Raw genomic sequence first — 72,089 nt, forward strand, 5'->3', positions numbered from 1 at the left:
TGGTATCCGTTCTTTCGCACATGTCCGAAAGAACAGATACCATCTCCATACAGTTCAGTTTAACCGGCCATTGACCCTCGTCTTCTGTGCTGGATGCACACGCATTACCTGAACTCTTACGGGACTCGTCTGCCGCGAGTAATGAGTGTAGTGGGCAGGGGCACTACGAATGTAGTGTGTGGACATTAAGTTGGGGATGTGGGTCGCACGGGGAGCGTGCACTGGATAAATCCCTCTATCCTCTGTGTCCTTGGTGGCTCAGATGGAGAGAGCGTGGCCGAGCGGTTCTAGGCGCTACAGTCTGGAACCGCGCGACCGCTACGGTCGCAGGTTCGAACCCTGCCTCGGGAATGGATGTGTGTGCCGTCCTTAGGTTAGATAGATTTAAGTAGTTCCAAGTTCTAGGGGACTGGTGAGCTCAGACATTAAGTCCCATAGTGTCCATTTGAACCAATCAATGGATAGAGCGTCTGCCATGTGAGCAGGAGATCCCGGGTTCGAGTCCTGGTCGGGGCACACGTTTTCAACTGTCCCCGTTTCGTATATCAACGCCTGTCGACAGCTTGTCATGATTTAATTATCAGATCTGTCTCCATTCGAGCTCAAAACACAAATAGGTCATCGTTAGTCGGAAACTCCACGGTCATCTACCACTTGCTGTATTGACCGACCAAGTGCAACAGGTATGGAACTCTACCCCACAAACTGACATCTGGCGCCTGTATAAGACAATGCATGCTGTTATCCATCCTTGCATTCAACTTTATGACTGTTACACCAGTTATTAATGTACCAGCATTTCAAATACGTAATGGTTTGTTATTAATGTACCAGCATTTCAAATACGTAATGGTTTATTTCGCGCTCACATTAAAATAAGGTCTTTCGTGTTAATCGCTTAAATACGTTGCCTACACAAATATATTCCGAAAATTTCACTATTGTACAGTAATTGTTTTTTGGCATTTCGATTTTTATTTTATGTTATCTTCATTTGCAAACTGCATTACAAGAGTGTTTGAATAAACGGTACTTAAGTTTTTTTAAATAAATTTTTAACATTGTGACCCCAAAAATATTCTTCAAACGTAAAGCATGCTGTTCCGCACCGCACTCCCCTGTCTTGAACAACGAAATGTGCTTGTTACTAGCATGATAAGGGTGTTATCGATAGCTACGATGCCACGTCGTAGGTGTAAGTTCTTGGGTTGGCACTACGACAGACAACGACGACAGCGGTGCTGTGGAGCTCTACGAGCTCCGCTCCAGATTCAGCCCATTTGCCCAAGAGTAGATGGCCGGGACCCTTCACTTCACCTTCGCTTCATATAGAGAGAGGGTGTTGGGAAACAATTTCACGAGCACACGGTATAACACAACACCCGCGTTGGCAATGAAAAAAGCAAGCCACTCTGTACCTGGTATGTTGTAAGCTGCGAAGTGTGCCTCGAGTTTGGCGATGTATTCTGGCCAGCGTTCAACGTCAAGACTGAAGGCACGAAATGGCGGTGCCGTCGGCGACGACGTCGGTACAGGCGGTGGCGTCGGAGGCGCCGAAGTAGCTGTAGTTTGTAGTGTGACCAGTCCATTTATGGCAGCAAGCAGCTGCGTCATTTGCTGAGCCTGAAAACGTACAAGATCGGACAGCGAAGCCTCTTCCTGTGGCGAAGCCATGGTTTACACAAATGAAAGTCTGTATAGCGAAAAGTGGGAGCACTTAGGTCCAGTCATTCAGCCACATGGGGATATCGCAAAAAAAGCAGTACCGAGCAAGAAAAGGAAATGAAATGAGAGGAAAATAAGTTAACGTCGTCGCCACTTTTTGTATCCCGGCGCTTGGGTCTGCTACTGAAAATTAAAACGTTGACTGAATGTAGGAAATGAGTAGGAGCAGGAAAAGGTAAAACACGTCGGCACTGCAAGTAAGTAAAAGTGGTTTACTGGTGAGTGAATATATACAGAGGCATACATATCTTTGTTCACAGCTTGCAAAAGCTGTGAAGAAGATGAATGGGAGGAAAGCCCCAGGACCTGATGAAGTATCAGTGGACATGATAAGAGCAGCAGGTCCAGTGGGAATGCAGTGGCTGTATAGAGTACTATCAAGCGTTTGGAGAAATAGTAAAATACCTGACGACTGGAGAATAGGAGACATTGTTCCCATCTTCAAGAAAGGCAATAAAAGACCTTGTAAAAACTACAGAGAAATAACCCTCATGAGTCATACAGCCAATATTTTTGAAAGAATTTTACTAAATCGAATAAGTGAAAAGATAGAAAAGGAGCTGAGTGAAGAACAGCATGGGTTTAGGAAAGGAAGGAGCACGATCGACCTGATATTTTCTATCCGTCAACTGATGGAAAAAAGTTGGAAGTATAACAAAAGGGTGATAATGGTTTTTATAGACATAGAAAAGGCATATGACTCAGTGGACAGGGAAAGACTCTGAGAAGAACTGAAGAAGATAGGTATAGAAGATGGATACATTAATGTTATAAAGACAATGTACAGAGGCAACAATTGTAGATTTAGAACACCATTGGGGAACTCTGAATACTTCGAAATAATACAAGGGCTTAAGCAAGGAAGTATTCTATCTCCTGCGCGTTTTAATGTTGTGATGGAGGGAATGAATATGGCAGTTAAAGATATAGTAAAAAAAAAGACAAAAAGATGATTTTTGCAGATGATATGGTAATATGGGGTGATAAAGATGTAGATGTACAGTTACAGCTTGATGCGTGGAAGGAAATAATGAAAAGGTATAGATTAAAAATAAATAGAGATAAGTGTGAAGTAATGGTATTTGGAAGAGAGAAAGGAATCAATGGAAATATTACCTTGAATGGAGAACCCCTCAAAGTGGTAGAAAGTTTCACTTATTTAGGTAGTGAAATATCTAGGGATGGAAGAATATCTAACGAAATTAATAGGAGGTTACAGAAGGGAGGCAATTTCTTCCAAACAATAAAACATCTGATTTGGAATAATGAGGTTTCAGAAAGAGCAAAACTCTTTATGTATAAGAATTATTACATCCCTATTGTCACCTATGGTGGAGAAACATAGACAATGACAGAAAGGGACTGGAGCAGACTGCAAGCTGGGGAAATGAAATTTCTCAGAGCAGTTAAGGGAAAAACAAGAATGGACAGAGTAAGGAATGCAGGGATTAGAAAGGACCTCAAACAAGAAAGTATGAGAGAAGAAATTGAAAGAAAGAGATTAAGATGGTATGGGCATGTTAAGAGGATGCATGGGCAGAGACTCCCCAAAATTATGGAAGAACTAAAGATGGATGGGAAAAGACCTAGAGGGCGCCCAAGAACACGGTGGAAAATGGGAGTGAGAATACCTGTTGAAAGGAGAGGTATCCTGGCAGCAAGTGGAGGAAGAAAAGTGGTGGGAGGACCGAGCCAAATGGAGAGGACTCGTCAGCACCCGGACCCGGCAGTAGCTGGAGCGGGATTCGGATATAGATAGATGGATAGACATATCTTTGTTCATAGTTGCGAAGCTTTAGACCCCCTCATAAGTACAGCAAAGTCTCTATAAAAAGCGAATCTGAAGTGAAGTGTCCCGGCCGTCTGCTCTTGATCAAATGGGGGTGAATCTGGAGCGGAGCTCGTAGAACTCCACAGCTCCGGCTAGAGGGCGCTGTCGTCGGTGTCAGTCGTAGTGCCAACCCAAGAACTTGCACGTAGGCCGTGGCATCGTAGCTATCGACACCAAACCAAGTGTTCACAAGGGACACCAAACCAAGTGTTCACAAGGACAGGGCAACGACGTCTGGAGCACCACGGTGTCTATCAACACGGCTTCGCTTGGTGCAGCGGCAGAGAAATGCGTGCCGACATTGGTCTACCTGACGACGATATTAAAGTGGCACTAGGTATTCCGTTCATATGAGTGCCAGTTCTATGATGGGTGATCATCCCTGTGCGGGGGCTCCAGAGACAACGGACGCTGCAAGATTGCTTTTTAGACGGTCTAGCACCAGATTTTAAGACATGGTGTGCCACTGGTTACACAACCCAATCACATTTGGCTTATGTAGCCGGTAATTTTGACAGCCGCCCTTATATTATTGTACTATTAGGACCACAGCTACATCCTATTGTCATCGTGCCCATGAAGCTAGCTTTCAACACAATAGCATAAGAGTGCATGTTGCCCATTTTGTCTTGAACTACGAGAGTTGCCCAGAAATAACTTACTTCTTGGACATCCCTCCATCCTTCGATACACAGATTTACGAACGTTGCTTTCGCTAACACACTATCCAGATCTCTAACCCACTGAAAACGTTTGGTCGTGGGTGACCGAGAGACTGGTGCGACACCACTCTATAATCACTTAGATTGCTGAGGTCTGGCGAAGAACTGAAGCAGTATGGAAGCAGTATCCTAGGTTAGTTCTGTTCCATTCCCAGATGGTTAGGGACACTGTGGCTTACAGAAGACGCAGCTCTGTTTAGAAAATTTCACAATCTGTACATCCCCAAATCACATACAGATTTATTCATGTATCCTTTATAATACACTAAATTCTCTCCATAAGACAATGTCGTTATTTTCTATCTTTAAGGCGGCTGCAGTTCTAATCGTTAACAACGTATGGTAGTTCCAGGGTTTTGTAAGTTTATATCATTCGTTCTGTATTGTGTCTGTCGTTCCTAAAACGTAATGTTAAAACTGTAATTCTGTCTGCGATCTGTTAGGCTGACAGTGAGAACCGTAAACCATCCACAGATACGCATTCAACACAGTGACAGGTATTCAGACAAACACTCATTTGTATTAACGCGAATCCGGTCCGGCTTTTCCGTTGTCATGAAATAGTCACAGTGTGAGGTACCGAATAATTCTGCAATACAAATTTGCAGCACTCGCAAACAGATAATGAATAGCGTTAAAGTAAATAGAAAGAAGTAATGAAATGTTAAATTGTTTCCATGGCAGTGAATGTATTCCACCAGTGCTGATGCTATTGGGCAACGGTACATACCAGAGCTGCGGGAATTGCTGTAATTGTGGCCGCTATCACCCGCTGACTGACATATCGCATTCCCCAAAGAGAAACTGTACCGTAACAAAAATACAAAACAAACTGTAGTGCGCAACGAGCAGTATAGACAACAAACGTTGATTTAAACAGCTAGAAGTTATCACCTTCTACAGCGACATTTGTCTTCGTTTCGCTTTTATTTTGTTTCTTTGCAGTTGTCGTTACCTGATCTTCTTCAGCAACGCATTCCTTTTTTCCAGCAACATACCTCAATAACCAGCCGCTTGTGGATAGTTCTGCCGATGTGTGTGTGTGTGTGTGTGTGTGTGTGTGTGTGTGTGTGTGTGTGTGTGTGTGAGGGTTTGTGTGTGTGTGTGAGGGTTTGTGTGTGTGTGTGTGTGTGTGTGTGTGTGTGTGTGTGTGTGTGTGTGTGTAAAGGTAGGAAGACAGTGTGTGACTTACAGTATTTGTTTATCGTTCACACATGGAGGTGTGTGTGTGTGTGTGTGTGTGTGTGTGTGTGTGTGTGTGTGTAAAGGTAGGAAGACAGTGTGTGACTTACAGTATTTGTTTATCGTTCACACATGGAGGTTTGCCACTCAAGATTAAATAGTTATGGTAACTAGAACATAACAGAAAATTAATTAACTGCATTGTACGAACTTTTAGCAGTGATGCTGGAAAAACTAGTTTATCTTATTCTCATATGATGAATCAATTAATAAACGAACTAATTTCTGAAAAACTACTGGTATGAAAGGAAAATAAGTCCTCCACAAAAGCTCCTTCGTAATTCCCGACTGAGTCCTAAACTATTCAGCAAATAAGTATCCTTTCAAAATTGAAAGTTTATGGAAGTTTTATGATCAACTAAAATTACTGCACGAAAAGTTCAGTGCATATGCTAGCCTTAAGTAGTAACAATCTGTGCAATATTTAGCTCACTCAAACAGCTGCAAAGTGACTTCTGATGGACACGCCCTGTAATTTTCACTGTGAACAGCAGTTCATTTCCATCCCTCCCAAGCTTCTTGTTCCCGCATTCGTAAACATGAGTTCTGAATGTATAGTGCAAGAGGAGTCAATGCCCTCATTTCATTTCCACACAAATGATACACCACGACACACTACATTTGACATACAAAATCTTTATTATATCTAAATGGTAAGATACACACAGCTTTCGGTTCACTACAGGGTTCGCCTGGCTGAAATACACTTCTCGGAACTAACTGCCTGCCTTGAACACAGGATCGGACGCTCCACATGACCCCACTAGATTACAGAGTTCTCACCAGGGAGCACGTTACACTGGGCAGACTGAACTGTCCAGCTGCAAAATGCAGCATTAGAAGCTCGCTGACAGATCACCTAAGATAGTTCTATGCAGATTTTTATTGCTTCATTTGAAATCTTTTGCAGACATTAATAACGGATACTTACGGAAATTTTAATTAATTTACTTAACTTGCAATATTTGTTTCTATTAACATATGATTTTCTGTCGCTAAGATAATATGAGATAGCACAAAATATTTTCCATGTGAACTACGTTACACAATTTTTCATAAATCTAATGAAATAAATTTTTACTGTTATTGTTATTTTGATAAATTATTTTATAATTTGTGTATTTGTTACAATGCTCTTTGCTTGGTTTACTTATGTTGTATTTCGTGATGTCTTCCAGTCGTTTTTCTGTTGCTGATAACAAAGTCAATTCGGTGACGTGGTGTTCCCAGATTTTTAAAACGGCGTCAGCTTAGATTTAGAAATCTTTTTACTTATCTCTTGTCCGATCGGTTCCACAGCCAAATGAATGTCCTGTGACCACGGTTGCTGTACATAAAAAACTAAAACACAAGAAAGAAAGGTCACTGATGACCACGCAAAACTAAACTGCCAGCAGGAAAAGGACTTGTCAAGGAATGGAACGACGTCTTATCACTCATCAGCTTGGTGCATGTAAAACAGACGATTCAATATTAACATTCGTCAACAATTAGTGCTGCACTATGATGGAATGCATCTCCCAGCATTCATAGGTGTTTAAAAAACTGATATGCACAGCAACAGTAACTTTCAAAGCAAGGGTCAATTTCTATGAGTACCTAAAATATCAATATGTTCCAGCGAAGAGCACGGTATGGCTGTTTGCAAAATGTGAGACGCGTAGCATAAAAATGCAGCTAGTTTATTGTGATAAGGCAGTAAAAAATACAGTTCCACCGAATGCTGTTTACGAAAATGTGAAAAGCTGTTTGATCGTGAACTATGGTACTTAGACTGCCATTATCTGCTTTGTGGTTTTGAGGAGCTGTTTCGACACGTTTGTCCAGCCGTTACATGTTTGAAAAGATTTAGGAAAACCAGAATGTAACTTAACAATAATGTTTACATAACTGGTAGCAATGAATTGCCTCATGAGATCCGCTTTTCCATTCTCGGATTTGTTAAACACTAACCGTCAATGTAGACTCTACAGTGCGATGATTACAGAAAACTTTTGAAGTTAGCGGGTTGCATTACTAGAAAAAGAATATCATTTCGTGTAGTTGGTAATGTAAATGATATTAAGTGAGGGAAAAAGGAAGTTTTAACCTTAAAAAAATCTCAACATACTACCAGTTTTCACATGAGAAGAAGAACAGCGTGTATTTTTCTTGCTATGAACACAAGCAGGCTTCTTTCATCAAAAGCAATTTAAAAAATTACATCTACATCTACATCCATACTCCGCAAGCCACCTGACGGTGTGTGGCGAAGGGTTCCTTGAGTACCTCTATCGGTTCTCCCTTCTATTCCAGTCTCGTATTGTTCGTGGAAAGAAGGACCGTCGGTATGCCTCTGTGTGGGCTCTAATCTCTCTGATTTTATCCTCATGGTCTCTTCGCGAGATATACGTAGGAGGGAGCAATCTAGTGCTTGACTCCTCGTTGAAGGTATGTTCTCGAAATTTCAACAAAAGCCTGTACCGAGCTACTGATCGTCTCTCCTGCAGAGTCTTCCACTGGAGTTTATCTATCATCTCCGAACGCTTTCGCGATTACTAAATGATCCTGTAACGAAGCGCGATGCTCTCCGTTGGATCTTCTCTATCTCTTCTATCAACCCTATCTGGTACGAGTCCCACACTGCTGAGCAGTATTCAAGCAGTGGGCGAACAAGCTTACTGTAACATACTTCCTTTGTTTTCGGATTGCATTTCCTTAGGATTCTTCCAATGAATCGCAGTCTGGCATCTGCTTTGCCGACTATCAACTTTATATGATCATTCCATTTTATATCACTCCTAATGCCTACTCCCAGATAATTTATGAAATTAACTGCTTACACTTGCTGATCTGTTATATTGTAGTTAAGTGATAAGGGATATTTCATTCTATGTATTCGCAATACCTTACACTTGTCTACATTGAGATTCAATTGCCATTCCCTACACCATGCGTCAATTTGCTGCAGATCCTCCTACATTTCAGAACAATTTTCCATTATTACAACCTCTCGATATACTACAGCATCATCCGCAAAAAGCCTCAGTGAACTTCCGATGTCATCCACAAGTCACTTATGTATATTGTGAATAGCAACGGTCCTACGACACTCCCCTGCGGCACACCTGAAATCACTCTTACTTTGGAAGACTTCTCTCCATTGACAATGACATGCTGCGTTCTGTTATCTAGGAACTCTTCAATCCAATCACACAATAGGTCTGATAGTCCATATGCTCTTATTTTGTTCATTAAACGACTTGGGGAACAGTATCGAACGCCTTGCGGAAGTCAAGAAACACAGTATCTACCTGGGAACCCGTGTCTACGGCCCTCTGAGTCTCGTGGACGAATAGCGTGAGTTGGTTCAAATGGCTCTGAGCACTATGGGACTTAACTTGTGAGGTCATCAGTCCCCTAGAACTTAGAACTACTTAAACCTAACTAACTTATGAACACCACATACATCCATGCCTGAGGCAGGATTCGAACCTGCGACAGTAGCGGTCGCGCAGTTCCAGACTGTAGCGCCTAGAACCGCTCGGCTACCTCGGCCGGGAAGCAATTAAAGGAATTAAAGGACTCGATTATTATTTTCTGTTCATTGATCAACTGATAAATTATGGTAATATTCAATCAGAAATCAATAAGGCCATTTCGAAAAGATTTCTCAAGCATCTGCGGTTCGTAGTTCCTGAATGTATGACTATCCTCTTTAAAGACAATGTTCCAACTGCTGTTAAGGATTTGTTGCTGAAAATTATGCAGCAATCAGAGGAAGCTGAACAAGGGGTATAATCATCCTTCAAAAACATCGAGTTCTCGTAATTGGTAGCTCTTGTTACAAAGACGTTCGTCAGGTGATTTCCTACCATCACCGACGAAGACGCTTCAACACAGAAAGAATTCTCACAGTTACAAAACTAGAATTGGAAAAATTCAGGAGACTGTTCAATGCAAAAAGAGATTAAGTCTTATCCGAAATCATAAGAGTATTCCCGCAAAAGATGAAATCGAGAATTAATTTGTTTTACGATTTGTTGCGGGAGTGCTTAACAAATACACATTGGTTACCAAATCCGTTCTGAGAACAAAGTAATGCGCAATATTAGTTTCACTACATCGTGTTTTGGATTAATAGAATTTGTAAATAAAATCATATTTCCGTTATAGAAGACGTGTGTACTGAAAAAGAAAACGTAATTTTATTAAAATTTGAAAAGTGTTATTTCGAAAATTCTGTTCAGAATGTTCTTTAACATTTACTGCACTGGCCCTGATGTCTTTACATAAATTTTGATGATCCGGCTGGTGTGACCGAACTGTTCTAGGCGCTTGAGTCTGGAACCGCTCTGCTCCTACGGTCGCAGTTTCGAATTCTGCCTCGGGCATGGATGTGTGTGATGTCCTTAGGTTAGTTAAGTTTAAGTAGTTGTAAGCCTAGGGGACTGATGACCTCAGATGTTAAGTCTCACAGTGCTCAGAGCCATTTGAACTATAAATTTTGATGATGGAGGCAAGGACACAAAATTAATCGATGCGAATACTATTTTCAGACTTGTGCTAGCATAGCAGTTATCCGATTCAACGAAAATTTTGAACGGACTTATTTTGTTGATGGCATAGTAGGTGGGGATAGTAATAGCAAAGCTTTACGTTGCAGAAAATTGTCTGTAGCTACGGACCATCCTTGCGTACACAGTTCGCGCAAGCACGTAACTTGGCACAAAAGAAATGCGCCTGACCCCCAAGGATCTGTTTGCTTCCGTGGAAATGCTACAGCTCTTTTGTCCTATTTAATAGGCTGCAATCCAAACACAGTCGGTAGCCAGTATATTCTAGCAGTATTTTTTTCCGATAGCCAGACGTTGAGAAATATTGAAGCCTTTTTTTATCAGAAGACGTAATCTTTCATCAAAATCCTCTCTTTCTCTCGTAGTTTCCTCAGAGATGAGTAAGAAATAAGCGTCTAGGGAAGACTAACTGTAAAGACTGGTTACACAACATCACTTAGGAAATGTGAATGGAACACTTAACTCCACGGAGTAAATTCTGAAAAACTGTTGCGCATCTATTAAGGAAACGTAATACAAGACTCTAGCTCCCCACTTGTTTATTACTCCTACACTGTTTTACGTTAGCATGTCCGAAACATTTGGAGCAGTTCAGATGGCTCGCTATAGATCGCAGATGGTCAGTAGACCGCACAAGACTATAAAAGAGATACTGAAGGAACATAAGTGCAAATCGTTCGAAAAATGATAGAGTCTGCTGGATAAGTTATAAAATTGACATTCCAGGTAGGCCATCAAAAATTCTGTCCACTCTGGGTTATGAGGTGCTGTCGTAGGGTCAACATGGGAACACCATGTTTGACAATGTGCGCTGCACAGTGCACTTCGAACCACTAACACCTTCCGTCACCATTATACTCTGTAGTCAGATCTGCAACAGATCGGCGCCTAACCTATCTTACAGAGCGCCCAAACCTCCGATCGCCATGTTTTGTGATAAAGCGTGGACGTGCAACATCTCGTGGTTCACCGTACTTCATCCACTTTGCACAGGAACCCACGACAGCAGCACACATCCGCCGACCAGTTTCGCCGGCTCCGATATGCTCGCTCCGAAACCCGTATCATAACAATCTGCCCTTTGTCAGTCGAAATCACTTATGGCAGTGGATTTCCTCATTTTCTGCCTATATCGGCGGTAGAATGATTCCCCAATCGTCTCTGCACCGATGACACAGGGTGTTACCGGTATAGGTAGAGAAATTGTGTCCATTGGTAATTTAATATGTACTCACTTCAGTGAATTAGTTGATTTTTTTTCTCAGGCTTCTCACAAACACATCGCATGAGTTACTACCTGATGTTTTCTGCACGTCGTACTTGTGCGACGAAGCTGACTAAGGCTGTCAGTATAGACTACCTGTTTTGCTTCCACGCATCCAAACACCAGACCTGCTGCCCGGAAGAAAGTAAACATCAATGATTTCTAAATTGAAGAGCTGGGGATGGGAGATCGAGAAAGGAAAGGAAAGAAACTGAAGATACCAGCTGCATGTGGACTTTATGCGGAATCGCAGCCGAGTGAAACTTGTGTAGGACCGGGACTGGAATCTGCGATATCCTGCTTACTAGGCAGTTGTGTTAACCACTGCACCCGCCACAAACAAGTGGTTTGTCACAAATGTGCAAAATATTTTCTCACGCTCCGTGCTTGACCCACATTTCCACCTATCCGCTGAACCCGTCCATATCCTCTATTCGCACTAATTTTAGATTCCCGATGGACGTCGAACGTGAATGTGCATCTGTGCAGTGAATGTTGTGGATTCACTGCCCATTCGGACATGCCCAAAAGACAGACACCACGCATTCATAAAACTGATTCGCCTCGATAGGTAATGATTCCACAGCCTTCAGTAGGGATGCACAATATCGTTCGATTTCTGGCGGGAATTCAACTGGATGACCGCACTTTCGAACATGGTCGAAAGAACTGGCATCACACATTCATGCAATTAATGGCATGTTGGTGCCAACACATACGTAATGATGATAACCAACCTAAAACTTCAATTGCCTATAATTATAAATCATCAAACGAAGTACATATTGATGTAACGTTGTTCAGTACAGTGTCCTTGGTTATCTAGAGAAATATCTGCGCTTGTACCCTTAATATCCTACACACGATTCCTTTAGCACGACACGTGTCTGCGACGCACCAGGTGGCATTGAGTCTAATGGTGGGCAAAGGTCATAATGTACTGGCCTAACTTCGTTATGTGTCGACTTCGATTGTAAACCGGCGATATACAAGAACTCTATGTTGCGACACTTCTTTCAGGAAGATGTATGCACAATTGGTTATGCTCAATCAATCAATACCAGATATCCTCAGAACTGGCTGAAAGGCAGTTGTAAAAGTTGATTTAGCTGTATTAAGCACTCCAACATTTCCTGCGTCATATTGAGATGTTTCACTTCAGCAGTAAAAGGATTAGCTGAATGGTCATTGCCGGCCGGGGTGACCGAGCGGTTCTAGGCGCTTCAGTCTGGAACCGCGCGACCGCTACGGTCTCAGGTTCGAATCCTGCCTCGGGCATGGCTGTGTGTGATGTCCTTAGGTTAGTTAGGTTTAAGTAGTTCTAAGTTCTAGGGGACTGATGAACACAGCAATTAAGTCCCATAGTGCTCAGAGCCATTTGAACCATTTAAATTGTCATTAGCGTGACAAGTATCAGGTGCGCCAAATTAATTTAAATGCCGAAACTAGGGCGCACTCATTCGCTACGTTTCTGGTCCACATGCAAACATGTCGACATTGAGCGTGAAGGATTAATTCCGACGTTAAATTTACCGTTATAGGAGAGAGCCAATAGTAGCAGGAAACACAGTGAAGTCCTCTACAGGATGGAGTAACTGTCTACTGCAGTGACAGTAGAAGAAATGCAAGTCCATTTGCAAGAAGCAGGGAATAGAGTACTATAGACTCAGATTGACAGAGCTTTAAGATTCTACTGGAATTTCTAAAATCATTGTTGAGGATGTCAACCAAACGACTATTCAAGTAGGTGTGTGGAATCTGTTCCACTGTCGACATACCATTAGATTTTCGTAAAAATAATCATCATCTACATAATTCCGAAGTTAGTACGTCAGGTAACTGCGAGAATCATCACACAATCAACTTAACCGCATTATTGACAAGATTAATGTAAAGAATGTTTGGAAAGATAATTGACGTGAAGATCTCTTAGCTGCCGATCAGTCTGGCTTCATGAAAGGTAAACACATCAGAGAGACAGTTCTGAGGTTCCACTCGATAATGGAAGCAAGACTTAAGAAAAATCACCACACTTAATCGGATTTGTCGACGTAGAAAAAGCGTCAGTAGTGTATAAAGGTAAAATATACTCAGAATACCCAGAAATATAAGAGTAAACTGTATGGAACACGGCGATATATAATACATATAGACCCAGAAATAAACAGTAGAAAAGTAGACAAGGAATGAAGTGTTCGGATTAAAAACAGTGTGACACAGGGATAGTCTTTCTCGCCTGCAGTACAATCTCAGCACCGAAAAAGATCTGCTGATGACATCGCTCACGGAAAACAAGAAGAATTACAGGACATACTGAATAGAATGAATAGTGTGCTAAGCACGGAATGTGGGTATCGAAGTAACAAAAAAAGACGACAATAGTGAGAAATATCAGAAATGAGAATAATAAGAAACATAGCACCGAAACTGGGGACGAAGTTAACTAAATCTGCTACGATGAAAGCAAATACGAACGACGGGAAGGATAACATATAAAAGAAGTGCAGCACAAGGAAAGAGGGAACTCATATACAAAAGAAGTACATTGGTATCCTATCTATGGACATAATATGAAGAAGATTTCTTTAAAAGTAACAAATAAATTAGGTTATAGAAACATTTGGTGCGCCTCACTTGTTGTACATCGTTTCGAGCATAATTCAAAGGCGCCAGATGTTTTTTCTAATATATTTAATTTATTACTTTCAGACGAATCATTTCACAAAATATGTGACTATAGTTTTTGTTGTTGACAGTTAAATGACAAACCAACACAACATTTTATGCCCAAAATTACTATGCTATCAAAAGATGGAGTATTTTACATGTCATTTACGTTGCTACATATCTCATTTTTCCTATTACTAATTAGAATTTCTTAATTTCACTGAGTACTTTTAAGCAATTAAATATAGTTTTGCAAAACTATATCTTACACTGATCAATTTGATACTGTATTTGTCCACTCTCCATTCTCCGATTGGCTTTCAAGATTTTCCTTCGAACTAGTAATTAGGTTTTTCTTAGTTACCGGTACCGCTATGTTTATAAGCAATTAAACCTTTTTACCGAAACTAGAATTACACTAGTAAGTGTGATGCCCTGCTTGTCCGTCTCCCACTCTTCATTTCTCTATGAAAAGTCGAACAAAAATTTTCTCTTAGATCTTTGTTTCAGTTTTCTCAATTACTCTGATAATTTCAAGGAATTAAACCGAGTTTTGTAACTGTGCCTCACGATGGTCGACTTGAAACCCTATTTTTCCATTTCGCATTTTTTGTTCGTTATCAAAATTCGAACAAAAGTCTGTTGCCCTTTATCTAGGGAATCTTGTTTCCGCCTCACTCAAACATTTGACCAAAGATTTCTTGTAATGTTCGTCTGAACCACGGCACTGTATGGAAGTAGATCATGGACTTTGGGGACAATAGAAAATAAATAAATCGAAGGTTTGAGATGTGGTTCTGTAGTGGGGTACTGAAAGAAGACTGGAGTGATAAGACAAGACTTGAGTATGTTCTGCACAGAATCTGCGAGGAAATAAATTGAGGGAAACATTGAAGAGAAGAAGAAACAGGATGATACGACACGTATTAAGATATCAGGGATTAATTTCCATGGAAGGGACGGGTAGGTGATAAAAACTATATTTCTGCAATTCAGGGTTTTCTCTCTTCGCTGCCACCTCATTCTGGGTCTTTCTGCGTCACTTCTCCCTCTTGGCTGGTAAAGCATGGCCAGACGTATTTGTCGATACTCATTTCTCGTAGGTGATTTTCCATAATGCTTTGTTTCCTTTAATCTTTTCGTTAATTTATAGATGTCTAGTTGATTCCTAGCTCCATCATTTGTTACGTGGCTTTGCGGATATGTCTCACTCACATCTAGCAATGCAAGTATTGTCACGGTTTTATAAAATTTTAACTGTGTTTCCACCCATGTTTTGGAATGTTTTATTTGCCATTCTGCATATTGATCGGTATCTATTTTAATTTCTATATCATTGTTCGAATCATGCTGAATAATTCTAGCTGGAGATGTGCACAAGTAGAGTATTATTATTATTATTATTATTATTACTATTATTATCATTATTTCTGTTCAGGTGGAGTATTTCCTGTGATGAGCCATGTTTTAGTTTTCTTTATTGATGTAATTCTTCATGCTTTCCCGGCGATCTGTTGACATCTTGGATATTCGGGAATCCAGCCGGATGTTGGCGTCGTTCTCGCACGATATTTCAACAGCGTGCCTCGCTGTCTTCTTCAGGTGCTACCTGAGACTGGTCTTTGGGTCGATCGAGTCCAGTATTTATGCCTGGAAGGAGCTGGGCGTTCCCTAATCGGTCCGCGCCGAGTCGAGTGTTCCGTCTGTGGTCCGCGCCCGCCAGACTCGGCTTCAATGAACCCCTCTAGTCGCGAAAGTTCCGACTGCCGTCCGCGCCCTTTTTGGCCGTCCTCAACTGTTGTGGTCGTCATCTGAGGTGTGTCAGACCCGAAGTGAGATGTTGGGTACTCTGTCTCATGACTGTTACTATGATTTCCACTTCTGTTTCGTGCTGGGCGCACCATAATCGGTCGACGCCGTGTCCTGTGTTCCGTCTGCGGATCGCGCCCGCCATACGCGGCTACATTGGCTCTCTCTGGTTGCCGGTGTTCCGACCGCCGTCCGCGCCCTGCCTGGCCGTCTCCTGAAGTCGAGTTCATGATCTGGGGTGTGTCAAAACTGGTCTCTAATGTCCGATACCTTGTCTCACGGCTCTTATCTCGGTCTCCACTTCTATTTCTTGCAGAATCCCGGAGTGTTCTGCGTTGAGTTTTCAAAAGCTCAAGCGCTGGATTCCAGGCTGTGGTGATTTGGTATCCCGAGTCACGGTTGATTAGATTATCTGGGTCCTTAATATCAACGGCTTATTTAATGACACTGTCCCAAAATCTTGAGGTCTGTGTCACAATCTTGGTGTCACTGTAATCTCTTGAATGACCAAGTTCCAGACAATGCTCTGCTATGGCTGATTTAGTTGCCTGTCTCAGTCAGGTACGTCTCTGATGTTTTTTATACCTGATGTCGACAGTCCTGGTGGTCTGGCCAATATATGACATCCCACACTGGAAGGGTATATTATAAATACCTGGCTTACATAGCCCCAGGTTTTTACTTTCCCCAACATAGCCCCAATTTTGGTGGTTGGGCCAAATATGCTCTTGATGTTACATTTTTGGAGAATCCTGCTGATTTTGGCACAGATAGGTCCGGCGTATGGCAGGTATGCGATCTTCTTTGCCTCTTCTGGTTCTTCTTCTGGATCCGTTGGCTGATTGGTAGGTTGAAGTGCCTTCTAGATATCTCTAGAGGAGTACCCATTCCTGCTGAACACTGATCGTAAGTGTTCTATTTCTGTGGCCAAACTATTAGGATCTAGCAGAGTTTGTGTTCTGAGGACCAGTGTTTTGAGCACTCCATTCTTCTGTGCCGGATGGTGGCAACTGCTGGCTTGTAGGTATAAATCAGTGTGCATAGGTTTGCGGTACACACTGGCCAGATAACAAAGGTGTCATCCACATACGTAAAAAAGCACTTGGGGTGATATGTGTCTGAAGAGAGTGCCTCCTCTTCAAAACTTTGATAAATATGTTGGCCACCACTGGTGATAGAGGGCTGCCTATCGCCACCCCTTCTGTTTGTTCGTAAAATTGACCCCCATATAGGAAGTACATTGAGGTCAGTACATGAGTGAATAGGTCCAACGTCTTTCCAATATGCTCATGTGACTCGTTCAGTGGTACCCGTGTGAAGAGAGACACCACATCAAAACTAACCATGATGTCTGTGCCGGTGATGTGTTGCTGGCTCAGCCATTGCAGGAGATCCTCTCAGTTACGGATGTGATGTGCACATCTACCCACATGTGGTGTCAATATCTTCTTCAGGTAATTCGCAGTAGGTTAGGTCGCTGCGCCCATATTCCGGACAATAGGTCGCAGAGGAATCCCATCCTTGCGAACCTAGGGGAGTCCATACTGTCTAGGTAGGGCTGGCGCTTTGGGACACAGCTTCTTGACAACTTGTTCAGGCAAGCCCATCTCCTTCAATAGAACCCTGGTCTTTTTGTCCACTTTCTCTGTAGGGTCGCTTCCTATTGACCTGTATGCAGGATGATGTTATTGTTACTGTCTTTAGTCCAGAGATTGGTTTGATGCAGCTCTCCATGCTACTCTATCCTGTGCAAGGTTCTTCGTCTCCAGGTATCTACTGCAACGTACATCCCACTGAATCTGTTTAGTGTATTCATACCTTGGCCTCCCTCGACGATTTTTACAATCCGGACCTCCCTCCAATACTAAACTTATAATCCCTTGATGTCTCAGAACGTCTCCTAACAACCGATCCCTTATTCTAGTCAAGCTGTGACACAAATTCCTTTTCACCCCATTTCTATTCAATATCTCCTCGTAGTTACGTTATCTACCCACCACATTTCGAAAGCTTCTATTCTCTTCTTGTCTAAGCTATTTATCGTCCATGTTTCACTTCCATACGTGGCTACACTCCATGCAAAAACTTTCAGAAAAGAGTTCCTGACATTTATATCTATACTCGATGTTAACAAATTTCCTTTTTTCATAAAAGCTTTCCTCACCATTGCCAGTCTACATTTTATATTCTCTCTACTTCGACCATCATCAGTTATTTTGCACCCCAAATAACACAACTCATTTACTACTTTAAGTGTCTCATTTCCTAACCTCTACATCTACATCTACATCCATACTCCGCAAGCCACCTGACGGTGTGTGTCGGAGGGTACCCTGAGTACCTTCTATTCCAGTCTCGTATTGTTCGTGGAAAGAAGGATTGTCGGTATGCTTCTGTGTGGGCTCTAATCTCTCTGATTTTATCCTCATGGTCTCTTCGCGAGATATACGTAGGAGGGAGCAATATACTGCTTGACTCTTCGGTGAAGGTATGTTCTCGAAACATTAACAAAAGCCCGTACCGAGCTACTGAGCGTCACTCCTGCAGAGTCTTCCACTGTAGTTTATCTATCATCTCCGTAACGCTTTCGCGATTACTAAATGATCCTGTAACGAACCCTATCTGGTACGGATCCCACACTGTTGAGCAGTATTCAAGCAGTGGGTGAACAAGCGTACCGTAACCTACTTCCTTTATTTTCGGATTGCATTTCCTTAGGATTCTTCCAATGAATCGCAGTCTGGCATCTGCTTTACCGACGATCAACTTAATATGATCATTCCATTTTAAATCACTCCGAATGTGTACTCCCAGATAATTTATGAAATTAACTGCTTCCAGTTGCTGACCTGCTATTTTGTAGCTAAATGATAATGGATCTATCTTTCTATGTATTCGCAGCACATTACACTTGTCTACATTGAGATTCAATTGACATTCCCTACACCATGCGTCAATTCGTTGCAGATCTTCCTACATTTCAGTACAATTTTTCATTGTTGCAACCTCTCGATACACCACAGCATCATCTGCAAAAAGCCTCAGTGAACTTCCGATGTCATCCACCAGGTCATTTATGTATATTGTGAATAGCAAGGGTCCTATGACACTCCCCTGAGGGACACCTGAAATCACTCTTACTTCGGAAGACTTCTCTCCATTGAGAATGACATGCTGCGTTCTGTTATCTAGGAACTCCTCAATCCAATCACACAATTGGTCTGATAGTCCGTATTCTCTTACTTTGTTCATTAAACGATGTGGGGAACTGTGTCAAACGCCTTGCGGAAGTCAAGAAACACGGCATCTACCTGTGAACCCGTGTCTATGGCCCTCTGAGTCTCGTGGACGAATAGCGCGAGCTGGGTTTCACACGACCGTCTCTTTCGAAACCCATGCTGATTCCTATAGGGTAGATTTCTAGTCTCCAGGAAAGTCATTATACGGGAACATAATACGTGTTCCAAAATTCTACAACTGATCGACGTTAGAGGTATAGGTCTATAGTTCTGCACATCTGTTCGACGTCCCTTCTTGAAAACAGGGATGACCTGTGCCCTTTTCCAATCCTTTGGAACGCTTCGCTCGTCTAGAGAACTACGGTACACCGCTGCAAGAAGGGGGACAAGTTCCTTCGCGTACTCTGTGTAAAATCGAACTGGTATCCCATCAGGTCCAGCGGCCTTTCCTCTTTTGAGCGATTTTAATTGTTTCTCTATCCCTCTGTCGTCTATTTCGATATCTACCATCTTGTCATCTGTGCGACAATCTAGAGAAGGAACTACAGTGCAGTCTTCCTCTGTGAAACAGCTTTGGAAGAAGACATTTAGTATTTCGGCCTTTAGTCCGTCATCCTCTGTTTCAGTACCATTTTTATTCACAGAGTGTCTGGACATTTTGTTTTGATCCACCTACCGCTTTGACATAGGACCATAATTTCTTAAGATTTTCTGCCAAGTCAGTACATAGAACTTTTACTTTCGAATTCATTGAACGCCTCTCGCATAGCCCTCCTCACACTACATTTCGCTTCGCGTAATTTTTGTTTGTCTGCAAGGCTTTGGCTATGTTTATGTTTGCTGTGAAGTACCCTTTGCTTCCGCAGCAGTTTTCTAACTCGGTTATTGCACCACGGTGGCTCTTTTCCATCTCTTACGATCTTGCTTGGCACATACTCATCTAACGCATATTGTACGATGGTTTTGAACTTTGTCCACTGATCCTCAACACTATCTGTACTTGAGACAAAACTTTTGTGTTGAGCCATCAAGTACTCTGAAATCTGCTTTTTGTTACTTTTGCTAAACAGAAAAATCTTCCTACCTTTTTTAATATTTCTATTTACGGCTGAAATCATCGATGCAATAACTGCTTTCTGATCGCTGATTCCCTGTTCTGCATTAACTGATTCAAATAGTTCGGGTCTGTTTGTCACCAGAAGGTCTAATACGTTATCGCCACGAGTCGGTTCTCTGTTTAACTGCTCAAGGTAGTTTTCAGATAAAGCACTTTCAAAAATTTCACTGGATTCTTTTTCCCTGCCGCCTGTTATGAACGTTTGAGTCTCCCAGTCTATATTCGGCAAATTAAAATCTCCACCCAGAACTATAACATGGTGGGGAAATCTACTCGAAATATTTTCCAAATTATTCTTCAGGTGCTCAGTAACAACAGATTCTGAGCCCGGGGGCCTATAGAGACATCCAATTACCATGTCTGTGCCTGCTTTAACCGTGACCTTCACCCAAATCATTTCACAATTCGGATCTCCATCAATTTACTTCGATGCTATTGCACTTCTTATCGCTATGAACACGCCTCCCCTATCTCTGCGGTGTACATTCCAATCTGAGTTTAGGATTTTATTACTGTTTACGTCTGGTTTCAGCCAACTTTCTGTCCCTAGTACTATATGGGCGTTGTGACTGTTTATTAATGAGAGCAGTTCTGGGACCTTTCTATAGACACTCCTGCAGTTTACTATTAGCACATTAATATTGTCATTCCCTGTTGCATTTTGCCTACTCCTACCTTGCCGCGTCTCAGGAGGCGTCTTGTCGGGCCTAGGGAGGGAATTCTCTAACCTAAAAAACCCCCATGTGCACTCCTCACGTACTCCGCTACCCTTGTAGCCGCTTCCGCCGTGTAGTGCACGCCTGACCTATTCAGGGTAACCCTACATTTCTCCACCCGACAGCGGAGGTCGAGAAATTTTTCACCCCAGCTATCCGCAGAATCGTCTGAGCCTGTGGTTTAAGCCTTCCACTCGGCTCCAAACCAGAGGACCGCGATCGGTTCTGGGAACGATACTACAAATAGTTCCCTCTGATTCCACCCCGCGAGCGAGGCTTTCCGCCTTCACCAATTCCGCCAACCGCCTGTACGAACTGAGGATGACCTCTGAACCCAGACGGCAGGAGTCATTGGTGCCGACATGAGCAACAATTTGCAGTCGGGTGCAAACCCCCCGGCAAGCAGACAGAGTGAACACTGGCCTTCTTCCCCGACCTTTCCGCTATTTCCCTAAGGGGCTCCATCACCCGCCTAACGTTGGAGCTCCCAATAACTAATAAACCCCTCCCCCCGCGTGCCTGCTCGGACCTTGCTGAAGGAGCAGTCACATGTCCACTCATAGGCAGAGCGGGCGATGCCACACGGCCAGCCTCCACATTTACCCTCCGCCTCGTGCGCCGCGAACGCCGCTGAACCCGCCACTCCCCTTGGGGAGAGGGTGGTCCAACCGCGCCCGGTACCCGCGAAGATGTCTCGACAGCAGGGACAGTGGGTGAAGCATGTAACACCTGGGGTCTACCTTGCGACGCACCAGACCCCGCACTGCCGCTACACTCCGAAGCAGCAGCCTGAAGACGGCTGACCGCGGCCATCAACACGCTCAGCTCCTCCTGCGTCCGTACACAGCAGTCACACATCCCATCCATCCTAAGGAATCAATTTACTGAAGAGACTTAATCAACTTTTAACGAGACTGCTAATTCACTAAAGGCGGCTGATAGTTGACTAAACTATGACTGCTAACCACTTCTTGTAGAAAACAATGAAAATAGCACTACCTGTCTCTGGACTGTATTGAAAACAAACACTAGCACTACTGGCACTGTGGTTGACTAAAGGTACTCTCTCTGACTGTATTCAAAACAAACACGAAATCTATGGAACACTATTAATAGCACTCGACAATTAGAGCTTCCTAAAAGCAAAAACACACGGAAGAAGAAGTGTCAAATAAGAAAAATACAGTTAATACTTAAATTAAGGTAGCTCGCTGCACAGCAGACGTGAAGCACCTGATTTAATTCGACTACATCCCACTACCCTCGTTTTGCTTTTGTTGATATTCGCTTTATATCCTCCTTTCAAGACACTGTCCATTCCATTAACTGCTCTTCCAGGTCCTTTGCTGTCTTTGACAGAATTTCTATGTTATCGGCAGACCTCATAGTTTTTATTTCTTCTCCATGTGTTTAATTCCTAATAAAAATGTTTCTTTCGTTTCCTTACTGCCTGCTCAATACACAGATTGAATAACATTGCTTCCCTTTCTTTTCTTACCCCCTTTCCATACACACCTGATACGGTTACTTCTCTTCCTTTCCCTACTATCGAATTCCAGTCACCCATTACTATTTAATTTTCGTCAACTTTTTGTATTTAGAACCATGTAATCATCTGACCTGAAGTCTTCTTACTCCTGCCACCGAACTTCCCTAATTCCCATTATATTCAGCTTCAATCTATCCATTTCCATTTTTAAATTTTATAACCTACCTGCCCGATTATGAGATCTGACTTTCCACGCTCCGATGCGTAGAACGTCAGTTTTCTTCCTCTTGATAACTTTATTGGTATTTATTTTGTATTATTTTATTCCTGATTGATGTAGTTAATACACTACTTTTTGTAGCTGACCTTTACTTTCTTTAAAAATTGTTACATTGTCTGCCTACATAAAGATTTTAATATATTTATTTCTATTAATTTGTACACCCAGATTTACTTCCTGTGACCTGTCACGAATATCTACCCCGTTCCGACCTCTTCATCTCAGTGTAGGTCTAGCACCCTATGTCCTCAGTTATTTGTTGAATGTATTGTAGTGTATGGCTTCTCGCACTGTTTTACCCTCTACAGCTTCCTCTAATACCATGGAAGTTATTTCACGACATCAACACACACGGAAGAGCCAAAGAATCTGGTACACCTGCCTAATATCTTGTAGGGACTCCGTGAGCACGCAGAAGTGCCAGAACACGACGGAACATGGACTCGACTAATGTCTGAAGTAGTGCTGGAGGAAACTGACACCATGAATGCTGCAGGGCTGTCCATAAATCCATAAGAGTATGAGGGGGTGGAGATCTCTTCTGAACAGCACTCTGCAACGCATCTCAAATATGCTGAATAATGTTCATGGGTGGGGGGTGTGATGGCCAGAGGAAGCGTTTAAAGTCAGAAAAGTATTCCTGGAGCCTCTCTGTAGCAATTCTGGACGTGTGCGGTGTCACATTGTCCTGCTGCAATTGCCCAAGACAGTCGGAATGCAGAATGGACATGAATGGATGCTGGTGGTCAGACAGGATGCTTACACCCGCATCTCGTGGTCGTGCGGTAGCGTTCTCGCTTCCCGCGCCCGGGTTCCCCGGTTCGATTCCCGGCGGGGTCAGGGGTTTTCTCTGCCTCGTGATGGCTGGGTGTTGTGTGTTGTCCTTAGGGTAGTTAGGTTCAACTCAGAGCCATTTGCTTACGACGTGTCACCTGTCAGTTAACGTCTTCGGCTTCGTGATCATCAATTGTAATGTTAGGTTTCTCGCTTTTCTCATTTCTGCTATTTCTCATTACTTTTGTCCTTTTCCGGTTTACTCTCAATCCGTATCCTGTATCCATACACTTTGCATTCCATTCAACAGATCCTGTAATTCCTCTTCAGATTCATTGAGATTACTCATGTCCTCTGCGATTCTTTCCATTGATTCCACTCTTCAACCTATTTTTTACTTTCGTCATTGCTTCTTCGATGTATAGATTGAACATAAGGGCGAAAGGGTGCATCATTTTTTAATCCGAGAGTCTTGTTCTTGGTCTTCCAGTCTTATTGTTCCCTCTTGGTTCTAGTAAATTAATGTATCTCTCTACCAAATATTAAATTAAACGCTTTATCTCAACTAATGTTTAGCAATCGTGATGGAATTTCGTTTTACAGTTTTAGAAATAACTAAGGCTCTAAAAGTGTCCCCACAGCGCCTTTTGTCTCCATTCTGTCTCCATGTAAGAATGCATTTCATTATTACTCGTAACTGTAGTAATTATAATGGTGACATGTAAGATGAATTTCGCTTTTATTTGGTAAGAATTCGCTTAAAATATCTTTACTAATGATGTGTTTCATTACGTTGGGAAGCAACTGTTTTAGTGACGCGTTGATTTAGCGCTATCTGCGCGACATCATGTGCATCTCAGTACAAGTCAAACCTTGCAATCTACCTTTTCCATCACGACATCCGACGACTGTTTTGGTGTTATGCAAATAATTTGGTTCATTATGTTCTATATTATTACTCTCCGCAGTCTCTAAGCTTTTCTTCTCTCCGATAAGGACTCTGATCTGACACTAAAAGAAAACCCGAACACTGCTGGTAAAAGAGCAGCCGGCTGTGGCCAAACAGGAGTTATAACAGAGTTTAATACTGAAATTCTAATCATTCGCGATTGCTGATGTGCTCCTGCTCTGCTCACTGTGATGTATTTCACTTCCGAACTATTAGCTTTAGGAAAATGATAACTGCAATCATTTTGTTACACATTCAGTCCTTTTCTTCTTTTCTAACTGGGTACATTACAGCACATAACACTGAGGTGACGCAAGCCATGGGATGCCTCCCAACACCGTACTGGACCTCCGTTCTCTCGGAATAGTGCCCCAGCTCGACCTCACGTCGACTTCATGGACTCAACAAGTCACCGGAAGTCCTTTGCAGAAATATTAAGGCGTACTGCCTGTATAGCTCTCCATAATTGCGAAAGTATTGCCGGTCGAAGATTTTGGCACAAATTGATCTCTTGATTACGCCCCGTAAACGTTCGATGAGTTTCATGTCGGGCGATCTGAGTGGTCAAATCTTTCACTCGAACTCTTCAGATTTGTTTTCAATCCAATCACGGACGATTGTGAACCAGTGAGCTGGCACATTGTTATGCGTACAAATTATATTGTTCTTTGAAAACATGCAGTCCATGAAATGCAAATGTTCAAGTTGTCGAAGATAGCCATTTCCAGTCAGTAATCGGTTCAGTTAGACCAGAGGACGCAGTCCATTGTATGTAAACACAGCCCATAGCATAATCGAAGCACCACCACTTCGCACAGTGCCTTGTTGACAACTTGGATCCATGTCTTCGTAGGATCTGCTCCAGACTCAAATACTACCATCAGAAACAGGGGTTTATCTCACTGGGCCACAGTTTACCATTCATCTGGGTTTCAACCGAATTGCCACGAACGCAGGAGAGGCGCTGCCGGCGATGTAGTGCTGTTAGCAAAGCCACTCGCATCACTCATCTGCTTCCATGGCCGATTAACAGCAGATTTCACCCCATTGGACTAGCCAGTACGTTCGTCCTACGACCCACATTGATTTCTGCGATTACTTCACGCGGGGCTGCTTGTCTGTTAGCACCGACAACTCACCCAAACGCTGCTGCTCTCGGTCGTTAAGTGAAGCCGACTATGCTGTCTTCAGTGAGAGTTGACACCTAAATTTAGTATTCTCGACACACTCTTGAAACTGTGGATCTCAGAATGTTGCATTCCCTAACGATTTCCGAAATGGAATGTCCAATATGTCTAGTTTCAACTACTATTCCGCGTTCGGGTCTGTTGATTCCCGTCGTGCGGGCATAACCACCCCGGAAACCTTTTCACATGAGTCAGCTGAGTACAACTGACAGCTGTGCCAATGCCCTGCTCTTTTATTCTATGTGTACATGGTACTATCGCTGCCTACCTACGTGCATTTCGTGTAACTTTGTCACCTCAGTGTATGAACTTTCGGGAACGTTGAAGTACAATCATTTCGTTACACAAACAAACCACTCCCATTTTTAACGGGATACATTGCAGTACATATTCTGTATTACCTGTCTCCACCGGCTGCTGGGGCCGAGCGGTTTTAGGCGCTTCAGTCCGGAACCGCGCTTCTGCTACGGTCGCAGGTTCGAATCCTGCTTCAGGCATGGATGTGTGTGATACTCTGAGCAATATGGGACTTAACATCTGTGGTCATCAGTCCCCTAGAACCTAGAACTACTTAAACCTAAGTAACCTAAGGACGTCACACACACCCATGCTCGAGGCAGGATTCGAAGATGCGACCGTAGCAGTCACGCGGTTCCAGACTGAAGCGCCTAGAACCGCACGGCCACACCGGCCATCTGTGTGTGATGCCATTAAGTTACTTTGGTTTAAGTAGTTGTAAGCGTAGGGGACTGATGATTTGAAATGGCTCTGAGCACTTTGGGACTGAACTTCTGAGGTCATCAGTCCCCTACAACGTAGAACTACTTAAGCCTAACTAACCTAAGGACATCACACACACCCATGCCCGAGGCAGGATTCGAACCTGCGACCGTAGCGGTCGCGCGGTTCCAGACTGTAGCACCTAGAACCGCTCGGCCACCTCGGCCGGCTGTGGGACAGATGACCTCAGATGTTAAGTCCCATAGTGCTTAGAGCCATTTGAAACACTTCTTTTTTTTTTTTTAACCTGTCTCCACCTATATTTTACTGATACTGTTTGAGATATCTCTACCTCGTATAACGACAACCCCATCGGCAAGGCGTTAAACGCAGACATTCCCTCCCTTTGTTTCTGTTTCGGTTCAAAAGCACTGATTCCCAATGAATTTCCTGGCAACAAGCAGCTTCGGCGAACCGACGAGTCACATAAAGGCCTAATTGAATCGTAGGCGGAGCGCCCGCATTTTCCATTGGAGACGTTCCCGCTCGCCTTCTACACTGAAGCCTATCTTCCCCCTCGACGCAGCACGCACCCGCAATACGCGCCTGCCCCTTCCGGATTGGCTGACTCACGTGTTTCGGGTGAGGGCAGGATTTTGGAGGCGACGGCCGCCTCATCAGAATTTTGAGGGCGCCGCTGTGGCCGCGCTCATCGATTCGGTTTACGGCGTCGCGACGCCGTGCGTCGCGGCGGTGCCCCCGCGGCCGACCGCGCAGCCTGTTGACGTAGCGGCGGCGGCGACAGCATTCATCAGGCGCTAAGCCAGCGCCGGGTAACGACCTGATGCCGCCGACGCTGCCGCCACCGCCACCGCCGCCGCTGGGAAACTTTGGAACAGGCGCTCGCGCCTTCTGCTCACATCGTATCGCGAGCCATCAAGCTCTCGTCGTTCGGTAGCATGCAGCGCTGTGTCAGCCTACACGTACGTGGAATATAGGGACACCATTTCGTTTATAGCTCAGTATCTCTGGACTGGGATTATAACAAAGGCCGAAATAAAATCAGTGATGCGATTTGCTAATGTCATTGGTGTTCCCAGTAAAAGAGAGGAAGAAATTCTGAACATATTGAATGGAACTAACAGTTTTCTGAGCGGACACTATGGATTAAGGTGAAAAAAAGAAGAAACCGAGCCAACTGGCGCAGCGGTTAGCTCACTCCTCTCGCATTCGGGAGCACTACGGTTCAAATCTGCGTCTGGTCATTCTGCTTTGCGTTTTCTGTGACTACCCTTAATAGCTCTAGACAAAAGCCGCTATGGTTCCTATGAAAGGGTGTAAGTAGGCTGTTTAGGTTTTTATATCGGTAACGCCACGAAGCGCTCTGTATGAAAATCACTGGCTGTGCTGTGTGCAGTCTGTGGCTGGTTTGCATTGTTGTTGCCTATTGTAGTGTTGGGCAGTTTTGGATGTTAACAGCGCATAGCGTTGCACAGTTGGAGGTGAGCCGCCAGCAATGGTGGATGTGGGGAGTGAGATGGAGGAGTTTTGATAGTGGATGATCTGGATAGAGACAGTAAGACTGATGTCATGAACTACTATATATATTATGACTTTTGAACACTATTAAGGTAAATACATTGTTTGTTCTCTATCAAAATCTTTCATTTGCTAACTATGCCTATCAGTAGTTAGTGCCTTCAGTAGTTGGGATCTTTTATTTAGCTGGTAGTAATGGCAGTAATTGAGTAACGAAGATTTTTATGAGGTAAGGGATTTGTGAAAGGTATAGGTTAATGTTAGTTAGGGCCATTCTTTTGTAGGGATTATTAAAAGTCAGATTGTGTTGCACTAAAAAATATTGTGTTTCAGTTTAGTTGTTGATCAGAATAGGTAAAGAGCGAAATGTCTGAGTACGTTCAGTTTTGCTCAACTGTTTGAAAATAAAATAATGTAAGAGATTTATCAGCACACTAATTCAATAATTTTTCTAAGGGGATATTTCATATGGTGACCCTGCCAGGATTCGAACCTGGAATCCGGCTCGGTCATTTCTCCTTCCCTCTCCTTAAAACATTTCAAGTATAGTGTCGTTCCGCCTCCCCATCATATCGGAGCAAATTAGTTTATGTCACGTAATACTATTAATTAAACTTTCACATCAGACTTCATAAGATAACATACACGTTCTAATTTATGTCATGTAAAACATATACTTGAATTTAGACATTAATTGCAAGCATGGAATAAAAGTAAAGCCTGAAATCTCAATGACTGGAGTACAGTTGCCTTCAGTGACAACATCCAAAAGGAGCCCCAATAAACAGCGAAGCATGTCTAGAGACTCCTCTGAACAGCACACGACACCAGTCTGTCGCCCATCATATGGTCTGAGAGCTTGAAATGATAATCTAGGGTACAATTTCATTTCATAGCAGGACCTCTTTGGCCATCATTAACGGCACTCTCACAGCACAGCGGTACGTCGACGATATTCTGCACCCCATTTTGTAGCCCTTCATTGAAAGCCATCCTGGGCTTATATTTCAGCAAGATAAGGGCCGTCCGCACAGTGTGAAAGTTTCTACTGCTTGTCTTTCGTTCTTCGAAAACCCTCCCTTGGCCAGTAAGGTCATCGAATCTCTCCCAAACAGAACTTTGGAACACTGGGGATGGGGCTCGCCAACCATCTTGGGATTCTGACGATCTAATGCGCCAATTGGAGAGAATTTGGCAGGATAAGCTTCAGGAGGACTTCCAACAACTCTATCTATCAATGACAAGCCGAAAATGTCCGGGAGATGAGCCAAAGCATTATTGACTTAGTCAGTTTTTGTGAAGCTATTTGGCTTGAATAAATCACCCAATTTTTGTGAAATTGTAATTATTTGTTTGTCAGTACATGTACATCAGATCTAGTAGTTTCCGTCCAATGTCCCCGACATCGAGTGGACATTAAAACCTAATCATACAGTTCTTAAACGGAAAGAAGACGAAAAAATAAAGGAAGGAAATTCGGAGTTTAACATACAGCGGAACGTAACGAAGAGTAGCAGAAATATGATTAGCAATAGACTTTGCGTCATGACTGGGGGCCACAAAGCGGACAAAGTGAACTAATTCTGCTGCCTGAGAAGCAAAATAACACATGTCGAGTGAAGCAGGTAGGAAACAGAAGACAGATTAGCTCAGGTAAAAAAGACATTTCTAGCCAAGAGAAGTCTACTAGCACCATTAGCCTTAATTTAGGGAAGAAATTTATGAGAGCATACGTTTGGAACACAGGATTTCATGGAAGTACATCATGAACTTTCAGACGACCAGAAAAAAGAGCAATTACGTGTTACAGATGTGGTGCTATAGGACCTCGGTAGAGTAATAAGATAAGAAACGAGAAAGTTCCTCATAGAATCTGCGAAGAAAGGAACATATTGAAAATACTGACGAGAGGAAGGGATAGGATCATAGGACATGTGCTAAAACGTGAGGGGATAAATTCCGTGGTACTAGAGCGAACTGTAGAACGAAAAAACTGTAGCCTAATACACGTGCTAGAATACATCCAACAAACAACTAACAACGTGCTGTTCTCAAATTAAGATGTTTACAAAAGAGAGGAAACCCTTGCGGGACGCATTAAACCAGTCAGTAGACTGATGACCCAAAACACATTGCATTTAAGTCGCAGAAAGTAAATAATTCATGACTCCTCTGGATATATACAAAAACAGGAGATTTCTGGAGGTGGATACCTAGTGATCAATACAGTATACTGGCAGTTTGTTGAGTAACTCACACGTCAGTGCTTGAGAACAGTACGTAGGTTCAACACTGAGGCAATTATATACGAATAACATCCTCGGTGCACCATATGCCGTCGGTTCGTTCACTGAAAACACATGTGACGGTTGACCGGTGAGCGAACATCTGTATAACGCAGAGAGCATGTACTTAGGTAGCCATAGGTAGATGGAAGGTAACAAAAAAAACCAAATCACCGTCTAGAACAGGACCGTCCATACCGTGCCTAACAGAACGCGGGCATGATGGGTGGGCCACGTAGAGGCCAGGACTAGACCTGTATCACCCTTGTTCGTTTTCACAAAAAGAGGCACTCCAACAATCTGTCGTCATAAACCTTTAAAACTGAATGTGAATGACAGAAGGGAGGATGATAATTCTCAATGTATATTATGCAGTTGTATAATCGGCGTGTGTTGCAAATCTGCTACGAAATGGCATCAGCAGCGGTGACCGAGCGGTTCTAGGAGCTTCAGTCCGGAACCGCGGGACTGCTACGGTCGCACGTTCGAATCCTGCCTCAGGCATGGATGTGTGTGATGTCCTTAGGTTAGTTAGGTTTAAGTAGTTCTAAGTTCTAGGGGACTGATGACCTCAGATGTTAAGTCCCATAGTGCTCAGAGCCATTTGAACCATTTTTTTTATGAAATGGCATTACAATACCACGCAGAAAAAATTAAAAATGTCATTTGACAATAGTAGAGCAAAAAATTACAACGATCGAGAAATGGGCTTCATTGTTTTATACATCAAGAAGCATTTTATGCTACATTTGCAAGCATAGAGCATTCGAAGTAAATGAACTGAATTTCTGAAGTCGCACTAATTATTGCACTATCTATTGCAGAAATTTACGATGTAACTGAACGAATAGTACGGAGACTTTATTTATTACTGTGACGTAAGTTGGTTAACTTAAGGGCATGCTTGGAAAGATTTAAATCCCGCTATTGTTGACTTTATGAAGAAACAAAAGTGCAGGAACGAAAATTCGAACATCCAGAATCGACTGCAGACCTCGAATTTTAAGTGGATTTGACTGAACACTGCCTATACTAAGACATTGCTACGCGAGAAACAACTTATTTCTAATTAGCGGCGCGGTCTAGGGCGTCTAATGACGGTCCGCGCCGTTCCCCGCATCGGAAGTTCGAGTCTTCCCTCGGGCATGGCTGTGTGTGTCGCCCTTAGCGTAACTTAATTTAAGTTCGATTAACTAGTATGTAAGCTTAGGGACCAATGACCTCAGCAGTTTGGTCACATACGACCTTACCACAAATTTCTAATTTGATGCGGACGCATTTAAAAACGAAATCGTTTGTAGAAGGGACAAATTCTGACAAAAACACGCTGAAGTTCCTTAAGCTCACAGGCGTTACACAATACAGCAGTTTGAAGAGTTCATTGTAACCCTGAAAGAATTACGAGGACGGTTTCCTAACGTTTTTGAGGACATTGACAACCTTACATCTGTTTTCGAATGGTTTTCAAGGCCGTTTGCCGTTTCAGCTGAAAACACCCCTTTTGCATGTGCATATGTAACTGGTTGACCTGCAGCGTAATTCCCGATTTAAAGACAACTCCTTTTACGTTAAAACTGTCCAGGACATCTTTATTGTTTTTCTTTGGTGAGAGTTTCCACTTCTCCGTAACGAGTTGGCAAACGTGGTAAAATATTAGAGTCAGAATATGACTGTGCAAGGCTTCTTTTTTCGATTACCTGTGTATGAAAATCTAACTGTATCCGTCTGTCTGTATGCCGACAGTTGAACCATGTGTGTGTGTGTGTGTGTGTGTGTGTGTGTGTGTGTGTGAATTCCTAAGGCACCAAACTGCGGAGGTCATCGTTCTCTAGACTTTCACACTACTTAAAGTAACTTACGCTAAGAACAACACACACCCATGCCCATGCTCGAAGGGCGACTCGATCCTCCGGTGGGAGGGACTACGTAATCCATGACATGGCATCTCTAACCGCGCGTTGCGTGCGGCACTGTACCAGTGTGCCAAAAGTAATTAAGGAGTACTGAAAATTTGTTCCGTTTGTAATCTGTATTGCTGTGAAATACGAAAGCAAGTCATATACAGTCCGACTGCATTGCCGTTCAATTACGATCGCTCGCAGTTTACCGCTCTTCCTCCTGTTACCGCTCACAAGGCGTGGCGTGTCGTGGCGGTGGGACAAATGAGTAATGTCACTGAGGGCTATCGCACACGGACCAGGGCACGACTCCTAAGCCGAATTCTGGGCCACCCCTGGTCTAAGACAAACCCACGTAACACAGATTCGTCGTCAATAAGCACACCAGAGAACTCTTCAGTAAACATCGGCTGGTTGTGACAAGTGAGAGAGTACATTGCGACTAACATAATTGCAACTTCCAGGTGTTGGCAGAAGGCGTGGCCATGAGATCCTGGGTGACCGTCCGAAGGCGTTGACAGTAAATAGCCGAAAGCCACGCAAGACAACAACACTGATGCACAAACAACAAGAAAACATGGCAGAACAACAAGTCTGGAGTGGAAATCAAATCAGAAGCCGTGTACGTCACAATATCAAGAACCAAACAACGCTGCATATAATAAATAACACTAGAGTTCAGTAGCAATTTGATTTACATCGTCACCGGCATATAGCGGTCTGTACTGCCTTGGTGTAGGGGTAAAATTTTTCTGTCTTACAATGACATCATTGGAGAGCACGGTGAAGGTGTGGCGGTGGGACTTGAAGTCCCGTACCACCTTCCGACGGTGGAAGCTCTCCAGGCCTCTGCGTTGCGAGCTTTGTAGCGCGGTCACAAGCGCCGATAGGCTGGAGCGTGGGGCGTGGCCCGCACCTGGCGCTGAAGTGGCGGCAGCAGCGCTCTCAAGCAACAGGAGCGCGCCCGGCGGCTGGCGTCTCGGCCAGAGCGTTCTGGCGGGCTTTCGAATACGTCGGGCCGGGATACCAGAGCGGATTCCAAGCGCAGTGCGCTATGCCTACAAACGTAACTAGAACAGGAAAACGTTCGGCATAAGGGACTGATGAGTAGTAATTGTTAGTCATTAACATTGTCATTTCGTGCTGGGCAGCTACCACAGCAACTGTCTACGTGTGCCGTAGGTTAGACCGTTTAGACGGTACGTTGACATAGACGGTGTGTGTTCTTGAAATGCTTGTGGAAGAGCGGTTTTCCGGCCATTTCTTAAATTAGTTTAGCAGGTAACAAGTAGGCACTTTCAGTGCACATTTCTGTACTATCGCAGCATCCACAGGTTACAGTTTGCTGTGTTGTCCCATCCAACAGCAGCATATTTCAGTGTCGCCAACACCACAGAGCCCTAAGCGCCGGCCGGGATGGCCGAGCGGTTCTAGGCGCTACAGACTGGAACCGCGCGATCGCTACGGTCGCAGGTTCGAATCCTGCCTCGGGCATGGATGTGAGTGATATCCTTAGGTTAGTTAGGTTTAAGTAGTTCTAAGTTCTAGGGGGACTGGTGACCTCACAAGTTAAGTCCCATAGTTCTCAGAGCCATTTTTGAGCCCTAAGCAACAAGGTATGAGATCTACAACGTGTAAGATTCGTTCAATCTTCCGAATGCCTTTTCTCTGACCTGGAGAACATGTCGGCGTCAAGTCGGTCACGAGTCAGTGTCCAACATATACAAAATGAACTTGGCTGTAGAGGGCCGCAACCGACGGGTTCGCCACGCACCACTGCCATTGTCGTTGGGCACCATGCTCTGAGTGACTGATACTAAGGGTTATCAGGGTGTTATACGAGACCTGCCATTTCCTTCCCCGCCCCACAAGATTGCCGGTTACCTGATACAGTCTCCGTTTCATCATATCGGCATTTAACGGGAGACTAATCTCTATCACGTCCAAAAATTTTATCGGATGTTTCACGCCTTTGAAGTGCTTAGATTTGGCTATATTCGAAATACAGCAACGTCTAAGAAATATCTGAAATACTCGTGGCAGCCTGATGGCTCTCAAAATGGTGAGGGTACTACCTGTCTATCAGAGAGTAGCATCTGATGCGCCACTGGCACACAAATGCAAATGCGGTTTATACAGTGTCTTTCGGTCCAAACCTCCAGAAGGAAAAAGATACTTTTAGTTCTTGTAGAAGCTGTTTTTATGTTTGATATGAGACGTCTGAAGATTGAAGAAAGGAGGAGTCACAGCTCTCCTTTGTCACTCTCCCAGAAAAAATCTGCTTACCTAGAGTTCAACGGCGGATAAAGAAGTCCATAAGATGTTGCATGGAGAAAGACAGATTCAGTCAAAAGGCTACCCTGGTCTTAAAATTACAACAAGGAGAAACCTTGTAGGAGCAGGGAGGGACAACATTTTGTACCGATCAACTTCAATGGGTTTGTTTGCTGTACTAGCATTCGTTTGGAAATAAAATTTAAAAATCAATTTTGCTAAGTTAAGCACCAACTTTATATCTGAAATATTAACCACTCTCAATGAAATGTTTGTAGGAAGTATTCTTGAGATATCTGAGCACTTCTATGCATTAATAATACCGAAAATGTTGTTTTTCTACTTTATTATCACATTTATTTACCGATAATTAAAGAAAACTTACGTCTGAAAGTTTAAAAAATACGGAAAGCAAATTAATAACATTCCTCATAAAAAGAATGCATAGAACTCTTAACAATGTCTCGTGAATGTACCTACATAATCTAGAAAGTGAAAGCTGAGGTCTGAGTACCAAGAGTTGGTTTTCAAATGTTGGTATTGTTGTTGTTGTTGTTGTTCTGATCTTCAGTCTAGAGACTGATTTGATACACCACTCCATGTTACTCTATCCTTTGCCGGCTTCTTCATCTCCCAGTAAGTATTGCAACCTACATCCCCCTGAATCTGCTTAGCGTATTCATTTATTCAGAATCTCCTAGTTAGTTAGGTGATCTACCCATCTAATCGTCCGCCCAAATGGCTGAGTGGTCAGCATCCTGCAGGCCCGAGCTCCATTCCCGGCTGGGTCATGGATTTTCTCCCATGAGGGACAGGGTGGTGTGCTGTCTTCATTATCATTTCATCCCCATCCGGAGCGCACGTCTCCCAATGTGGCGTCGAATGCAAAAAGACCTGTACTATGGCGGTCGGACCTGCCCCGCAAGTGGCATCCCGGTCAATGACGCCAAAAGCTCATTTCCATTTCCCATCTAATCTTCAACATTCTTCTGTAGCACCACATTTCGAAAGCTTCTATTCGCTTCTTCTGTTCACTATTCGTCTTCCATGTTTCACTTCCATACACGACTATACTCCATACAAATACTTCCATGAAAGACTTCCTGACATTTAAAACTATGTTGTTGTTGTGGTCTTCAGTCCTGAGACTGGTTTGATGCAGCTCTCCATGCTACCCTATCCTGGACAAGCTTCATCTCCCAGTAATTACTGCAACCTACTTCCTTCTGAATCTGCTTAGTTTATTAATCTCTCGGTCTCCCTCTATGATTTTTACCCTCCACGCTACCCTCCAATGCTAAATTTGTGATCCCTCGATGCCTCCGAACATGTCCTACCAACCGGTCCCTTCTTCTTGTCAAGTTGTGCCACAAGCTCCTCTTCTCCCCAATTCTATTCATTACTTCCTCAAAAGTTATGTGATCTACCCATCTAATCTTCAGCATTCTTCTGTAGCACCACATTTCGAAAGCTTGTATTCTCTTCTTGTCTAAACTATTTATCGTCCATGTTTCACTTCCATACATGGCAGAAAGGACTTCCTGACACTTAAATCTATACTCGATGTTAACAAATTTCTCTTCTTCAGAAACGCTTTCCTTGCCATTGCCAGTCTACATTTTATATCTTCTCTACTTCGACCATCATCAGTTATTTTTCTCCCCAAATAGCAAAACTTCTTTACTACTCTAAGTGTCTCATTTCCTAATCTAATACCCTCAGCATCACCCAACTTAACTCGACTACATTCCATTACCCTCGTTTTGCTTTTGTTGCTGTTCATCTTATATTCTCCTTTCAAGACACTGTCCATTCCGTTTAATTGCTCTTCCAAGTCCTTTGCTGTCTGTGACAGAATTACAATGTCATCAGCGAACCTCAACGTTTTTATTTCTTCTCCATGGACTTTAATACCTACTCCGAATTTTTCGTTTGTGTCCTTTACTACGTGCTCTATATATAGATTGAACAACATCGGGGTACAGGCTACAACCCTGTCTCACTCCCTTCTCAACCACTGCTTCCCTTTCATGTCCCTTGACTCTTATAACTGCCATCTGGTTTCTGTACAAATTGTAAATAGCCTTCCGCTCCCTGTATTTTACCCCTGCACCTCGATGTTAACAAATATCTCTTCATCATAAATGCTTTCCTCGCCATAGACGTTCTACATTTATATCCTCTCTACTTAAACCATCATTAGTTATTTTGCTCCCCAAATAGCAAAACACATTTACTACTTTAAGTGTGTTATTTCCTAATCTAATTCCCTCAGCATCGCCCGATTTAATTCGCCTACATTCCATTACCCTATTTTAACTTTTGTTGATATTCATCTCATCCTTTCAAGGCACTGTACATTCCGCTCAATTGCTTTTCCAGGTCCTTTGCTCTGTCTGACAGAATTACAATGTCCTTGCCAACCTCAAAGTTAACCTATCTTCTAAGTTATCGTTGCGTCTGTATTGACTAGCGTGTTCCAACATTTCTACGGAATCAAAACTTTACCAGTTTTTCCTTTCGTTTGTAAATAATTCGTATCAGTATTTTGCAACCATGCCTTATCAAACTCATAGGTGGGTAATTTTCACACCTGTCAACACCTACTTTCTTTGGGAGTGTAATTACTATGTTCTTGTTGAAGTCTGAAGGTATTTCGCCTGTCTCATACATCTTTCTCACCAGATGGAAGCGTTTTGTCATGGATAGCTCTCCCAATGCTATCAGTAGGTCCAATGGAATGTTGTCAACTCCCGGGGTCTTCTTTCGACTTACGTCTTTCAGTGCTCTGTCAAATTCTTCCCGCAGTATCATATTTCCCATTTCATCTTCAGCTACGTCCTCTTCCATTTCTGTAATATTGCCTTTAAGTACATAGGCCTTGTATAGACCCTCTATGTGCTCGTTCTACCTTTCTGCTTTCCCTCCTTTGCTTAGCCTGGGTTATCCATCCGAGCACTTGATATTCATACAAGAGTGTTCTCTCTTATCCAAAGGTATCTTTAATTTTTCTATAGGCAGTATCTATCTTACCCCTAGTGAGATAAGCTTCTACATCCTTAAATTTATCCTCTAGCCATCCCTTCTTAGCCAATTTGCACTAGACGTTTGTATTCCTTTTTGCCTGCTTCATTTACTGCATTTTTATATTTTCTTCTTTCATCAATTAAATTCGGTATCTCTTCTGTCAGACAAATGTTTCCACTAGCCATCGTCTTTTTAACTACTTGAGCCTCTGCTGCCTTCACTACTTCATCCCTCAAAGCTACCCATTCTTCTTCTACTGCATTTCTTTCCCCCATTCCTGTTAATTGTTCCCTTATGCTCTCCCTGAAACTCTCTACAACCTCTGGTTTAGTCAGTTTATCCAGGTCCCATATCCTTAAATTCCCACCTTTTTGCAGTTTCTTCAGTTTTAATCTACAGTTCATAGCCAATAGATTGTGGTCAGAGTCCACATCTGCCCCTGGAAATGTCTTACAATTTAAAACCTGGTTCCTAAATCTCTGTCTTACCATTATATAATCTATCTGATAGCTTCTAGTATCTCCAGGATTCTTCCACGTATACAACCTTCTTTTATGATTCTTGAACCAAGTGTTACCTATAATTAAGTTATGCTCTGTGCAAAATTCTACCAGACGGCTTCCTCTTTCATTTCCCTCCCCCAATCCATGTTCAGCCACTATGTTTCCTTCTCTCCATTTACCTACTCTCGAATTTCAGTCATCCATGAATATTAAATTTTCGTCTCTCTTGACTACCTGAATAATTTATATTATCTCATCATACATTTCATCAATTTCTTCATCATCTGCAGAGCTAGTTGGCATATAAACTTGTACTACTGTAGTAGGCATGGGCTTGGTGTCTTTCTTGTCCATAATAATGCGATCACTATGCTGTTGGTAGTAGCTTACCCGCACTCCTATTTTTTTACTCATTATTAAACCTATTCCTGCATTACCACTATTTGATTTTGATTTATAACCCTGTATTCTCCTGAACAAAAGTCTTGTTCCTCCTGCAACTACTGAAAAGGCTGATGCCCCTCTTCAGGAACCACACGTTTGTCTGGCCTCTCAACAGATACCCCTCCATTGTGGTTGCACCTACAGTACGGCCATCTGTATCACTGAGGCACCGAAGCCTCCCCACCAACGGTATGGTCCATGGTTCATGGGGGTAGTTATAGTTTTGAAATTTCGGTTGCTAAGGCATCCTGCTTCGATCAAAAATTGATCAGTTTCGACGACATTTCATTTTGTTATACGACATTTTATTTTGTTTAGCTGATACTTCATTGTTTTAGACGACATTTCCTTTAGCTTAGTTGACTTTTCTATTTTTTTTATGATATTCCGTTTTTCTGTAATAGCAAATATTCAAAATCCATTTTTAAAATTACTTCTAAACTTCGATACAACGCTGTAAATGGAACGTGGGTGGAGCTAGTTGGTGGAATAATTTCTTCCTCACAGCTTACAATTCCATTTCGTGCGCTGGAACGTCAATATTTTCACTGCTTGCATTAGCGAATTCACTAGCTTCGATTCTACTTCATATTGTGTTTCAGATTGCATGTTATGGTCTTCCCTATCTTTAGGATTCTGCAGGCACACTACAGTAAGGCAGCGATCTTGTGCAACATAACTCTGAATTTGTTTAAAGCGATTGTTGTTCTTCACTTCAACTAATTTTACGTCAGCAGTTTGCTATTTTCATTACATATTAAACACATCACGTTGAACACGGCACAGCAAGAACATTGCAATGTACACAAAAGAAAAAAATGAAGAATTAAAACAGGCATTAAAACACCCACTAACAAAAATAACCAGAAAGAAAACACAATAACGTACAACACATCCACTATCAAAAATTCCACTCAAAACTAATAAATCTCACAGATACAGAATTACAGAAGGGAACATAGTTATTAGAAAAAGTTCTGAAACACACCATCAGTAAAAAGATAGACAACCACTTCGTGTAAAACCTGACTGTATAAACAGAAAGCGTCCTGATGAAGGAAGAGAAACAGGAAACCAGCACTATAAATATTGGCCTAACACAAAAACTATTAAGGAAAGAAACACCAAAATACTCACCATGTCAAAGAAAGAGGAATAAAGGGAACTTCAAACAGAAAACAATACCACTAAGAAATTAAAAGGGAAACTACACTTTAATAACATCACACTGTGGAGGGTTGATAAAGGGAACAGCACGGTACAGATCAGTACTGAACAACATATAGGAAAAAACAAAGATTTCATCTCTTTTAACACTATAACAAAACTGAATTCTGATTCAACAGCACATTTCTAGGCTTACATAAGAAAACCAAAGAGATCAAACATACGCACTCTCACAGATACACAAAAACAACACATCACACAGAAGAACCCAAAAGCACCAGGACCCAGAACCCACCTCATATTTCTCTAGCTACACATTTCTGTGGGACCGTTCATTATTTTCATGAAGCACCACAGTACCATATGGTAAAAAGCATGAACAACATCATAGTGTAACACTATGACGTGAAGATCAGCAGCACAGTGAGAAATGAGATGAAAAAATAACACAAATAAAAGATTTATGAATTCCACAAACAGCATCACTCATCTGTTTCAATACAGAGAACATGTACGCCTCGATATGCACTGTAGATTCAGTAAAACAAATTGAAGAAAACCTACTGACATACAACAAACTAATTGCAGGTAATATTAGAGGAGTGATGAAAACCCTTAAATCAAACACATGCCAAAGTTACTTCCAATTTGAAAAGGGAATTTACTTAGAAAAAGATATTCTTCCATGGGATCCTCAATATTAGAAACGTGGGCAAACATTTCATCAGCATCACAGAAAACATTATCTTTGATACAACCATCACAAAGAAAGAATACAACATTTTTACTAGTACAGTTGAGTGGATGATATAATCTGTATGGTAGATGAACCAACAGAGAAATAGATAAATTTCAAACAGTCACAAACCGTACTCATGAAAATATCTAATTCACTATGGAAAAACAAACGCAAAACCAAATACATTTCTTGGGTATAACAGTGAAGAGAGATTTCTTTCCTCTGTTCTTGTCAACCGTTCCCTAATGCTCTCCGTGAAACTCTCTACAACCTCCGATTCTTTCAGTTAATCCAGTTTATCCAGTCCACATCTGCCCCTGGATATGTCTTACAATTCAAAACCTAGTTTCTAAATCTCCGTCGTACCATTAAATAATCTACCTGAAACCTTCCAGTGTCTCCAGGCCTCCTCCACGTATACAACCTTCTTTCATGATTCTTAAACCAATTGTTAGCAGTGATTAAGTTATACTCTAAGCAAAATTCTAGAGGCGGCTTCGTCTTTCATTTCTTACTTCCAGTCCATATTCACCCACTACTTTTCCTTCTCTTCCTTTTCCTACAATCGAACACCAGTCCCTTAACTATGTGAATAATTTATTTCATCGTATCATACACTTCTTCAATCTCTTCATCATCTGCGGACCTAGTTGGCATATAAACTTGTTCTACTGTGGTAGGCGTGTGCTTCGTGTCTATCTTTGCTACAATAATGCGTTCACTATGCTGTTTGTAGTAGCTTATCTGTGTTCCTATTTTTTTATTCATTATTAAACCTACTCCTGCATTACCATAATTTCATTATGTATTTATAACATTGTATTCACCTGACCAGAAGTCTTATTCCTCCTGCCACCAAACTTCACTATTACTCATTGTATCTAACTTTAACATATCCATTCCCCATTTTAAATTTTCTAACCTACCTGACCGATAAAGGGAACGGACATTCCACGCTCCGATCCACAGAACGCCAGCCTTCCGTCAAGCTCCACAGCTGTGCCGCCAGCTTGTGTAGCGAACTATACCATACTATATTTCATGTACGTCCGTCGTGTAGAGCGTGTACGACAGCTGGCCAAGGAAACACCCCTGAAGAAGAAAAATTCAAATGGCTCTGAGCACTACGGGACTTAACATCTGAGGTCATCAGTCCCCTAGACTTAGAACTACTTAAACCTAACTAACCTGAGTGCATTCCATGCCCGAGGCAGGATTCGAACCTGCGACCGTAGCAGCAGCGCGGTTCCGGACTGAAGCTCTTAGAAGCGCTGGGCCAGAGCGGCCGGCCCTGAATAACACCTGCGTTGTCGAGGCAACTAGTGGACACGATATGGTTGGCCCTTACTTGGAAATTTCGTCCTTGTAGGCAACTTTAAAATAACTTTAGATGTGACTTGGGGACCTAGCAGGACAATGCAACGTTTGAAACAGCTCGCAGTGTACGGTCGTGATTCGAAGACCACCAGGATGAGTTTGGCGTACTCCCTTGCCATTAGACTCCTGGTATCTATACCCAATTGAGAGATATTGGGACCACCTCAGTCGGGCTATACGTGCCACGGATCCTCAGCCGTGAAAGACAGCCCAGCTGGCCACAGCACTGTTATTTATAACAATGAATCCACATACCTTTCGACACCTTCCACAACCTTCACGACTTCTTCTTGCAATCTCACAGCAGTTCGTGGTGCAGAAGGTGGTTATTCAAGCTCTTGATCGGTGGCCACATTAATGTGAGTGAAGTGTGCTATTCGACCCAGCCCAACGGTCTACCTAATGCTGAAATTATAGCACGCAGAGAGCTACCTGGCAACGTAGCAGCGTATCATCTCTCTATCTCTCTGTCCAGACCGCTTCTGCCGCCCTCCTTTCAATGCTCATATTACTCAAGTAATTATTCGAAGGACCCCACGCCCACCATGTACGCTGCAGTCTTTTACAAAGTGTGTACACAAATGTAGACGATGATTTGAAAGCAGATGAATGCGTAAAAAAAAAGCATGAATGTGGAGGCCTTATGTGATGAACAGTCCGTTAACTTCGTACAGCATTAGCTGTATAGCTGAGCATCACATGCCCCTCACAGTGTTTGGATCTGGTTAGCATTTTCCTATTCTGTCACCCACAGAATATGCGGAAACGATCAGCAACAAAGTCATGCCATTTCAGATCCTTATATCTGGGAAAAGTACGCATCAGCTTTCCTCGTACTGCCTCTAGTTTCCTTTCTGACAACGACATCTGTAGTCTTCATCAGTGTGAAAATCCGACTGAAATCACTTAAAAAGAATATTTAAAAAAAATACTTGGATACGGTTGACTTTTCGCTACGCAGCTGACTGCACATATTTTATTTTCGTAAACATTTTGATTTGCTGCTGCGAGCTGCCTGGCAGTAATTGAATAGAATTTGGCCGTTGCGACAAAAACTCAAAATGCTATCAGCCGCTTTGAGATCCGCGATATGCTTGTGAATGCAGCCGCGATTAATACTGAAACAACAGGTAAATTAATAGCCCGCTAACAGAAAAATGATAAAAATTAATTAATCTCGATAATGAGATCTGTATGAAACACAATCAGTCCATCAATTATAGCAATAATTACATTGGACAAGTAGATTGCCCCATTGTATAAGGCAATAGTGTTCAAATACTGCTAAAGCAATTAATTTTTCTGGAACTCATAAATATATGGCTAATGAAAAAGAGTGAGTCAGGAGGAAAGGTACATGTTTTGAGGGGCGACAGTGTTACTGATTCTGAACAAAAACCGTCAGACGAACGTATGTCCTGTTGTTAACAGTTTTCGAGGAAAATAATGAAAACATTGGGCAACAGAGCAAATGCAGGTAACGGTAAACGGAAAATTGTGGTCTAATCCTTGTTTAATTGTGTACATTTCCTCCCAAAATATATTTAAAAGTCTGCCGTCTACTGCAATGCTTTTGCAGCTCTAGTAGACAACTGCTGTGTTGCTGATCTATGCTCATTGCCAAAGATCTATTTAAAGAATTTGTTTCGTTTGACATCATCTCCTATATGTTGCACATTCTGCCGCTCATTTGGATGCAGATCCTCCTAATGTGCTCTCCGCAGCTGTATGTTTGTGGAATACCAATCTGTGCAACAATGCTTCTAGAACTGATAGTTGGGCTGAGTTCTACCATTTCAAGGACGCTCTCAGTTTCACTGAGATCTTGTTCGACGGAACATGCAGATACAACATGTAAGCTGGGAAGTGTACCACGCTCACCTTAGTAAATAGCCTGCTATCCGGAACTCTGCGATAAGGAAATCGTTGTTTGTATTCTCAAACATTGGCTTCGAAATTCCTACTGCAAAACCCGTAGACAAAGATTATGCCACCACACTCCGCATGTTTGAAGAAATGTGGCATTTTCACTACAGCGACCCGCACAGTTTTGACTTCGCACGTAACAAAAAAAATGTGTGTGAAACCTTATGGGACTTAACTGCTAAGGCCATCAGTACCTAAACTTACACACTACTTAACCTAAATTATCCTCAGGAGAAACACACACACCCATGCCCGAGGCAGGACTCGAACCTCCGCCGGGACCAGCTGCACTGTCCATGACTGCAGCCGCACGTAACAACACTTACTCCTGAGAAATGATATGAACAACATATACACTGGCAGGACTCGTCGCTCCACCAAGCGCAAGTGAAGAGCGCATTTAAATGATCAGTAAAGGTAGCACTTTCGTAGCCGAATGTGGCTTGGCACGGGTCGCGCGGCTCCCCCCGTCGGAGTTTCGAGTCCTCCTTCGGGCATGGGTGTGTGAGTTGTCCTTAATGTAAGTTAGTTTAAGTTAGATTAAATAATGTGTAAGCTTAGGGACCGATGACCTCAGCAGTTTGGTCCTATAGGGACCTACCACAAGTTTCCAAATTTCGTAGCCCGATGTTACTTTGTTTGTATTAGCATGTGAGTGCCGGTGAGAAACGATATGCGGATACGCGACTGACGTCCACGATTTTCAAACGGTTGCATGCTGGATACGGTTAAGAATAGGGCAGATGTTCATACGAAGCTTTCTGATCAGAATCTCCAAGCATGTACATTTCCTACTGTTTCACGCTGTGTAACAGCACGATGCCTCCACCGAGATCTTTGCCCTATTTGCCTAGATAATTTTCTGCAGTAGTTGCAATTTTGTAAACAATTTCTCTGTATCTGCTATATGAATATCTGATACTGGGAAAGAAAACCGAATGACTTGCCTTCTTTTCGAGCTCCGCAGTGCGCAGGGCGAGCTACACCTTCCCTTACTAATGGCGAAAGCTGAGACTAATTTTCATATTATCATGTGATGCTACAGCGACAAGACAAATTCCACTTGTCTTTCTTCAATGACAACACTCACTGAAAGACACTCTAACAAATTTTAGCCAACAAATGACAATGTGTCTCGAGTTATTTCTGGCTACCTAATCTGTTAGCTTGCTAACTCTCATAATATGGTACATGTTACATACGAGGGTTGGAACTTTAATATAGGCAACTATTTATTTACAGCTCGTACAAAACAGATACGTGTTTCAAAGTTATACTGAGATTCACAGTAGTCACCAGCATTGTGTATAACCCGATTCTTGTTGCCAGAGATGTGGGAGTCATAGGATACTCTTAGCAGTGCCAGTTGTGTTGACAGTTCGAAAGGGGCGGTCTATTGCCTGACGAATTTCTAGCAATTCTGAAGTGAATGCCGTGAAGTGTTTCCTTCAGTTTAGAAATCGAGTTGAACTTACGAGGGCTTAAGTCAGGCAAGTGCCGTAGGTGGTATAGCACTTAGCAGCCCTATCAGTCAAACAAATCAGTAACAGCTTGCACAGTTTGCATAGTCCTGCAAAATGATGGTCAGGTCCTGCTGAAAGTGTCATCTCTTTTCTCTCTAAGCTGTTCATTATTGGAATACAACCTACGAGCAGCTTAGCCTTATATTCCTACTGGAATGTGTAAAAGGTAGCTATGTTCCATATTAAGAATTTTCAATAGTTTAATAGTGTAGAAAATAATTTAATTTGTAAATCGATACTTGTCTGGTACAAATAGGAAGCTAAATAGTGCAAATTGTGTTGTAGTTGTCAAGTAAAAAATATATACTGGAGTGTGACTCTTCGAACATGACCCATGATCTGTTTCCACTCTTATGATACTCTGTGAAAACATTAGACCTAACTATCTTATAACTGACTAACATCCCACTCCATCTTAACATGGGAGCACAAAGTATCTCCTGCCAGATGATTTCTCTGCCACAGTGGCGACTTTATACACGGGGCTGTTCATAGAGTTATGACCGAAAAAATAGAACATTGTTAGGAAACTGCATATCGTCGTTTTAATGTATCCAGCAAATGACGGAGAGGCGGGAGTTCCTTGTAATCTAGATGTGTATTTCTGATATTTTTAGCAGTCTTTGATATTTCCACTGTTGTGCTGTGATTTGTTTGTCGTTATTACCGCGGCGGTAGGTCCCTGGGTCGGAAATGATATAACGGCACAGCCTTTTATGCTAACAACTAGATCAGAGAGGATTACACCAACTGCAACTTTCTCGGTCATTGCTGAGTTGAAGCAGTATTAGCGGCAGTATACAACGCGTAACTGTTAGAGGATACGGGGTAGGTCTACCACAAAAGCCGACATACTTTGCGATTGGGTGGTTGCAGATACTGACCAGCTCTATCTCTAGGTGCGTGTTTTATAATGCTGTGCTACATATTTCTTATACCCACGCATAGTGTCTTTGGCTGCAAATCTGTAACCCTCAGAATTTTGCTATTATGTCACCCAGCCCAGTAATGTGGTGGTGGCTTAGTAGAGATTTTATCTATAGCAGTTAACTATTTCTAATACATATAGTATAATTTGGTGGGAATTCGATAACTGCGGCGCTTATAGCATTTGCTGTGACGTCATTAGTATCATATGTCGTCATTGTTTGGATCAAGTTGATCTTCTCTAACACATGCAGTATGTCACACACGCACTGGTAATATATTGGTGCCTTAGCTGTGACAAGCAATTCACACTGTAACATTGTTGCTTTAATTTGTTATGAAAGCGGTGCTGATAGACAATAAAAGCGGGTTAAAAGCTCTAAGCTGTCTGGGGAAGTTAACCTTGCATTACTGAGCAATTGTTTCACTTACTTTGATGATTGCACCACATGCTTCACGTGGTCAACTTGGTTTACCCAAAGAGTGTAACTCCACAATAATTTTGATAGTTAAACTAAATTAGATCGAAAAGCAATTTAGAAAAGAAAAACCTCGAACTGGTTACTATCGTCTTACTATTAACCTGATGGATCAAACAATTGTATAAGCACGTGGTACTGGTCTCACAAAGTACACCCCACGTGGGTTGAAAATTAAGAAAAGTTGCTATATTGAAAAATATTGTTAAGACGAGACGTTATAATCTCACGCACATTCGCATTTAAGATTGATGATCTTAGTTAGAGTTACTGATCAACACGTGGTTCCACTTTACTCACAAAGTAGTGACAAAGGAACTACTGGATGGTATTCTGAAGTTCACACTCGAATACACTGCGTTGCTATTTAAGATAACATTAGATATTTTAGAGCTAAACCTGAAATAAAGGTGATTAAATTTTCAGTTAGGCTGAACTTATGAAATCCATTGTCCTGCGGACTTAGCAGACACGCGCTTAGCCGGAGATCTTACCACTTCAGACGCTCGCCACGGACAGACTGACCTGGGCTCCTACCAAGGACGCTTCCGTATACAAAACGGAAGTGATCAGAGGGGCAGCTTCCTGTACCAACATGACAAGGGACGGACAGGACAATACTAAGGATAGAAACCTCTTTGCTTTTAGAAAGCATAGCTACCTGTTCCGACGTTGGTCCTACTGTTCTCTAGCAGACAGGCTTGTCTGCTACCCTCAAGCATGCAACTAGAAATACATTTGCTCATTCATCCTTTCACACAGAAGGGAAGGGGGATGACAGTATCCTATCATATAGAGTATATAAAAGCAAGAGGATGTAGGTTCCGTATGAGACTGTGTGACGTGAATTACATATAAACTGTGTTTTAAAGTGTAGTAGTGTGACAGATCGTTCTTGTTTATGTGTAAAAGTAACACGTTTCACTGCTCAGTCTCCTCCCAGATAGTCAGAAACACCACAGTAAATTTAGAAGTGGAATTTATGCCGTAAATGACAACAGATTTAAGAAATTAACATGAAAGAAATCCAACTGAGACCTTTCAACACCCATGCTGAATTGTAATTGGCTGGGAGCATCATAACGTCAGCGCGGTGCAACACATTGTGACACAAAACATTACAACTCAATATGGTCCAATGTGATGTGATCTTGATGTGATGTTGGGAGCATTGGAATAGAATTCCTGTAACTGTAAAAAATTTTGGAAAATGCAAAAAATGTGAAGAATACGGAAATTGTGGAAAATGTGGAATAATGACAATACTTAAATATCTGCCTAGGTACGGCCCTGCTCGTACCTCGAATGACGAAAATTACGTAATTTTAAATTGTTAGTAACGAATAACCATAGCTTAGAACTTAACTGGTATGACTTAACGTAATGACATTAATTGGTTATTAAAAATGAGATACATCCAATAACCTCTCCCTTCTTTACCCAGCTCCACATCAACCCCAGCCACTGACGTGTCCCAGTCATAAAAAAAATGAAGATGTGAAGGAGTGCTTGACCGTTTTTGGTTCTGGGAGGTTGAGAGAGGAGGGGGTTGGGGGTTCCACAGTGTGACTTTGAACTCCCGATAATTCCCTCGCGAAGGAGAGACGCGTGGGATGACCTCGAAACAAGTCACCCAAGTGTGTAAACTGACACCAGACGTGTTACCTAATGCCCCTTAGCTTACCATTGATAAGAATAAAATATTTAGCTGTAAAATAATTGCATCGCATGATAATGTATGAACATTGCTGGTACTGGATGCATTTTTTCAATCTTGTCGCTAATTGCACCTACCATGACAGAACGAGAGATGATTAAATCTTGTTATAGGTCCATGAAATAGCGTTTCGTTAACATAAGACACACGAAAGTTCGAATAGTGCACTTGATTGTTCAAATGTGTGTGAATTCCTAAGCAACCAAACTGCTGAGGTCATCGGTCCCTGGACTTACACACTAATTAAACTAACTTATGGTAAGAACAACGCACACCCACATGCCCGAGGGAGGACTCGAACCTCCCGCAGGCAGGGCAGCACAGTCCGTGACATGGTCGGTCTAACTGGACGGCCACACAACGTGGCAAGTGCGCTTGTTTAATATAAGACTGTGTGTCCATGAGTAAGTGTTATCTTAATAGGAGACTAGGACGACAGCTTTATTCTGGCTACAATGAGAATATAATTGTAGTCTTGCAACAAGTTGGCGCACGGATGTAATTCATCCAATTGTGTAAGGCTTTAAAGGACCTGCAGAAAATGTCTTGGTGGCGAGCAGTACTTTGCTGACTTTACGTAAAGCCCTGCCATCTGAATATAGGTTTAGGGTGCAGTGTAGGCCAATGCTTAAATTTTTGGCTTGAGGCAATGATGAAAACAGAAAGTGACCATGAACTTCCTCATATAGGTACTAGTCCTTCAGGCCAGCATAAATTTAGGAGAGGTATTATGTGAATAACATGTCTCTAGTAAGAAAATGTAGTGGACTGTTCTGAAAGTATTACACATATGTATATATTTGTTTTCTGTTTGTAATCAAACATAATATAATTAAAATTTTCACAGAAGAATGTTTCAGCTAGAAAGAGAACAATTATTGCATAAAGAGTTTCAGCTATATCTACTGACGCGTGAATATATGTAGCATAAGCAAGATAGGTGAATGGGAACTACAAATACAAGAAGCCAGCCACTGTAAGGATGTGAAGAACAAACATAATAATAATAATAACTATTATTATTATTATTGTTATTATTGTTATTATTATTATTATTATTATTACTTTACTTTCTCAGACGTTAAGTCTGGTTAAAAATGGAAAGTGACGCGGACCTTGATCAAGCATCACTTTCTTTTAACTGTACGGTATACGTTACATTGCATTTGGAAACTTTCGGGTAATTGAACATGTATCAATAATTACAGATTTCTGTAGTTGTATATATACGTTTGGATGTAGCTGTATTGCGTTGATGTACTGGTGGATATTGCGTGGTATGACTCCTGTAGTTGATAGTACAATTGGTATAATGTCAACTTTATCCTGATGCGACATGTCCTTGACTTCCTCAGCCAGTTGAATGTATTTTTCAATTTTTTCTCCTGTTTTCTTCTGTATATTTGTTCTATTGGGTATGGATATTTCGATTAGTTGTGTTAATTTTTTCTTTTTATTGGTGAGTATGATGTCAGGTTTGTTAAGTGGTGTTGTTTTATTTGTTATAATGGTTTTGTTCCAGTATAATTTGTATTCATCATTCTCCAGTACATTTTGTGGTGCATACTTGTATGTGGGAACATGTTTTATTATTTTATGTTGTATGGCAAGTTGTTGCTGTATTATTTTTGCTACATTGTCATGTCTTCTGCTGTAATCTGTATTTGCTAGTATTGTACATCCACTTGTAATGTGATCTACTGTTTCTATTTGTTGTTTGCAAAGTCTGCATTTATCTGTTGTGGTATTGGGACCTTTAATAATGTGCTTGCTGTAATATCTGGTGTTTATTGTTTGATCCTGTATTGCAATCATGAATCCTTCCGTCTCACTGTATATATATTGCCTTTTCTTAGCCATGTGTTGGATGCGTCTTGATTGATGTGTGGTTGTGATAGATGATATAGGTGCTTGCCATGTAGTGTTTTCTTTTTCCAATTTACTTTCTTTGTATCTGTTAATGTTATGTGATCTAAAGGGTTGTAGAAGTGGTTATGAAATTGTAATGGTGTAGCTGATGTATTTATATGAGTGATTGCTTTGTGTATTTTGCTAGTTTCTTCTCGTTCTATAAAGAATTTTCTTAAATTGTCTACCTGTCCATAATGTAGGTTTTTTTTATGTCGATAAATCCCCTTCCTCCTTCCTTTCTGCTTAATGTGAATCTTTCTGTTGCTCAATGTATGTGATGTATTCTATATTAGTGGCATTGTGATCGTGTAAGTGTACTCCATTTCACTACTCCAAATGAGTAGGTCAATATTGCTATAGCATAAGTATTTTTTCTTTTGTCTTGTTTCTTGCTGTCAATTCTGCTTTCAGTATTTTTATTAGTCTTTGTCTATATTTTTCTTTTAGTTTTTCTTTAATATTTGTGTTATCTATTCCTACTTTTTGTCTGTATCCTAGATATTTATAGACATCTGATATTTCCACCGCTTCTATGAAGTAGCTGTGGTTATCCAATATGTAATCTTCCTGTTTAGTGTGTTTTCTCTTGACTATGCTATTTTTCTTACATTTGTCTGTTCCAAAATCCATATTTATATGATTGCTGAATGCATCTGTTATCTTTAGTAATTGGTTGAGTTGTTGATTTGTTGCTGCCAGTAGTTTTAGATCATCCATGTATAGCAAATGTGTGGTTTTGTTTTTGCATGTTCCAGTAATATTGTATCCATAATTTGTATTATTTAGCAAGTTGGATAGTGGGTTCAGAGCAAGGTAGAACCAGACAGGACTTGATGAGTCTCCTTGGTATATACCACGCTTAATCTGTATGGGCTGTGATGTGATATTATTTGAACTTGTTTATATATTGAGTGTGGTTTTCCAATTTTTCATTTCTATGTTTAGGAACTGTATCAATTTAGGATCTACTTTGTATATTTCCAATATTTGTAGTAACCATGAGAGGTGTACACTATCAAAAGCTTTTTGGTAATCAATGTATACATACTGTAGTGACCTCTGTGTAGTTTTAGCTTGATATGTCACCTCTGCATCTATTATCAGTTGCTCTTTACATCCTCGTGCTCCTTGTACCGCTTGGCCTCCCTCTGCAATTTTTACCCCCCACACTTTCCTCCAATAGGAAATTGGTGATCCCTTCATATCCCAGAATGTCAACTGATCTCTTCTTCTAGTTAAGTTGTGCCACAAATTTCTTTTCCTCCCAGTTCTCTTAATCGCCTCCTCATTACTTGCATTGTCTATTCATATAGTCTTCAGCAATCTTCTGTAGCACCACATTTCAAAAGCTTCTGCTCTCTTCTTCTCTGAACTGTTTTATCATCCACGTTGCACTTCCATACAAGTCTGCACTCGACACAAATACCTCCAAAAAAGACTTCCTAACACTTTAATCTAAATACGATGTTAACAGATTTATCTTCTTTACAAACGCTTTTTGTTCTTCGTTTATAATTTTGTTCTGTGTTGTAGGTGTCATTAATTTCTGTGTAATTACTGAAGTTAATATTTTGTGTATTGTTGGTAGGCATCTTATGGGGCGATATTTAGCTGGGTTTGCTGTGTCTGCTTGATTTTTTGGTTTCAGGTAAGTTACTCCATGTGTAAGTGTATCAGGGAATGTGTATGGGTCTGCAATGTAACTGTTCATTTAGTTAGATGTGAATGTGTTGAGGTGAACTTCTTTAGCCAGAAATTTGCTATTTTATCTTTCCCAGGGGCTTTCCAATTGTGCATGGAATTAATTGCTCGGGTGACTTCATGTTGCAAAATTATCACTTCAGGCATTTGCGGTATCATCTTGCATGTGTCTGTTTCTGCTTGTATCCACCGTGCATGCCTGTTACGTTGTACCGAGTTTGACCATATGTTGCTCCAGAAGTGTTCCATGTCTGTTATATTTGATGGATTGTCTATTTTAATGTGTGTGTTATCTATTGTCTGGTAAAATTTATTTTGGTTTGTGTTGAATGTTTAGTTTTGTTTCCTTCTATTTTCACTTTTTTTGTATCTCCTAAGTCGTTTGGCCAATGCTTGTAATTTCTGCTTCTTATCATCTAATTGCTCTATCGCTTCTTGTCGTGAGATTTTACCTAACCTTTTTCGTTTTTTGTCTGATATTTCGTTTCTTATAAATTGTGTTAGCTGTCTGATGCCTTTTCTCAGTTTTTCTGTTCTGGTCTGTAGCCTGTGTTGCCATGCTGGTTTTGTGGGTTTCTTCTGTGTCTTGGTTGGTTCTGATCTCTGCCTAGTGTGTATATTTAGTGTAGTGAGTGCTCCTATATAATCCAGTAGTTTTAACTCTTCCATAGTTGTGTTTTCTTTTATTTTGTTGTGTATGATTGTGTTGATAGTTGTTATTGTTGTTTCGACTTGTGGGTTATTTGCTGGTCTGTTCAAGAATGGTCTAATGTCTGTATTTGTGTCTTTGTATTCTATATATGTCAACTGAAATTTTTCTTCCATGTCTAACATGTGTGTCACTTTGTGTTGTATTTGTGCCTGTTCTGGTGGCTGTCTTAAGATTTCATTTTCCTCTGATTGTTTAATTGATGGGTGTTGTTCTTTGTTTGTTTGCTCTGGGATGTTTGAGCCCATTACTGAATTTTCTTCTTCTTCTGATTGCACATTATTTTGTTCCAGTATTTGTTGTACTTGTTGTTTGATGTTTTCTAATTCTGACTGGGGTATCCTGTTGTTTTTGATTATTACACGGATGTGATCAGCTAGTCGTTGTTCTGCTAAAAATTTTAATTCTGAGTATCTGGTAATAAATTTTTTGTATACTTGTGATCTGTATCCAGTTGTGGTGATTCCTAAGTTTGTTGCTTGGTAATAACAGAGCATTAGGTGTTGGTTAACTTCAGCTGACCATCTCATCATCTTTCTTTGTTTTCCTTCTAAAGTGGTTGCAGGAAGCATATCCTGCAAAACGCTTCTATTTGTATTTAAATCATTTTCCATGTGGCTAGCAGTGTCGTTACCACAGTGGATGGGCATAGGGTTCAAGCGTCGTCCCCGACCATGAGAGGGCTTGTCCGAGGCTTCCTTAGTTCTCCCCTGAACCACCTAATCATACTAAAAGGGGGGTTAGCCCTATTAGTGGTTTGTTCTTTTCGTCGCCTTTTATGACTGGCAGAAGTTACCAGAGGCCTATTCTTTTCCCGGGCCTTCACCAGGTTTATTATTATTATTTTTATTATTATTATTATTATTATGATTTCCTTTCATTCCATGAGACATCTATAAAGTTACCTCACTTGTTTCAGTGTTGATTTTTGAAATTTATGTATGAAGGTAACATTCTGACGAAGGAAGGTCACATTATGATGCTGATAAGACGAGAGATAGAACATGTAACTAAAATTGGTGAATTTCTTTTCTCTTTTCTTGTTACATTTGAAGTTCTGCAAAGTAACGTTTATTTCAACCAAACAAATGGTAACCACAGGCACAGATGTGGTCACTGAATAGCAGTGAGTTCAGTGGCACAAGATCCTGTTATTGTTAATTCCAGTACGAAGCTATAGATTCCATAATAATGGTAATTATGATAATCGCACTTCGTTAAAAACATGAATTGCACGCTCGACTTGCAATCAGTGAAATACATAATCGACAGAGCATTAATGGTGGGCGATAATTGCGTCGCCAGAACGACCACTTCCACCTACTTGAAGTGGCTGAAAAATATTTAAAATTCTTAATTATTGGTGAACAACAAAAATCAACTCTATACCACTAGATAAGGACATGAATAACTTACTACCAACTATTATTTTACCACATCATTTACAATACACTCATGCACATAAAAAATGCAGAACACCGTGAACATAGGACGTTCATAGTCACAGGATATGTACATTATTATGTTCTGCACAAATGATTAGCATTTCACTCACCTTAGTTCAGCATGTGCCCTCTTGCGTAGTAGCCACAGGGTCCATCAAGGATCCTGATAACTTGTCCCATGCGTGATGACACCGACACATACAAGGCGCGAATGGAATCCTGTGGTATAGCCATCCATGTTGCAGCCAACCGGTTCCAAAGTTAATATGTGTTAGTTGGCATGGGGTCATGGTGCTGCACCCTACACCATAAGGCCTTGAACTGGCGCTATACGTCTGTTCTGAACACAGTCGCTGTAATGCCGCTCTCTCTCTCTGCGGCGAACCAGAATGAGGCCATCAATTTCAAACAAACAGAATCTGATTCCTTCCAAAAACACTGTCTTATGCCATTCCTATCCCCGGCGACGTCGTTCCGTAGACCATTGCTTAAGAAACAAGAGAAAAATGAGAAAGTCACATATTTGTAACTTCTACATTATGCATTTATTATACAAGAATATATATAAAAATAATGTATTTCAGGCCACTGAAGATGCTCCATGAATAAAAAAAAACCACACACATATGGTCATAGACAAACTGCCCATCATGTAGTTGCAAAGACAGAACATACCTCCATGAAAATACGAGAAATTTATAAAAATACAATGGTAATAAAATTTCACATATAGAATATTAATCAAACAATTCTGGAAAATGGTCGATCTGTTAATGGTACCTCCCTCTATTTAGAGTTGATTTTTGAAATTTAAGTGAGAAGTTGTGATGTTGGCGAAGGAGGATCGCATTAGTAGTTGTCAAGATGAGGGAGGAGAACATTTAATTACAATTTGATAAGATAGTGTGAATTTCTTTTCTCTTTTCTTTTTACATAAAAAGATAAGCAAAATACTCTTCTTTTATCCAAACAAATGGTGGTCAAAGGTGGAGGTGTCGTCATTGAAAAGCAGTGAGCTTAGTGATACAAGACTGCGTTAATGCTAATTTTGATACAAAGCAGTAGTTTTCGTCTCCGACTACAACCTACATCCTTGTAAAGCTGCTTACTGTATGCATCGCTTGGCCTCCCTCTGCAATTTTTACCCCCCACACTTTCCTCCAATAGGAAATTGGTGATCCCTTGATGTCCCAGAATGTCAACTGATCCCTTCTTCTAGTTAAGTTGTGCCACAAATTTCTTTTCCTCAAAGTTCTCTTAATCGCCTCCTCATTACTTGCATTGTCTATTCATATAGTCTTCAGCATTCTTCTATAGCACCACATTTCAAAAGCTTCTGCTCTCTTCTTCTCTGAACTGTTTTATCATCCACATTTCACTTCCATACAAGGCTGCGCTCGACACAAATACCTCCAGAAAAGACTTCCTAAACCTTTAATCTAAATTCGATGTTAACAGATTTCTCTTCCTTACAAACGCTTTTCTTGTCATTGACAATCTACGCTTTCTATCCTCTCTACTTCGGCCAATATCAGTTATTTTATGGCCCAAATAATAAAACTCATCTGCTACATTATGTATCTTGTTTCCTAATCCAATCCTCTCATCATCGCCTGATTTAATTCGACTGCATTCCATTATCATTGTTTTGCGTTTGTTGATGGTCATATTATTGCCTACTTTCAAGACACTGTCAGTTCTGACCAGGTTCTTCCAGGTCCTTTGCTACCTATGACAGACCTGCAACGACACTGCCAAACCTCAAAGTTTTTATTTCTCCTTCCTGAACTTAAATTCCTACACCAAATTTTCCATTCTTTTCCTTTACTGCCTGCCAGTGAATAGGTTGAACGACATCAAGTAAAAATTACAACTCTGCCTTACTTCCTTCACAATCTCTGCTTCCCTCCCCTGTCCCTTGGCTCATAACCGCCGTCTGGATTGAATACAAGTTGTGAATACCCATCACTCCCTGTGCTTAACCACAACTACCTCCAGTTTTTCAAAGACCGTACTTCAGTCACCATTGTCAAAAGCTTTCTCCAAGTCTACAAATGCTAGAAACGAAGATTTGCCTTTTCTTAAACTACCGTCGAAAATAAGTCGTAGGGTCAGTACTGTCTCGTGTCTTCCTACATTTCTCCGAAATTCAAGCTGATCTTCTCCGAGGTTGGCAGTTTTTCCATTCTTCTATAAACTTAATATCTATTATTATTTCATCGTATCATTTCACGTACAAGGAATTTGCAATCTTCTGGTAGCAAGTTTTGAGGAAGAAGATAACTATACGGTATTGGTGTTCCTTTTTACAGAACCACAACGAAAGTAGCACAAATAGTATTTATTTATTTATTTATTTATTTATGCATTTATTTTACCTGCCAAGATTAGGGCCTTCAGGCCCTCTCTTACACCTAACCAGGCATACTCAGGTTGAACGAGTTACAGTTTCTACTTAACATTAAGGACATATAGCCTATTATGCAGTATTGATGTTAAAGAAAGACGTTGAAATAAAGTTCATACTCTTATATAGAGCCTTATCATCGATATCATTCCAACACAAACATTTTCTTCATTTTGAAATCCAATAACCAAGTGAAAGCGACCAATTTGGTAAATTTTAGAATTACTCTCTCCTTATTTCTCTAGTCACAAGTGCCACACAATCTCTGAAAGGTCTTAGTCCAGCTTATATAAGACTTACATGGAAGTATGAAGCTGGTATATATACAGATACCATTGGTGATCTTGCAGCTCTCTAAGACTGAATTTCATTACATGGAAGTATCCTCCACAAAGTGACCACTATTGATTTGTGAAATGGTGCAATGTTGAGATTATTTAGAAATGTGCATGAGTACCCTCACTAATGTGCATAGGAGAGTGCTGCTGGAAATATAAGCAGAATCATCTTAATATTTTCATGGAAAATTGATACAGTCATAGTAGATAATTTGTGGGAACGTAAACATTGTTGAATTATGGGTCTATAAGGCCATATAGCTACAAAATACCGTAACAAACAGTTAGTGCTAGTTTAAGCATCTCACAGAATCTGAGATTTCATATATTAAGTAATATGCCACTCAAAACCTGACAAATAAATGTGTTAATATTGGTGAACGATTCTATAACTTCTTTAACCATGTATCAGGATGCTACTGGATTAAATAATGCATGACTGACAATAACCACATTTAAAGAAGCACATAATTCTATCCTTTTGCTTACCAGCAATTCTTACAGGCCTACGTGTTGTACCTACTGTCTCTATTTATTAAACACTGTACATGATAAGACAAGCAACTTAACTTGAAATACACATTATTAGAAACACTGTGTGACTTGAACTACACTTATCTATAATGAAGTTGTGAGAGAAATTACTTTTCATATGAGAAAATGAAAAGTTTTGGAGTGATGTTCTAACTTCAACGAAAATTTGGTCGTAGCATACATGGAGTGTAGCCATGTATGGAAGTGAAACATGGGCGATGAACAGTTTAGACAAGAAGAGAATAAAACTCTTCGAAACGTGGTGCTACAAAAAGAGTGCTGAAGATTAGATGGGTGGACCGCGTAACTAATGAGGAGGTACTGAAAAGAACGGAGAAGAAGTGGTATTTGTGGCACCACTTGACTAGAAGAAGGGATCAGTTGGTCGGACACATTCTGAGGCATCAACGGATCACAAATTTAGTATTGGAGGGAAAGGTAAAGGGTAAAAATCTTAGAGGGAGACTATGAGATGAATACACTAACCAGATTCATGAAGGATGTAGGTTAAAGAAGTTACTCGGAGATGAAGAAGCTTGCACAGGATCGAGTAGCACGGAGAGTTGCATCAAACCAGTCTCTGGACTAAAGGCAGCAGCAACAACACCAATGGAGGAAAATAAAACATGGCTCATCATGGGAAATAGTCCACCTGAACAAAACCTATCTCTGATCTGAAGACCACATCAACAACATGGGCCAATGTAAGTGCCTTTATATCACTATTTAGACGTTTGTTATACTTAGTATTTGTTCCAGGATCTGAGATGTTGTGGAAGAATGGATGTAGGTAGGATTCATAGCAAATTTAGTTGAGTAATAAATACACTGAGAAAGATAGTATAATCAGTTTTTAAAACGTTCGTATCATAAGTAATAATTTGCAAATGACGCTTTTGGACTCGGAATTGCCCTGAGGAAATGCATAATAGTAACAAAGTAAGACAAGTATTCCAGCTACACATTTTTATTTTTATGTCAGGTAATTCTGATATGATTTGTTTTGCAAATGTAGATAGGTTCTGTAGTGAGCTCCTCCATTGTAAGTTTATTGCTCAGTTATAATTTCGAGGATGTGGGTTCGCCAGACTACTTTATCAGCGCGTGCTCATATATCGTGCTTAAGGAGGATACAGTTTCGTAACTACATGCAGTAAGTCATTTCAGTGGGTAGTTATGATTAACTGACAGAAACTTTTAATTAACCCTCATGGAAATGTCATTAATTGTCTTTTTGAAAACGGTTTTAGATTTGGTATTTCTCACAATACTTGTATTAACTCCAGTGAAACGAGATAATGTATTCACAAACTTCTTCTGTGTAAGCAAGAGTAAGGTTGAATGGAGTTCATTGTTCAGGCCCTGAATGAAGGGGAAACGGAGCGCTGAGAACACAACTCGCTTGGCAGGACGTGCAGAGTCGCGCATTGTGGGCTTTCTGTGCCAGCTTTGTGACGGCTGCCCTTGTGAGCCGCTAGTGTCAGCTGTGCGCGCCGGACTGGGGTGACGTGACACCGGCTGGCCTTTGAGGGCGCCGCCTGTGCGACCACACCACAAGCAGCGTGACAGCGGGACCCTGGCTCCACTGCAGAGAGCAGGGGGGCGTGACGCAACACGCCCACGTCCGTAACTCAGACAGCCCGCGTCCTTGCTGCGGGCCGCTGCGGTCCGCTTGAGGAAACGTTGATACCGTACTGCAAGTTGAACAAGCTGTTATTGTAGCGGTAGCATCATGTGAAGGGAAGGAGCAGAGACTATCAGAGCAAATTGCGTCTACTCATAGCAGTATATTTAAACAAGTAGTGGTTTGACAGCCGAGTTCGGGAGATGCTGCGAAAGGTGCTTCACTGCAAATTTAGACGTAGCTAAAGCCTCACAGACAAACAATAACTGAAGGTATCCAACTTTAGGGTAACGAGAGCCAAGCATGAAGCGTTTTTAACGAATTCGAAAGTAAAATTAAGTCTACCGACTTACCTGATAATTTTAAGAAGTTTTGGTATTACTTTAAATCAGCAGATGGTTCGATGCCATCTGTCCAGACATTCTCTGAACGTAACGACGTGGAAACTGAGAATGACACGTACAAAGCCGAAATACTAAACGTCTTTTCAGAGACTGCTTCACTGACAAGGGAAACTCCTCATCGCACCCCCTTCAGATTTAGTGGTAAAATGGCCCAATGGAGAAAACTGAACACAGATCAAAATGAAAACCGGAAGAAGATGCATTGAACTGTAGAAAAAAAAGCAAAATTAGAAACAGGCTTATATGTTTCTGAGCACTATGGGACTTAATATCTGAGGTCATCAGTCCCCCAGAACTTAGAACTACTTAAACCTAACTAACCTAAGGACATCATACACATCCATGCCCGAGGCAGCATTCGAATCTGCGACCGTAGCGGTCACTCGGTTCCGGACTGAAGCGCCGAGAACCGCTAGGCCACACCGACCGGCTTAGAAACAGGGAATGGTAAAATTTAGTATGTGCAGTATTTGAGGGACGCTAATGACATATGTGTCTCAAGTTGTGAGACTGTGAAGCGGCAGATCAGTTTTCAAATCTCCCTCGTACCGCTCTTTTTTTTCGCAAAATTACGAACTGTCCGCCACGTTATTGACGAGTCTGTGCGCTGTATTCAAATTTGTGTGACAGGTACCAAGTGTTATGTCTCTTGCGTTCCGTTTATTTGTTGTTTTCATTTCTGTGAGATGTCATCTCACATGCTCTCACTATAATCAAAGAATATGAATCATGTGGTAAGAATATATTACTATCGCAAGTAAATATGATAAATTGTGAGAGTAGGCGAGATGCCGCGTAGACCTATCACAGAAATGAAACCAACAAATAAACGGATGTGAATTATGTTACATCGAAGAAATTCAAGAGAGAAGACTTCCAAAACGGAACGCAGGTGGCAAAATATGTGGTACCTGTGTTGAACAAATAGGAGATACGTATGTCTGGAGAGCTCTTCGTTATACCTCGCTGTTGCAATCGGACACTACGCCACGACACATACACAAATTTCAATACAGCGAAACGAAACGTCAATGACCCGACGGACATTCCGTAATTTTGTGGGAAAAATGTGGTACGAGGGATATTTGAAGCAAGATCTCCCCTCTTACAGTCTAACACCGTGACCACACAACCACGACACGTATGTCATTAGTGTTGGTGGATATTGCACATATTATAATTGGACCGTTTACTGTTTCTACTTTTGTTTCCTTTTTCCACAGTTCGTACACTTTCCTGTTTGATCTCCGTTGCGTTTATGATGGGCTATCCAGTGGGCCGACTTACCACAAACTCTGAAGGGGCTGCGATGGGGAGTTTCCCTTCTGAGGAAGACTACACTGTAGTGCGTGCTTTAAATAGTTAGACGAACATCAAAATGACAGGAATCGAATTAACTGTCTTCGTGATAGAAATGCGAATAAAATCACTCAACAGAGGAAAAGCCATTGCACATAATAACATACCAGTGGAATTCAATCATAGAGAACGTGAAATAAATTTGATCTTCTTCTACCACTAGTACACAGCAGATTGCTTCTAACGATTGGAAGAAAGCGCAGGCTGTTCCAGTTTCCATAAACTATACGCCCGTATCTCTTACGTCAGTTTGTTGTAGTGGATTTTTTTTTTTTTTTTTTTTTTTTTTGCTCATGTATTTCGACATTTCTAGAAAGCGAAAATCTCCATTGTATGGACCAAAACTGGTTCCGAAAAAAAAAACAATTGTGTGAAACGTAGCAAACAAAGCAGAATTCAGCTTTACGATTGGATTGAAGATTTTCTAGCAATCAGAACACAGGGTCGCGTTATCTTTTTAAACTTTCATTTCATCTGAGTTAATTGACATGTGTAAATGACAGACTAAAAGAAGATGGGGCCCAGGAATATTAGTTAGTACACCTTACAGTGCAGTACTAAAGAGGTAGATAAGATTCAGTCAATACTTTTTACCTCAAAGGCTACCTTTTTTATGCCTTTACATCAATCAGGTCAAACTGATAGACGGCGGAGGACCGATCAGTTGTTACGAAAAATATCAAGTAAGTTATTGAAGACTGATCGGAACGAGATGTCTCACAGGCGCTTTACTTTCAGTTAAAGAAATAGGTAACAAGACAATGTGCTATAAAATATTACGGATATACGTTTTCTCCATCAAGGAGGAAATTTTAAGGGTATAGCATTGAAAAACGGATTTCTTCCAAAAACGGTACCAATTACAGTTACTTTAAGAGTTATACTTCATTGCCCCTTCGAATGTTTGGTGTTGTTGTGGTAACAGCTTACATTAAAAACATTCAACTGTAGAATCTGGGACAGATCAATTACTATTGTGATGCAAAGCAAACAGAATCTTCTGCAACTGTTCTAGCGCAGGCTTTTTCCAGAAGGATTAGGTTTTCTAAATAACGTTAATATTTGTTATAGCGCCAAAGAGATTTACACATGGACTGCTTTATGCACTGGACGTGAATTTAATTAAGACGTTAGAATATATTATTCGTTCAGGCTTGCCTTTTAAAGTCCTTCCCCTCTCCATCAGGGCAGGGCTAATTGGAAGAAACGAACCATTGAAAGCGAGGGGGCAAGATTTTCATCCAGCATTTACTTGCTCTTTGAAATATATGACAAGAATTCGTAACAAATAGTAATAAGTAACGTGGTCTCCTGAACTACAAGTATATCCAAGAGGTTTTTCAAAAGATCTGCATTCTGCCCTCGGACCAGAGTATTAATTGGAAATCACATACATCAGACTTAATGTATTGAACTTTCTTATCTACGCTCGTGGGTGAACTGTTCGACAAGGATAAAGGTATATCTTTAAATAACATATAAAAGTTTCTTGAAAACATTTGGTTGTTGGCTGTTCATAAAATGATGGGGAAAAGCATCGTAATCGTGTAATGTTGTGATGTGGACTATAACAGAGTCCTGGCGCTGTCAGATGACACCGATCGACGATCATCGTTGCAGTAGTGTTCGCGCTCCATGTCCGACACTGTGATAGCGCTGGACACGTACCGATCAGCCGGCTGGTTCTTTACACGAACCATCTTAAGAATACATGAAACATCTGAACTGCCAGAGTGAACGTTACATAATGATATAAATGCGACGCTGCCCCAGGATAAAGCCCGGTTAGTTCAGTCATTTTATAGCATACACTGAATTTGCTTGTGTAAATATTTGTACAATCGGGATTGGGTGGAGACATGCGTTTTTCAGTAATGTCAGGTTGGAAACTCTGCCTGCTATGTTCTATGCTACTGCACTAGCTTGAACTAAACAGTTTTCGCATTTCACATCTGATGTTCACTGTAGCAATATTTGGTACTTCCATAAAACGTTCGTGACGGGCAGCGAAGAAATGTGACAGTGGTACCGTCGAATACAGAATCTACACTTGAAATCTTTTCTCACACAAACACAGGTTTTGCACGCCACGACATCATTGTCTTTGCAGTCACATTATTGACGTTCACCCACAAGGCAGTGGTTCAGTTCGTGACTGACTTTGCAATGGTTTTCATACATACTTATGTGGATACATCAACACCTGCGAAATCTACTGGAAACGAAAGTAATCCATGGATTATGGATTAACCATACCGCTGCACCTAGCATCTAGTGTGTCTGAGGTGACTATCTTTGCACTGTACGTTTCCATATAGTTTGATTGTTCGCACTTTGTGCGCAGCCAAACATCAATCGCGTGAGTGTCCTATAACTTTTTGTTGCAAACACCTCCTAGTCTCTATAGTACTCCATTCTCACACCAAATCATTTATATTTCTTTTCACTTCGTAACAGACAGAGTTTCCAAGGCCCCGGATGGTAAATTATTTTCTTATAACACAGAAATGAAATGAATTACGTAGTGCTTACAGGATTCAGCTTTATGCTCAGAGTTTTTAATCAGAATTTTTTGGTGTGCTACTCAGTGACCTGATACAAAAAAATGAAATTGTTTCTTTATATCCAGTGGCATTGTGAACAGCACACCTAGGTTACCAATCTTCTACATTTGCAGTCTTGCACTTTTGCACTCTCCCGGTAACCCTCATGGAAATGTCATTAATTGTCTTTTTGAAAACGGTTTTAGATTTGGTATTTCTCACAATACTTGTATTAACTCCAGTGAAACGAGATAATGTATTCACAAACTTCTTCTGTGTAAGCAAGAGTAAGGTTGAATGGAGTTCATTGTTCAGGCCCTGAATGAAGGGGAAACGGAGCGCTGAGAACACAACTCGCTTGGCAGGACGTGCAGAGTCGCGCATTGTGGGCTTTCTGTGCCAGCTTTGTGACGGCTGCCCTTGTGAGCCGCTAGTGTCAGCTGTGCGCGCTGGACTGGGGTGACGTGACACCGGCTGGCCTTTGAGGGCGCCGCCTGTGCGACCACACCACAAGCAGCGTGACAGCGGGACCCTGGCTCCACTGCAGAGAGCAGGGGGGCGTGACGCAACACGCCCACGTCCGTAACTCAGACAGCCCGCGTCCTTGCTGCGGGCCGCTGCGGTCCGCTTGAGGAAACGTTGATACCGTACTGCAAGTTGAACAAGCTGTTATTGTAGCGGTAGCATCATGTGAAGGGAAGGAGCAGAGACTATCAGAGCAAATTGCGTCTACTCATAGCAGTATATTTAAACAAGTAGTGGTTTGACAGCCGAGTTCGGGAGATGCTGCGAAAGGTGCTTCACTGCAAATTTAGACGTAGCTAAAGCCTCACAGACAAACAATAACTGAAGGTATCCAACTTTAGGGTAACGAGAGCCAAGCATGAAGCGTTTTTAACGAATTCGAAAGTAAAATTAAGTCTACCGACTTACCTGATAATTTTAAGAAGTTTTGGTATTACTTTAAATCAGCAGATGGTTCGATGCCATCTGTCCAGACATTCTCTGAACGTAACGACGTGGAAACTGAGAATGACACGTACAAAGCCGAAATACTAAACGTCTTTTCAGAGACTGCTTCACTGACAAGGGAAACTCCTCATCGCACCCCCTTCAGATTTAGTGGTAAAATGGCCCAATGGAGAAAACTGAACACAGATCAAAATGAAAACCGGAAGAAGATGCATTGAACTGTAGAAAAAAAAGCAAAATTAGAAACAGGCTTATATGTTTCTGAGCACTATGGGACTTAATATCTGAGGTCATCAGTCCCCCAGAACTTAGAACTACTTAAACCTAACTAACCTAAGGACATCATACACATCCATGCCCGAGGCAGCATTCGAATCTGCGACCGTAGCGGTCACTCGGTTCCGGACTGAAGCGCCGAGAACCGCTAGGCCACACCGACCGGCTTAGAAACAGGGAATGGTAAAATTTAGTATGTGCAGTATTTGAGGGACGCTAATGACATATGTGTCTCAAGTTGTGAGACTGTGAAGCGGCAGATCAGTTTTCAAATCTCCCTCGTACCGCTCTTTTTTTTCGCAAAATTACGAACTGTCCGCCACGTTATTGACGAGTCTGTGCGCTGTATTCAAATTTGTGTGACAGGTACCAAGTGTTATGTCTCTTGCGTTCCGTTTATTTGTTGTTTTCATTTCTGTGAGATGTCATCTCACATGCTCTCACTATAATCAAAGAATATGAATCATGTGGTAAGAATATATTACTATCGCAAGTAAATATGATAAATTGTGAGAGTAGGCGAGATGCCGCGTAGACCTATCACAGAAATGAAACCAACAAATAAACGGATGTGAATTATGTTACATCGAAGAAATTCAAGAGAGAAGACTTCCAAAACGGAACGCAGGTGGCAAAATATGTGGTACCTGTGTTGAACAAATAGGAGATACGTATGTCTGGAGAGCTCTTCGTTATACCTCGCTGTTGCAATCGGACACTACGCCACGACACATACACAAATTTCAATACAGCGAAACGAAACGTCAATGACCCGACGGACATTCCGTAATTTTGTGGGAAAAATGTGGTACGAGGGATATTTGAAGCAAGATCTCCCCTCTTACAGTCTAACACCGTGACCACACAACCACGACACGTATGTCATTAGTGTTGGTGGATATTGCACATATTATAATTGGACCGTTTACTGTTTCTACTTTTGTTTCCTTTTTCCACAGTTCGTACACTTTCCTGTTTGATCTCCGTTGCGTTTATGATGGGCTATCCAGTGGGCCGACTTACCACAAACTCTGAAGGGGCTGCGATGGGGAGTTTCCCTTCTGAGGAAGACTACACTGTAGTGCGTGCTTTAAATAGTTAGACGAACATCAAAATGACAGGAATCGAATTAACTGTCTTCGTGATAGAAATGCGAATAAAATCACTCAACAGAGGAAAAGCCATTGCACATAATAACATACCAGTGGAATTCAATCATAGAGAACGTGAAATAAATTTGATCTTCTTCTACCACTAGTACACAGCAGATTGCTTCTAACGATTGGAAGAAAGCGCAGGCTGTTCCAGTTTCCATAAACTATACGCCCGTATCTCTTACGTCAGTTTGTTGTAGTGGATTTTTTTTTTTTTTTTTTTTTTTTTTTGCTCATGTATTTCGACATTTCTAGAAAGCGAAAATCTCCATTGTATGGACCAAAACTGGTTCCGAAAAAAAAAACAATTGTGTGAAACGTAGCAAACAAAGCAGAATTCAGCTTTACGATTGGATTGAAGATTTTCTAGCAATCAGAACACAGGGTCGCGTTATCTTTTTAAACTTTCATTTCATCTGAGTTAATTGACATGTGTAAATGACAGACTAAAAGAAGATGGGGCCCAGGAATATTAGTTAGTACACCTTACAGTGCAGTACTAAAGAGGTAGATAAGATTCAGTCAATACTTTTTACCTCAAAGGCTACCTTTTTTATGCCTTTACATCAATCAGGTCAAACTGATAGACGGCGGAGGACCGATCAGTTGTTACGAAAAATATCAAGTAAGTTATTGAAGACTGATCGGAACGAGATGTCTCACAGGCGCTTTACTTTCAGTTAAAGAAATAGGTAACAAGACAATGTGCTATAAAATATTACGGATATACGTTTTCTCCATCAAGGAGGAAATTTTAAGGGTATAGCATTGAAAAACGGATTTCTTCCAAAAACGGTACCAATTACAGTTACTTTAAGAGTTATACTTCATTGCCCCTTCGAATGTTTGGTGTTGTTGTGGTAACAGCTTACATTAAAAACATTCAACTGTAGAATCTGGGACAGATCAATTACTATTGTGATGCAAAGCAAACAGAATCTTCTGCAACTGTTCTAGCGCAGGCTTTTTCCAGAAGGATTAGGTTTTCTAAATAACGTTAATATTTGTTATAGCGCCAAAGAGATTTACACATGGACTGCTTTATGCACTGGACGTGAATTTAATTAAGACGTTAGAATATATTATTCGTTCAGGCTTGCCTTTTAAAGTCCTTCCCCTCTCCATCAGGGCAGGGCTAATTGGAAGAAACGAACCATTGAAAGCGAGGGGGCAAGATTTTCATCCAGCATTTACTTGCTCTTTGAAATATATGACAAGAATTCGTAACAAATAGTAATAAGTAACGTGGTCTCCTGAACTACAAGTATATCCAAGAGGTTTTTCAAAAGATCTGCATTCTGCCCTCGGACCAGAGTATTAATTGGAAATCACATACATCAGACTTAATGTATTGAACTTTCTTATCTACGCTCGTGGGTGAACTGTTCGACAAGGATAAAGGTATATCTTTAAATAACATATAAAAGTTTCTTGAAAACATTTGGTTGTTGGCTGTTCATAAAATGATGGGGAAAAGCATCGTAATCGTGTAATGTTGTGATGTGGACTATAACAGAGTCCTGGCGCTGTCAGATGACACCGATCGACGATCATCGTTGCAGTAGTGTTCGCGCTCCATGTCCGACACTGTGATAGCGCTGGACACGTACCGATCAGCCGGCTGGTTCTTTACACGAACCATCTTAAGAATACATGAAACATCTGAACTGCCAGAGTGAACGTTACATAATGATATAAATGCGACGCTGCCCCAGGATAAAGCCCGGTTAGTTCAGTCATTTTATAGCATACACTGAATTTGCTTGTGTAAATATTTGTACAATCGGGATTGGGTGGAGACATGCGTTTTTCAGTAATGTCAGGTTGGAAACTCTGCCTGCTATGTTCTATGCTACTGCACTAGCTTGAACTAAACAGTTTTCGCATTTCACATCTAATGTTCACTGTAGCAATATTTGGTACTTCCATAAAACGTTCGTGACGGGCAGCGAAGAAATGTGACAGTGGTACCGTCGAATACAGAATCTACACTTGAAATCTTTTCTCACACAAACACAGGTTTTGCACGCCACGACATCATTGTCTTTGCAGTCACATTATTGACGTTCACCCACAAGGCAGTGGTTCAGTTCGTGACTGACTTTGCAATGGTTTTCATACATACTTATGTGGATACATCAACACCTGCGAAATCTACTGGAAACGAAAGTAATCCATGGATTATGGATTAACCATACCGCTGCACCTAGCATCTAGTGTGTCTGAGGTGACTATCTTTGCACTGTACGTTTCCATATAGTTTGATTGTTCGCACTTTGTGCGCAGCCAAACATCAATCGCGTGAGTGTCCTATAACTTTTTGTTGCAAACACCTCCTAGTCTCTATAGTACTCCATTCTCACACCAAATCATTTATATTTCTTTTCACTTCGTAACAGACAGAGTTTCCAAGGCCCCGGATGGTAAATTATTTTCTTATAACACAGAAATGAAATGAATTACGTAGTGCTTACAGGATTCAGCTTTATGCTCAGAGTTTTTAATCAGAATTTTTTGGTGTGCTACTCAGTGACCTGATACAAAAAAATGAAATTGTTTCTTTATATCCAGTGGCATTGTGAACAGCACACCTAGGTTACCAATCTTCTACATTTGCAGTCTTGCACTTTTGCACTCTCCCGGTAGGCATCTCCTTACTATAGTACTGTCCATGAGGGCTTGAGTGTCTGCGCTCTCCGACGCTTACGTACCATTGCCTTGAAGTTAGTCTCCGGAGGGATGAAGGGTAAGAGATTAAACACTGAAAAAGAATCTAGAATGGGGTCACAAAGACGGCTGCAAGATGTACTACGTCCTCTCCTGGCAACTCCTGCAATCGATGTGATGTCAGATGTACTCTCTTGCCTTTGCTCTGCACACAGTCATTCAGGTCAAGAGGGAGACAGTGATGACCTGGCGGCTCACATGTCTTTATATTTATCGTTCAGGCATGTAGCATCCCACAGAGGACACTTGTCGATTTATCAGATTATGCTGATATTTTGAACCATTCAGGAGCACAATATTGTCATAAGAATCCAAATAAAATAATATCAAGTAAAGCTATTTAATTCAATAAATTGTCAAAAATTGTTGACAATGATTTTCAAATATGAAAACAACCAATCTCAACTTCAGATTTTTCAGATCTAAAAAAAGGTGAAGGACTACTAAAAAAATACACAAAAACCAGTTGAATACATTTGGATTAATGATGTTAGATATTTAATCAATAGATTGATAGTATCCAATTTGGTCATATGATGACATGGTTAGAGACTGTGGCTGAAATTTGAAGACAAATGTTGATGGTGTTAAGAAAGCAAACAGCCACAAATTTATTTTCAGTTCCTTTATTCAAAAGATACCATTACCAGTTTCTAATCATTATGATTCATCTTGAGACGGTTTCCATGGTTTCATAAGAACATGTGGTGCGGTTTTTTTACAGATTAATTGTCATGAAATGTCGGTTTGGAGTGTTTATTTTCATATTTCACGTCCAACTAATATGAATACATTCTCACTGCATTCTTATCGTTGCACACGTAAATTTTTCTCAGTGAACACTTTAGATTTGTCACATAATAGATTTGATAGATACTTTTGTATCTATTAAAACATGTGGTGCATTTAGAAACCTATTCTGTGACAAATCTAAAGATACAGTATCTATCAAAACGTGGTGCATGTTATAAATCAATTCTGTGATAAATCTAAAGTGTTCACTAAGAATAATTTATGTGTGCAACAATAAGAATGGATTGGGAGTGTATTCACATCTGCTGGACGAGAACTATGAAAATAAACACTCCAAACCGACATTTCAAGACAATTATCCTTTAAAAAAACAATTCACATGTTCTAATGAAAGCACAAAAACCGTTTGAAGATAATAGTAATGATTCAAAACTGGTAACGGTACCTTTTGAAAAAAGATTGATATTAATTCATGGATACATTCTGCCTAGAAATGAAAACTATCATAGTGAAAAAGTTGGAATAACACACATGTTAACAAATAAATTTTGTGATTTTGTTATGAATAATCCAAAATGGATTCCATATCTGCTTATATTTTTGAAAAATTTGCTACACATTTTGGAAATCCGAAAATATGGAAAAATATTATATATTATAAATTAGTGCTTTATTCAACAAATAACCATTTGAAATATACATCCATGGTTATAATTACTGCGGTTCAGGATCAAAATTAGAAGAAAGATGAGTTAGACAGAATTGAGGAAGAAATCCGCTAGATGAAGCTTGCAAACAGCATGATATTGCTTATAACAAAGATCTAGGAAAAAACACATGAATCAGATAAAGAACTTCATCTAGCTGCAAAAGGGAGAATACATGTTTCTGATGCTTCACTTGAAGAAAAATTAGCTGATAAGCAGTTAGCACGACAGAGCATGGCAACAGAAATTTAGGTATTGATTTAGATTCTGATAATAATGATTGGGGATATAAAAAAGTATAAATGTTCATAAAGTTTTTCACCTATATCGATGAATAACTTCAACACTGATTATACTTTTATCTCTAGTGACAAATCGGCCAAAAGCAATTAAAATTAAACCAAATAATGAGCAACCACATATTATTGATAATTTTTAACTGATGCACAAAAGTCAAAGAGAGAAAAGAAATACCTGTTGTGAAAAAAATTATCGACTATGTAGTGAAAAAGAAAGAAGGTTCAGGGCTAACAAACCATGAGGAAGAGTATTCCCATCACTTTTGCTGCTGCTACCTTATTTAAGTACTGTAGGTACATTAGCTGACAGACCAGCTGGTATTGCAAAAGGAGTAATTTGCAGGAAAGAAGATGATAAAGAATTAGAATAACAAAATAGGCGAAATTTAGCAATGGAGAGGAAAACTGCCACTGGAATTTAAAAAAAAATTGCAAAAACAATTCATATTTTTCCCAATATGTTAACTAGTTTGGATATACAAAATTTTGTGAAACAACTAAAAATCAAATACTTTCGTGATGTCTTTATTATTGACGAATTACCTAATCAACCAAAACTTCTGAATTGGGAATAATAAATTCAGATATTTCTGATAATGTAAGCACTCACTGAATGTGATTTTAAAAAGAATAATTATGAAAAATTTGTGTTTGATTAATGTTGTTGTTGGTGTGGTCTGCAAACCCCTAGACTGGTTTGATGCAGGTCTCCAGGCTACTCTATCCTGTGCAAGCTTCTTCATCTCGAAGTACCTACTGCAACCTGCATCTTTCTGATCTGCTTGGTGAATGCATCTCTTAGTGTCCCTCTACGATTTTTACCCACCATGTAGCCTTCCAATAATAAAGTGGTGATCCGTTGATGCCTCAGAATGTGTCAAACAAAACCAATACCTTCTTCTAGTAATGGTGTGCCACAAATTCCTATTTTCCCCAATTCTGTACAGTACCTACCTACTGCACATCAAATCTTCAGCATTATTCTGTAGCACCACGTAACAAAAGCTTCTATTCTCTTCTTGTCCAAACTATTTATCGCCTATGTTTCCCTTTCATACATGGCTACACTCAATACAAATAGTTTCTAAAAAGACGTCCTGGAACATAAATCTATACTCGATGTTAACGGAGTCCTTTTCTTCAGAATAACTTTCCTTCCCATAGCCAGTCTACGTTTTATACCATCTGTACTTCGACCATCATCAGTTATTTTGCTACCCAAATAGCGAAACTCATGTACTACATTAAGTCTCTCATTTCTTAACCTAAATCATCAGCATCCCCTGATTTAATTAGACTACATTCCATTATCCTCGTTTCGTTTTATTGGTGTTCTCCTTATATCCTCCTTTCAAGACACTGTCCATTGCATTAAACTGCTCTTCCAGATCCTTTGCTGTCTCTTCAAAAATGGTTCAAATGGCTCTGAGCACTATGGGACTTAACATCTTAGGTCATCAGTCCCCTAGAACTTAGAACTACTTAAACCTAACTAACCTAAGGACATCACATGACACCCAGCCATCACGAGGCAGAGAAAATCCCTGACCCCGCCGGGAATCGAACCCAGAAACCCAGGCGTGGGAAGAGAGTGCTGTCCCTGACAGAATTACAATGTCATCAGAAAAATTCAAAGTTTTTATTTCTTCTCCATCGATTTTAATTCCTACTCCAATTTTTTTTCTTTTCTTTCCTTCATTGCTTGCTCAATATATAGATTGGATAACATCAGGGATAGGCTGAAACCCTGCCTCTCTCCCTTCCCAACCACTGCTTCCCTGTCTTGCCCCTCAACTCTTTAGATGCCATCTGGTTTCTGTAAAAACTGTAAATAGCCTTTCGCTCCCTGTATTTTATCCCAGCCACCTTTAGCATACGAAAGAGGGTATTCCAGTCAACATTGTCAACAGCTTTCTCCAAGTCTACAAACACCAGAAATGTAGGTTTGCCTTTCCTTAGCCTTATCTTCTAAGATAAGTCATAGAGTCAGTATTGTCTCACGGGTTCATTTCTATAGAATCCAAACTGATATCCTTGAGGTGGCTTCCACCAGTTTTTCCATTCATAATTAACGAATTTGTGTTGGTATTTTGCAGCTGTGACTTATTAAACTG

The sequence above is a fragment of the Schistocerca gregaria genome, chromosome 8, assembly GCF_023897955.1.
Source record: "Schistocerca gregaria isolate iqSchGreg1 chromosome 8, iqSchGreg1.2, whole genome shotgun sequence".
NCBI classification, from domain to species: domain Eukaryota; kingdom Metazoa; phylum Arthropoda; class Insecta; order Orthoptera; family Acrididae; genus Schistocerca; species Schistocerca gregaria.